The sequence below is a fragment of the Gambusia affinis genome, linkage group LG08, assembly GCF_019740435.1.
Source record: "Gambusia affinis linkage group LG08, SWU_Gaff_1.0, whole genome shotgun sequence".
Taxonomy (NCBI): Eukaryota; Metazoa; Chordata; class Actinopteri; order Cyprinodontiformes; family Poeciliidae; genus Gambusia; species Gambusia affinis.
Window position 1 is genome coordinate 4,415,366 of NC_057875.1, and position 70,147 is coordinate 4,485,512.

Genomic DNA, 70,147 nt, shown 5'->3' on the forward strand with positions numbered 1-70,147 from the left:
CTCAGATGTTCTTACAGTGAATTGAACTGTCGATATGAAAACGACGTTTCTGAACTGAAGCAAGAAGCTGAAAGAAATCAGGAGGAGCTGAGACAGGAGAAACACTCTAACACTGAAAGAGAGAAGGAAAATCTGCAGCTCATCAAAGACCTGAGAGCCGAGAAGACGGAGCTCTCCCTAAATATGTCAGAAGAAATCACCATCCGACAGAAGAGGGAGAAACAGATGCACCAAGAACTGGACCAGGTTCAGTTTTCATACGAGGAGCTTAAATGTAGATTTGAACAAGACGTCATGAATTTAAAACAGGAGATTGAAACCTACCAACAACAGTTAAAGGATGAGAAAAAAGATCACATGGAGAAAATAGAGGAGGACAAAGTGATTCTGGACACCATGAGAGCTGAATATGCCATCCTCCAGGAAAACAAGACAACAGAAATCAAATTCCTGCAGGACAAGGAGAGGAGCATCCAGGCTGAGCTGGAGGAGGTGAAAGGTTTATACCAAGAGCTGAACTGTCGGTACGAAACCGAATTAACGGCATTAAAACATCAGGCAGATCAACACAAGGAGGAAATCAGACGTGTCCAAAATGACCTGGAAACAGCAAGAAATGATTTACTGCTGGCTGACACACTGAGAGCTCAGGAAGAAGATTTCCACCAGAAAAACCTCAGAGTTTCCCAAGACATGGAGAAAGACCATCAGAACCAACCGGACCCGGTCAAAGTGTCAGAGGTTTCTTCTGAGGAGGAACTCTCAGGAGAACCTGTATCTGGTTGTTCCACCGATCCACAAACCTCAGAAGAGACCAAGGTCTCTGGAGAAACTGTCCAGGAGAATTTGGACCAACAAAACCTCCGGGACCAACAAAACCTCCGGGACCAACAAAACCTCCGGGACCAACAAAACCTGCGGGACCAACAAAACCTCCGGGATTTGTTGGCCAAAATCCTGGAGGACCGCAAAAAGAAGAAATCCAAAATTTCCTTCTGGAAAAAGATCCAAAACGCTCTGCGGTGGAGGAAGCCAAAAAACAAACAGAACAGTGAAGAACATCCAGAACAGGCCTGAAGTTCTGGATTGTGATATTTAGAGGAGGAGAAAGACGTGCAGGAGTCGAACCGAGGACTGGAATCGAACGTGTGGAGGTCATAGCCTCCATGAACGGGGCGCCATGACGCTCCATCAAGACCAAATTTAAAAAGTTTTTCCCCTGTTGACAAACTAGAAATTAGATCACTTCCCGACCCAATTGGAAAAAACGAGGGCAGCACGGTGGTGCAGCGGTTAGCGCTGCGCCTTCACAGAGACCATCTGTGTGGAGTTTGCATGTTCTCCCCGTGTTTGCGTGGGTTTTCTCCGGGTGCTCCGGTTTCCCCCCACATCTCCTAAAACATGTCGGTCAGGTCAGTTGGTCGCTGCAAATCGACCCAAAACAATTTCAGAAACTCCAAACCATAAAGTTCAGTTTTATTGTTAAACTGGTCAGATTAACTGGTCAGTTTTATTGTTAAACTGGTCAGATTAACTGGTCAGTTTTATTGTTAAACTGGTCAGATTAACTGGTCAGTTTTATTGTTAAACTGGTCAGATTAACTGGTCAGATTAACTGGTCAGATTAACTGGATTAGCCAAACGTTACGTTTTGCCCTTTTCCCTTCACTGGTTTAGAGCCACAACAACACTGGGCTCAATTTTATAGCAACGTATTGATTTAAGAGTTAAAATATTTTCTTTTAATAATAATAATGATCTCTGTTTATTTTCACTGTACTTGTGCTTTTAATGGTTTGACCTTTAGTTGACCTTTTCTACTCACTTTTTATATTAAATTGCACTGAATTGTAGCTCATTAAACTGTTTAAATCTGTATTTTAAAAAGATTATAAAAAGGATCATGCAGTGGCTGTTTTAGTGTGACTGTGGCTCAGCGGGTAGAGTGGTCGTCTTGTGACCAGAAGGTTGCAAGTTCGATTCCAGCTTCCTCAGCCACATGTTGAGCTGCCCCAGGGCACTTAGTGACAAGTTGCCCCCCGACCTGCATGTGAATGTGACTGTAGTGTGAAAATCTTTGAGTGTCAACATGACCAGCAAGGATCAACACAAGTTCAGTTCATTCTCCTGTTTTTATTTGATAAATCCTGTTTATGTTTTTATACCAAACATTAAAAGCTGATTTAACAGGTTTGGATTTCTTCAGGTTCCAGGATGTTAATTGAAGATTAGAGTTTAATCTAATCATAATTTAATACTCTGGACCATGAAGAAGCTCAAACTTGTTTTATCTGGTTTGTTTGTTATAAGAAAAAAACATTTTTATCAGAAATAACAGTTACTGTGAGATCTTTCCGTTAGTCTTTATTTATAAATACAGAGTCAAGATAATATAAGAAACTTAACAAAAAAGTGCAATTTAATATAAAAAACTGTAGAAAAGGTAAAAAGAAGAAGAATCTATGAAAGCATGAAAACAGAGAATTTAATCAGAAATCGATTCTTAAATCAATACTTTGTAATAAATATAAAGCTTTTATGTTGTCTGCTTGTATAAAAGAGAAGGAAAAGGGGCTAAGAAATGCCTAATTCAGTTATTTTGTTAACCAGATTTATAGTAAAACTGTAAATGATGTTTTATTTAGGACGTTACTTCTAGGTTTTGTTTGTCAACCTGGGTTCAATTCCCAGTCCTGGGGAATCAGCTGCACGTCGTTTCCTTCTCTCTCCTCCCAACTTCCTGTTCAACCTGTTAAATAACGGCCTAAAAAACTTTATTAGAGCCTAAAAATCTTTTTAAAAAACTAGAAAGATTCATTTCACCTCACAGCTGGACCAAAGGTCAGAATCTGTTTCCTCATCTTAACAAACAACTTTCTTCCTCTCTCTCATTTTAACAGGTTACTTCATATTTACACACACACACACACACACACACACACACACACACACACACACACACACACACACACACACACACACACACGCACACACACACACACACACACACACACACACCCCCTCCATGGGCTGCCACCTTATCGTGGTGGGGGGGTTTGAGTGTCCCAGTGATCCTAGGAGTCTTGCTGTCGGGGCTTCATGCCTCTGGTTGGGCCCCCCAGTGCAGACGGGTCCAAGGTGAGGAACCAGACCAAGTGCAGCCCAAAGATCCTTATGATGAAAACGACCATTGGAAACAATGGTTCTGTTAGCCCCTACATGAGGCCCCACCCTGGAGCCAGGCCTGGGGGGGGGCACGTTGGGGAGCATATATACATACATATATGTATATATATATATATATGTATGTATATATATATATATACATACATATATGTATGTATATATATACATATATGTATGTATATATTTATATATATATATATATATATATAAATATATACATACATATATGTATATATATACATATCTATATATGTATATGTATGTATGTATATATATATATATATATATATATATATATATATATATATATATATATATATATATATATACATACATATATTTATGTATATATATATATATATAGATACATATATGTATGTATATATATATATATATGTATGTATATATGAATATATACATATATATATATATGTATATATATATATATATATATCAACCATAGCTGCCATGGTAAATTATTACTGATTAGTAATTAAATTATTACTGATAACTATTGTCAGTAGTCCCTAACATTAATATGATCAGGCAGCATGTAATAATATACATATATGTTTTATTGTTATAAAGGCTGAGCCAAGAAAATTTATGTCTGTATGAAACAAGTAGCCCTTCATGTTACTCTGGACCCGTGAAGCAGCTCCCAGTCTGTCAACTGCGTTGCCTGTAGGGATTTTTTATGTCCAGCAGGTGTCAGTATTCAGTGACGCAGTACCGACATTGTATCAATACAGTTTTTCTATGGGTCGAAACGATACAGGACGTCTCATTTACCCATCACTAGTTGTTAGGTTGCTCCTCACCTTGCAGGATAGATTCCTCCGATTCCTCTGATAGTGACTCCAAGCTGCAGCAGCTGCTTTTATATTAACTTCAGAGCAGCTGGTTGCTAAGTGGGACCAGCTGCTGCCACAGAGGCTCAAATCAGTAACATCCTCACTCTGATAAAATAACAGAAATGTTGAAAGATTCTGGATATTATAAGCGTTTTAAGACATAGAGAGTATTTATTCTGTTGAACAAATTTAAGCTTCAAACTTTTAATCTGAGTTTGAGGACCTCCTGGTTGGAAACTGGAGCTTGAGTTGAAATATAAAAGGAGTTTGTTTGTCTCCACACAGGACTGACCGCCAACTGGTTGCAGTTTTTTATGAGTACAGATCAAGATTCTGATTTTAATTCATCCTTTGTATCTGGTTTTTTCTTCCTCCTCTCCTGCGTTATTCATGGATTTTCCCCTGAGCTAAACTTTGGGTCCACCTCTTCATTTCTGTTTCAGGGTTTGGGAGATTTCAGCGTTCACTCAGTGGAGCTGGATATGGAGGGAATCGCAATCCGGCCGCCGTCCGTTTCACAACCGGCAGAAAAATGAAGATTTCTCACTCAGTTTGGTGTCACTTAAAATAATGACTCTTACTTTTGATTTCATTCAGATTCTTTACAGTCTGTCATGGATGGTAATTTGTTGGATTTAAACAATCATATTGATTGTTCTCACCTGTTGAAACTAACTAAGTATTAGCATTTTATTATACAAATAACTTTTTTTTTTGCATATTTTACAGGTCTATTTGCTCCAAATGATTGAATAAATACCAATACCACCCACAGTTTTCATTTTTTATATATTTACTTTATTACCTTTAAAAGTGATGCATAAAGTTTGGGCTGTTTTCTCATATTATTCTGTTTTCTCAGGATTTCTGCTCCTAATAAAGGGAAATTAAACAATGTGTTGGTTTCATATTTGTAAGCTTCACCAAATCCTAAACATGATTTTGCTTCAAACCATAACCAGACCTCCGTCCTCATCATTTGAGAAGAAATTACGACGTCTTTGATTTAAATTTCAGGGTCAAGACTTCAGGGTCAATCAATCAATCAATCAATCAATCAATCAATCAATCAATCAATCAATCAATCTACACCAATCAATCCTGGTGTAGATCAGTTCTCCAGAGCCTTAATGACCTAATTATTCTGTTCAGGTGGTGCAGCAGAGGCACATCTAAAAGTTGCAGGACAGCGGCCCTTGAAGACTGGAGTTGGAGACCCCTAAACATCATCTGGTCAACATTTTTAAAGTCATCATTACAGATAACATATTGGTCAGCGTTCCAGTTTTTAGAACAACTCTAACCAGGTGGGAATAAAGTCTAGATTTAAAGGAACTCAGTGTTTCGGCTGTTTTGCAGTTTTCTGGAAGTTTCTTCCAGATTTGTGGTGCATAGAAGCTGAATGCTGCTTCTCTAGATCTGTGGTGTCCAAACATTTTGTAAAATAGGTCAGAATCCCAAAGTGGAAAGTATTCAGTAGTCATATTGTTTTTCCAACTTACAACATTTACTGCTCAGTATTTAAAAACTCATTTACAAAATAAACCTTGTGCCTGTATCAAGGCGGGCTGCTAATAAGATACATTTAAACTCTGTTACAGAAGTTAACCATGGATTATACCAGTGAAACAAAGTAAAGCCAATAAGCACTAAAAAGTGACAAATGAGCTGAATCTGGAGTTAAATTTAAACTGGGTTGGTCAATGTTCCATTTATTATAGTTCAAGAACAGGTGGCATTTTAGCCTTCATATAAAGGAACTCTGTGTTTCAGCAGTTCTGCAGTTTTCTGGAAGTTTGTTCCAGATTGCTGTTGCATAGAAGCTGAATGCCACTTTATGATATCGTGGTACTAAGATAACAATAAATGACGATTTAGTTCTTTGGGTATCTGGCACAGAAAGCATAACCCCACAAACACTCCTAAAAAACAAAAACCCTGTTTGTAATGCACCTCAGAACCTCAGATCATAAACTGTAAAACAAAAAACACAAAAAAATTGTTTTTACATACAGGACCTTTAGTCGTACAAAGCCCAGTTCTATCTAGAGTGGGACAACCAGCTTAAATCCACTGGATTTGGATTTAATCTAAGCAGCAACTGAACAGATTTCAGTGGTTCACAGCAGTGATATTTTAGCCCAGATTTAAGAGTCAACCAGGTCTTTACTGCCACTTCAGAACCTCTAAATGACCTAAAGAAGTCAGACCGATTTAAAGCCATTTATTTAATAAGTTGCAAGCAGCAGCTCAAGAACCAGACCATCAGTATCAGAGTCCAAACATCCAGATTACAGTGAGCCTCAGGAGCCCTTCTGTCCTGGATGGTGAGGATGTTTCCCAGGATGGGGAAACACTGGTGGCTGGAGGACAATTGGTTCTGTTGGGGTGTAGCAGAACTTTTTATTATCAAACCCTCTTTACAGTTAACAAAATTGTGGAGAAAAAAAAAGATCTTATGTCTCAAAACATCTTGCAGTAGCACATGTCTGAGTCTGTGGGGGTGAGCAGCCGAAGCTGAAATATTATTGGTCAGTTTGCTTTTGTTTATTTGCTGGCTTGGCACTTTTTCTGTAAACTAAAAATGAATGACAGGAGTTTGAACCTCCCGTAGTTCTAAGAGCATCGTTTGGATCCTGGTGGAGCTTTTTACCCAGTGCGGTTCTGGCGGGTCGTCGGTTTATGAGTTTCTTTGACGTTTCCTGAACTGGAGAGCTGATGGGTCACCAGTTAACTGACATCTGCTGCTCTTCCTGGATTAAACAATTTAATCTAGTCGAAACTTTCCCCAATTTAACAAACGTTTTTGCTTCACCTTCTCCTCCTTTGGACGTCTGACACCACCTGAACCTGGAATCAACTGACAGCCATCTTGGTAGGCAGTTGCTATGACGACAATAAACAAGCCACAACAATACTAGTACAACTATTGCTCATTTACAATTTTTCAGTTTTAAGCCTGACAATTAAAACAAGGTTTAATCAACTGACCCAACTTTCAACAAGACTTAGAAATCAATAGTTATAGTTTTTATCTTTCACTTTTTCATGTTGTTGTAAATAAATAACCACAAAAATCAACAAATCCCAACATTTTTTCTGAGTTTATCAACATTATTTCTCAAAATTGGCCAAAAACATTTGGTGACCGCTGTCTCAGCCTCACTTGATGTCAAGTTACAGTGCATGACTGATAGAGAGATTAATAAAAGATCACATTTAACATCATTTATTACCTCAAATATCGTAAAAATTCCTTACAAATATTTTTAAATTAGCACCACAAAATCTGTGATGGTTGCAGAAAACCACAAAAACAATCCTGGACGGACTGATTAGTGTGAAAAGATGTTCAATTTTATGTTATTTTAAGAATTATTGAATGCTGAAACACCTATATATTGATATTTTAACAGCTGGATTGTTTTTTATCAGTACGATCTGGAGCAACAGGCCCTTTATGAACATTCAGGGTTTTGATCTGGTCAAAATGGAAATGAGTTTGATGCCCTGATATCTGGGATAAAAACAAGTGAATCCTGGACTATTTTGAATGTAAACAAGAATAAAGAGTGAGATATTTGGTGGAGGAATGATGTCACACCACCAGCAATGGAAGACTCTGTGATGTCACCGTCACAGGCTGTGATGTCATCAACTGCAGAATTGTATGCAACACAATTCTGCATATTTTTCATTGCTCGCAGTAACACTGACCAGTTCAGACGTTCGCAAAGCTCTTTAGAGAAGTTAACAGATCGACGATTGTAGTGATTGAATTATAAAATGTCTCATCAATCATCGAGATTCAACAGTGGGACGATGGGATCCCACTGGAGACGGGGAGGCCAGCAGAACCCCCCAGGCAGGTTCCCTCCTGCACACCCGACTGTCTTCCACGGGGAAATCCAGCGACTCAACTACCTCCTGGAAATGGAGAGAGCTGGAAGGGACCAAAAACTGTCCCACCTGGAGGCCGAACTGGAAGAGACGAAACTCCAGTTGAAGAAACAGAAAGATCTGAAAGAAAGTTTCATCAACCAGGCCAAAGAAGCAAAGAGGGAACTTCAGAGATTGGAGAAGTTCAGTGACCCAGCAGTCCTTAACGCTGCGGTCATTGCTTCCAAGGTTCACAGTGACGTGAAGTACATGAACAAGAAGTCCTTGCAAGAAGTCTTTGAGGAGTTGAAGGTGGCCCACCTCCTCAGCCGGGAAGCTTTTGTAACTGAAATTCAGGCTGAGAGGAAGAAAAGTGCGGCGCTCCAAGAACAACTGGACCAACTCCAGACTTCCTTCCAGGAGCTGAACTCCAAGCATGAAGCCAACGATGCTCTGCTGAGGGAGGAGGAAGAAAAACAAAAGATTCATGAAGCGAAGCTTCATGAGGAACGACGACTGCTGGAAAACCTCAAAGCTGAAAAAGACCAAATGTTTCTGGAAATGTCCTTAAAGATTGAGTTCCTGCAAAACGGCGAACAACTTCTGAAAGAAGAATTGACTCAGCTCAGATGTTCTTACAGTGAACTGAACTGTCGATATGAAAACGACGTTTCTGAACTGAAGCAAGAAGCTGAAAGATATCAGGAGGAGCTGAGACAGGAGAAACACTCTAACACTGAAAGAGAGAAGGAAAATCTGCAGCTCATCAAAGATCTGAGAGCCGAGAAGACGGAGCTCTCCCTAAATATGTCGGAAGAAATCAACATCCGACAGAAGAGAGAGAAACAGATGCACCATGAACTGGACCAGGTTCAGTTTTCATACGAGGAGCTTAAATATAGATTTGAACAAGACGTCATGAATTTAAAACAGGAGATTGAAACCTACCAACAACAGTTAAAGGAGGAGAGAAAAGATCACATGGAGAAAATAGAGGAGGACAAAGTGATTCTGGACACCATGAGAGCTGAATATGCCATCCTCCAGGAAAACAAGACAACAGAAATCAAATTCCTGCAGGACAAGGAGAGGAGCATCCAGGCTGAGCTGGAGGAGGTGAACGGTTTGTACCAAGAGCTGAACTGTCGGTACGAAACCGAATTAACGGCATTAAAACAACAGGCAGATCAACACAAGGAGGAAATCAGACGTGTCCAAAATGACCTGGAAACAGCAAGAAATGATTTACTGCTGGTCGACACACTGAGAGCTCAGGAAGAAGATTTCCACCAGAAACAACTCACAGTTCCCCAAGACATGGAGAAAGACCATCAGAACCAACCGGACCCGGTCAAAGTGTCAGAGGTTTCTGCTGAGGAGGAACTCTCAGGAGAACCTGTATCTGGTTGTTCCACCGATCCACAAACCTCAGAAGAGACCAAGGTCTCTGGAGAAACTGTCCAGGAGAATTTGGACCAACAAAACCTCCGGGACCAACAAAACCTCCGGGATTTGTTGGCTCAAATCCTGGAGGACCGCAAAAAGAAGAAATCCAAAATTTCCTTCTGGAAAAAGGTCAAAAACGCTCTGTGGTGGAAGAAGCCAAAACACAAACAGAACAGTGAAGAACATCCAGAACAGGCCTAAAGTTCTGGATTGAGATATTTAGAGGAGGAGAAAGACGTGCAGGAGTCGAACCGAGGACTGGAATCGAACGTGTGGAGGTAATAGCCTCCATGACGCCAACTTTAAAAAGTTTTTCCCCTGTTGACAAACTAGAAAATAGATCCCTTCCCGACCCAATTGGAAAAAACGAGGGCAGCACGGTGGTGCAGCGGTTAGCGCTGCGCCTTCACAGAGACCATCTGTGTGGAGTTTGCATGTTCTCCCCGTGTTTGCGTGGGTTTTCTCCGGGTGCTCCGGTTTCCCCCCACATCTCCTAAAACATGTCGGTCAGGTCAGTTGGTCGCTGCAAATCGACCCAAAACACTTTCAGAAACTCCAAACCATAAAGTTCAGTTTTATTGTTAAACTGGTCAGATTAACTGGTCAGTTTTATTGTTGAACTGGTCAGATTAACTGGTCAGATTAACTGGATTAGCCAAATGTTACGTTTTGCCCTTTTCCCTTCACTGGTTTAGAGCCACAACAACACTGGACTCAATTTTATAGCAACGTATTGATTTAAGAGTTAAAATATTTTCTTTTAATAATAATAATGATTTCTGTTTATTTTCACTGTACTTTGTGCTTTTAATGGTTTGACCTTTAGTTGACCTTTTCTACTCACTTTTTATATTAAATTGCACTGAATTGTAGCTCATTAAACTGTTTAAATCTGTATTTTAAAAAGATTATAAAAAGGATCATGCAGTGGCTGTTTTAGTGTGACTGTGGCTCAGCGGGTAGAGTGGTCGTCTTGTGACCAGAAGGTTGCAAGTTCGATTCCAGCTTCCTCAGCCACATGTTGAGCTGCCCCAGGGCGGGGCACTTAGTGACAAGTTGCCCCCCGACCTGCATGTGAATGTGACTGTAGTGTGAAAATCTTTGAGTGTCAACATGACCAGCAAGGATCAACACAAGTTCAGTTCATTCTCCTGTTTTTATTTGATAAATCCTGTTTATGTTTTTATACCAAACATAAAAAGCTGATTTAACAGGTTTGGATTTCTTCAGGTTCCAGGATGTTAATTGAAGATTAGAGTTTAATCTAATCATAATTTAATACTCTGGACCATGAAGAAGCTCAAACTTGTTTTATCTGGTTTGTTTGTTATAAGAGAAAACATTTTTATCAGAAATAACAGTTACTGTGAGATCTTTCCGTTAGTCTTTATTTATAAATACAGATTGAAGATAATATAAGAAACTTAACAAAAAAGTGCAATTTAATATGAAAAAACTGTAGAAAAGGTAAAAAGAAGAAGAATCTATGAAAGCATGAAAACAGAGAATTTAATCAGAAATCGATTCTTAAATCAATACTTTGTAATAAATATAAAGCTTTTTTATTGTCTGCTTGTATAAAAGAGAAGGAAAAGGGGCTAAGAAATGCCTAATTCAGTTATTTTGTTAACCAGATTTATAGTAAAACTGTAAATGATGTTTTATTTAGGACGTTACTTCTAGGTTTTGTTTGTCAACCTGGGTTCAATTCCCAGTCCTGGGGAATCAGCTGCATGTCGTTTCCTTCTCTCTCCTCCCAACTTCCTGTTCAGCCTGTTAAATAACGGCCTAAAAAACTTTATTAGAGCCTAAAAATCTTTTTAAAAAACTAAAAAGATTCATTTCACCTCACAGCTGGACCAAAGGTCAGAATCTGTTTCCTCATCTTAACAAACAACTTTCTTCCTCTCTCTCATTTTAACAGGTTACTTCATATTTACACACACACACACACACACACACACAAGCACACACACACACACACACCCACACACATCCCCTCCATGGGCTGCCACCTTATCGTGGTGGGGGGGTTTGAGTGTCCCAGTGATCCTAGGAGTCTTGCTGTGGGGGCTTCATGCCTCTGGTTGGGCCCCCAGTTCAGACGGGTCCAAGGTGAGGAACCAGACCAAGTGCAGCCCAAAGATCCTGATGATGAAAACGACCATTGGAAACAGTGGTTCTGCTGGCCCCTACATGAGGCCCCACCCTGGAGCCAGGCCTGGGGGGGGGCACGTTGGGGAGCATATATACATACATATATGTATATATATATACATACATATATGTATATATATACATATATGTATGTATATATATATATGTATGTATATATTCATATATATATATATACATATATATATATGAATATATACATATATATATATGTATATATATATATATATATATATGTATATACATACATATATGTATATGTATGTATATGTATATAATATGTATATAATATGTATATGTATGTAATATATATATATATATACATATATATATATATATATATATATATATATATATATCAACCAAAGCTGCCATGGTAAATTATTACTGATTAGTAAATTATTACTGATAACTATTGTCAGTAGTCCCTAACATTAATATGATCAGGCAGCATGTAATAATATACATATATGTTTTATTGTTATAAAGGCTGAGCCAAGAAAATTTATGTCTGTATGAAACAAGTAGCCCTTCATGTTACTCTGGACCCGTGAAGCAGCTCCCAGTCTGTCAACTGCGTTGCCTGTAGGGATTTTTTATGTCCAGCAGGTGTCAGTATTCAGTGACGCAGTACCGACATTGTATCAATACAGTTTTTCTATGGGTCGAAACGATACAGGACGTCTCATTTACCCATCACTAGTTGTTAGGTTGCTCCTCACCTTGCAGGATAGATTCCTCCGATTCCTCTGATAGTGACTCCAAGCTGCAGCAGCTGCTTTTATATTAACTTCAGAGCAGCTGGTTGCTAAGTGGGACCAGCTGCTGCCACAGAGGCTCAAATCAGTAACATCCTCACTCTGATAAAATAACAGAAATGTTGAAAGATTCTGGATATTATAAGCGTTTTAAGACATAGAGAGTATTTATTCTGTTGAACAAATTTAAGCTTCAAACTTTTAATCTGAGTTTGAGGACCTCCTGGTTGGAAACTGGAGCTTGAGTTGAAATATAAAAGGAGTTTGTTTGTCTCCACACAGGACTGACCGCCAACTGGTTGCAGTTTTTTATGAGTACAGATCAAGATTCTGATTTTAATTCATCCTTTGTATCTGGTTTTTTCTTCCTCCTCTCCTGCGTTATTCATGGATTTTCCCCTGAGCTAAACTTTGGGTCCACCTCCTCATTTCTGTTTCAGGGTTTGGGAGATTTCAGCGTTCACTCAGTGGAGCTGGATATGGAGGGAATCGCAATCCGGCCGCCGTCCGTTTCACAACCGGCAGAAAAATGAAGATTTCTCACTCAGTTTGGTGCCACTTAAAATAATGACTCTTACTTTTGATTTCATTCAGATTCTTTACAGTCTGTCATGGATGGTAATTTGTTGGATTTAAACAATCATATTGATTGTTCTCACCTGTTGAAACTAACTAAGTATTAGCATTTTATTATACAAATAACTTTTTTTTTGCATATTTTACAGGTCTATTTGCTCCAAATGATTGAATAAATACCAATACCACCCACAGTTTTAATTTTTTATATATTTACTTTATTACCTTTAAAAGTGATGCATAAAGTTTGGGCTGTTTTCTCATATTATTCTGTTTTCTCAGGATTTCTGCTCCTAATAAAGGGAAATTAAACAATGTGTTGGTTTCATATTTGTAAGCTTCACCAAATCCTAAACATGATTTTGCTTCAAACCATAACCAGACCTCCGTCCTCATCATTTGAGAAGAAATTATGACGTCTTTGATTTAAATTTCAGGGTCAAGACTTCAGGGTCAATCAATCAATCAATCAATCAATCAATCAGGTTTGTCTGTACAGCACATTTCAGCAACAGTTTAAAATGGCCGCTGTCCTGCAGTTTCTAGATGTGCCTCAGGTACAAAACACAGGAATGAAACGGCTGAATCACTTCCTCCTGGTGTAGATCAGTTCTCCAGAGCCTTAATGACCTAATTATTCTGTTCAGGTGGTGCAGCAGAGGCACATCTAAAAGTTGCAGGACAGCGGCCCTTGAAGACTGGAGTTGGAGACCCCTGAACATCATCTGGTCAACATTTTTAAAGTCATCATTACAGATAACATATTGGTCAGCGTTCCAGTTTTTAGAACAACTCTAACCAGGTGGGAATAAAGTCTAGATTTAAAGGAGCTCAGTGTTTCGGCTGTTTTGCAGTTTTCTGGAAGTTTCTTCCAGATTTGTGGTGCATAGAAGCTGAATGCTGCTTCTCTAGATCTGTGGTGTCCAAACATTTTGTAAAATAGGTCAGAATCCCAAAGTGGAAAGTATTCAGTAGTCATATTGTTTTTCCAATTTACAACATTTACTGCTCAGTATTTAAAAACTCATTTACAAAATTAACCTTGTGCCTGTATCAAGGCGGGCTGCTAATAAGATACATTTTAACTCCGTTACAGAAGTTAACCATGGATTATACCAGTGAAACAAAGTAAAGCCAATAAGCGCTAAAAAGTGACAAATGAGCTGAATCTGGAGTTAAATTTAAACTGGGTTGGTCAATGTTCCATTTATTATAGTTCAAGAACAGGTGGCATTTTAGCCTTCATATAAAGGAACTCTGTGTTTCAGCAGTTCTGCAGTTTTCTGGAAGTTTGTTCCAGATTGCTGTTGCATAGAAGCTGAATGCCACTTTATGATATCGTGGTACTAAGATAACGATAAATGACGATTTAGTTCTTTGGGTATCTGGCACAGAAAGCATAACCCCACAAACACTCCTAAAAAACAAAAACCCTGTTTGTAATGCACCTCAGAACCTCAGATCATAAACTGTAAAACAAAAAACACAAAAAAATTGTTTTTACATACAGGACCTTTAGTCGTACAAAGTCCAGTTCTATCTAGAGTGGGACAACCAGCTTAAATCCACTGGATTTGGATTTAATCTAAGCAGCAACTGAACAGATTTCAGTGGTTCACAGCAGTGATATTTTAGCCCAGATTTAAGAGTCAACCAGGTCTTTACTGCCACTTCAGAACCTCTAAATGACCTAAAGAAGTCAGACCGATTTAAAGCCATTTATTTAATAAGTTGCAAGCAGCAGCTCAAGAACCAGACCATCAGTATCAGAGTCCAAACATCCAGATTACAGTGAGCCTCAGGAGCCCTTCTGTCCTGGATGGTGAGGATGTTTCCCAGGATGGGGAAACACTGGTGGCTGGAGGACAATTGGTTCTGTTGGGGTGTAGCAGAACTTTTTATTATCGAACCCTCTTCACAGTTAACAAAATTGTGGAGAACAAAAAAGATCTTATGTCTCAAAACATCTTGCAGTAGCACATGTCTGAGTCTGTGGGGGTGAGCAGCCGAAGCTTAAATCTTATTGGTCAGTTTGCTTTTGTTTATTTGCTGGCTTGGCGCTTTTTCTGTAAACTAAAAATGAATGACAGGAGTTTGAACCTCCCGTAGTTCTAAGAGCATCGTTTGGATCCTGGCGGAGCTTTTTACCCAGTGCGGTTCTGGCGGGTCGTCGGTTTATGAGTTTCTTTGACGTTTCCTGAACTGGAGCGCTGATGGGTCACCAGTTAACTGACATCTGCTGCTCTTCCTGGATTAAACAATTTAATCTAGTCGAAACTTTCCCCAATTTAACAAACGTTTTTGCTTCACCTTCTCCTCCTTTGGACGTCTGACACCACCTGAACCTGGAATCAACTGACAGCCATCTTGGTAGGCAGTTGCTATGACGACAATAAACAAGCCACAACAATACTAGTACAACTATTGCTCATTTACAATTTTTCAGTTTTAAGCCTGACAATTAAAACAAGGCTTAATCAATCCGACCCAACTTTCAACAAGATTTAGAAATCAATAGTTATAGTTTTTATCTTTCACTTTTTCATGTTGTTGTAAATAAATAACCACAAAAATCAACAAATCCCCTCATTTTTTCTGAGTTTATCAACATTATTTCTCAAAATTGGCCAAAAACATTTGGTGACCGCTGTCTCAGCCTCACTTGATTTCAAGTTACAGTGCATGACTGATAGAGAGATTAATAAAAGATCACATTTAACATCATTTATTACCTCAAATATCGTAAAAATTCCTTACAAATATTTTTAAATTAGCACCACAAAATCTGTGATGGTTGCAGAAAACCACAAAAACAATCCTGGACGGACTGATTAGTGTGAAAAGATGTTCAATTTTATGTTATTTTAAGAATTATTGAATGCTGAAACACCTATATATTGATATTTTAACAGCTGGATTGTTTTTTATCAGTACGATCTGGAGCAACAGGCCCTTTATGAACATTCAGGGTTTTGATCTGGTCAAAATGGAAATGAGTTTGATGCCCTGATATCTGGGATAAAAACAAGTGAATCCTGGACTATTTTGAATGTAAACAAGAATAAAGAGTGAGATATTTGGTGGAGGAATGATGTCACACCACCAGCAATGGAAGACTCTGTGATGTCACCGTCACAGGCTGTGATGTCATCAACTGCAGAATTGTATGCAACACAATTCTGCATATTTTTCATTGCTCGCAGTAACACTGACCAGTTCAGACGTTCGCAAAGCTCTTTAGAGAAGTTAACAGATCGACGATTGTAGTGATTGAATTAGAAAATGTCTCATCAATCACCGAGATTCAACAGTGGGACGATGGGATCCCACTGGAGACGGGGAGGCCAGCAAAACCCCCCAGGCAGGTTCCCTCCTGCACACCCGACTGTCTTCCACGGGGAAATCCAGCGACTCAACTACCTCCTGGAAATGGAGAGAGCTGGAAGGGACCAAAAACTGTCCCACCTGGAGGCCGAACTGGAAGAAACAAAACTCCAGTTAAAGAAGCAGAAAGATCTGAAAGAAAGTTTCATCAACCAGGCCAAAGAAGCAAAAAGGGAACTTCAGAGATTAGAGAAGTTCAGTGACCCAGCAGTCCTTAACGCTGTGGTCATTGCTTCCAAGGTTCACAGTGACGTGAAGTACATGAACAAGAAGTCCTTGCAAGAAGTCTTTGAGGAGTTGAAGGTGGCCCACCTCCTCAGCCGGGAAGCTTTTGTAACTGAAATTCAGGCTGAGAGGAAGAAAAGTGCGGCGCTCCAAGAACAACTGGACCAACTCCAGACTTCCTTCCAGGAGCTGAGCTCCAAGCATGAAGCCAACGATGCTCTGCTGAGGAAGGAGGAAGAAAAACAAAAGATTCATGAAGCAAAGCTTCATGAGGAACGACGACTGCTGGAAAACCTCAAAGCTGAAAAAGACCAAATGTTTCTGGAAATGTCCTTAAAGATTGAGTTCCTGCAAAACGGCGAACAACTTCTGAAAGAAGAATTGACTCAGCTCAGATGTTCTTACAGTGAATTGAACTGTCGATATGAAAACGACGTTTCTGAACTGAAGCAAGAAGCTGAAAGATATCAGGAGGAGCTGAGACAGGAGAAACACTCTAACATTGAAAGAGAGAAGGAAAATCTGCAGCTCATCAAAGACCTGAGAGCCGAGAAGACGGAGCTCTCCCTAAATATGTCAGAAGAAATCACCATCCGACAGAAGAGGGAGAAACAGATGCACCATGAACTGGACCAGGTTCAGTTTTTATACGAGGAGCTTAAATGTAGATTTGAACAAGACGTCATGAATTTAAAACAGGAGATTGAAACCTACCAACAACAGTTAAAGGATGAGAGAAAAGATCACATGGAGAAAATAGAGGAGGACAAAGTGATTCTGGACACCATGAGAGCTGAATATGCCATCCTCCAGGAAAACAAGACAACAGAAATCAAATTCCTGCAGGACAAGGAGAGGGGCATCCAGGCTGAGCTGGAGGAGGTGAACAGTTTATACCAAGAGCTGAACTGTCGGTACGAAACCGAATTAACGGCATTAAAACATCAGGCAGATCAATACAAGGAGGAAATCAGACGTGTCCAAAATGACCTGGAAACAGCAAGAAATGATTTACTGCTGGTCGACACACTGAGAGCTCAGGAAGAAGATTTCCACCAGAAACAACTCACAGTTCCCCAAGACATGGAGAAAGACCATCAGAACCAACCGGACCCGGTCAAAGTGTCAGAGGTTTCTGCTGAGGAGGAACTCTCAGGAGAACCTGTATCTGGTTGTTCCACCGAACCACAAACCTCAGAAGAGACCAAGGTCTCTGGAGAAACTGTCCAGGAGAATTTGGACCAACAAAACCTCCGGGACCAACAAAACCTCCGGGACCAACAAAACCTCCGGGACCAACAAAACCTCCGGGATTTGTTGGCTCAAATCCTGGAGGACCGCAAAAAGAAGAAATCCCAAATTTCCTTCTGGAAAAAGATCAAAAACGCTCTGCGGTGGAAGAAGCCAAAACACAAACAGAACAGTGAAGAACATCCAGAACAGGCCTGAAGTTCTGGATTGTGATATTTAGAGGAGGAGAAAGACGTGCAGGAGTCGAACCAAGGACTGGAATCGAACGTCTGGAGGTCATAGCCTCCATGACGCCAAATTTAAAAAGTTTTTCCCCTGATGACAAACTAGAAATTAGATCCCTTCCCGACCCAATTGGAAAAAACGAGGGCAGCACGGTGGTGCAGCGGTTAGCGCTGCGTCTTCACAGAGACCATCTGTGTGGAGTTTGCATGTTCTCCCCGTGTTTGCGTGGGTTTTCTCCGGGTGCTCCGGTTTCCCCCCACATCTCCTAAAACATGTCGGTCAGGTCAGTTGGTCGCTGCAAATCGACCCAAAACACTTTCAGAAACTCCAAACCATAAAGTTCAGTTTTATTGTTAAACTGGTCAGTTTTATTGTTAAACTGGTCAGATTAACTGGTCAGTTTTATTGTTAAACTGGTCAGATTAACTGGTCAGATTAACTGAATTAGCCAAACGTCACGTTTTGCCCTTTTCCCTTCACTGGTTTAGAGCCACAACAACACTGGGCTCAATTTTATAGCAACGTATTGATTTAAGAGTTAAAATATTTTCTTTTAATAATAATAATGATTTCTGTTTATTTTCTCTGTACTTTGTGCTTTTAATGGTTTGACCTTTAGTTGACCTTTTCTACTCACTTTTTATATTAAATTGCACTGAATTGTAGCTCATTAAACTGTTTAAATCTGTATTTTAAAAAGATTATAAAAAGGATCATGCAGTGGCTGTTTTAGTGTGACTGTGGCTCAGCGGGTAGAGTGGTCGTCTTGTGACCAGAAGGTTGCAAGTTCGATTCCAGCTTCCTCAGCCACATGTTGAGCTGCCCCAGGGCGGGGCACTTAGTGACAAGTTGCCCCCCGACCTGCATGTGAATGTGACTGTAGTGTGAAAATCTTTGAGTGTCAACATGACCAGCAAGGATCAACACAAGTTCAGTTCATTCTCCTGTTTTTATTTGATAAATCCTGTTTAAGTTTTTATACCAAACATAAAAAGCTGATTTAACAGGTTTGGATTTCTTCAGGTTCCAGGATGTTAATTGAAGATTAGAGTTTAATCTAATCATAATTTAATACTCTGGACCATGAAGAAGCTCAAACTTGTTTTATCTGGTTTGTTTGTTATAAGAGAAAACATTTTTATCAGAAATAACAGTTACTGTGAGATCTTTCCGTTAGTCTTTATTTATAAATACAGATTGAAGATAATATAAGAAACTTAACAAAAAAGTGCAATTTAATATAAAAAACTATAGAAAAGGTAAAAAGAAGAAGAATCTATGAAAGCATGAAAACAGAGAATTTAATCAGAAATCGATTCTTAAATCAATACTTTGTAATAAATATAAAGCTTTTTTATTGTCTGCTTGTATAAAAGAGAAGGAAAAGGGGCTAAGAAATGCCTAATTCAGTTATTTTTTAACCAGATTTATAGTAAAACTGTAAACGATGTTTTATTTAGGACGTTACTTCTAGGTTTTGTTTGTCAACCTGGTTCAATTCCCAGTCCTGGGGAATCAGCTGCACGTCGTTTCCTTCTCTCTCCTCCCAACTTCCTGTTCAGCCTGTTAAATAACGGCCTAAAAAACTTTATTAGAGCCTAAAAATCTTTTTAAAAAACTAAAAAGATTCATTTCACCTCACAGCTGGACCAAAGGTCAGAATCTGTTTCCTCATCTTAAAAAACAACTTTCTTCCTCTCTCTCATTTTAACAGGTTACTTCATATTTACACACACACACACACACACACACACACACACACACACACACACACACACACACACACACACACACACACACACACACACACACACACACATCCCCTCCATGGGCTGCCACCTTATCGTGGTGGGGGGGTTTGAGTGTCCCAGTGATCCTAGGAGTCTTGCTGTGGGGGCTTCATGCCTCTGGTTGGGCCCCCCAGTGCAGACGGGTCCAAGGTGAGGAACCAGACCAAGTGCAGCCCAAAGATCCTGATGATGAAAACGACCATTGGAATCAGTGGTTCTGCTGGCCCCTACATGAGGCCCCACCCTGGAGCCAGGCCTGGGGGGGGGGGCACGTTGGGGAGCATATATACATACATATGTGTATGTATATATTCATATATATATATATATATATATATATATATATATATATGAATATATATATATATATACATATACATATATGTATGTATATATTCATATATATGTATGTATGTATATATATATATATATCAACCATAGCTGCCATGGTAAATTATTACTGATTAGTAATTAAATTATTACTGATAACTATTGTCAGTAGTCCCTAACATTAATATGATCAGGCAGCATGTAATAATATACATATATGTTTTATTGTTATAAAGGCTGAGCCAAGAAAATTTATGTCTGTATGAAACAAGTAACCCTTCATGTTACTCTGGACCCGTGAAGCAGCTCCCAGTCTGTCAACTGCGTTGCCTGTAGGGATTTTTTATGTCCAGCAGGTGTCAGTATTCAGTGACGCAGTACCGACATTGTATCAATACAGTTTTTCTATGGGTCGAAACGATACAGGACGTCTCATTTACCCATCACTAGTTGTTAGGTTGCTCCTCACCTTGCAGGATAGATTCCTCCGATTCCTCTGATAGTGACTCCAAGCTGCAGCAGCTGCTTTTATATTAACTTCAGAGCAGCTGGTTGCTAAGTGGGACCAGCTGCTGCCACAGAGGCTCAAATCAGTAACATCCTCACTCTGATAAAATAACAGAAATGTTGAAAGATTCTGGATATTATAAGCGTTTTAAGACATAGAGAGTATTTATTCTGTTGAACAAATTTAAGCTTCAAACTTTTAATCTGAGTTTGAGGACCTCCTGGTTGGAAACTGGAGCTTGAGTTGAAATATAAAAGGAGTTTGTTTGTCTCCACACAGGACTGACCGCCAACTGGTTGCAGTTTTTTATGAGTACAGATCAAGATTCTGATTTTAATTCATCCTTTGTATCTGTTTTTTTCTTCCTCCTCTCCTGCGTTATTCATGGATTTTCCCCTGAGCTAAACTTTGGGTCCACCTCTTCATTTCTGTTTCAGGGTTTGGGAGATTTCAGCGTTCACTCAGTGGAGCTGGATATGGAGGGAATCGCAATCCGGCCGCCGTCCGTTTCACAACCGGCAGAAAAATGAAGATTTCTCACTCAGTTTGGTGTCACTTAAAATAATGACTCTTACTTTTGATTTCATTCAGATTCTTTACAGTCTGTCATGGATGGTAATTTGTTGGATTTAAACAATCATATTGATTGTTCTCACCTGTTGAAACTAACTAAGTATTAGCATTTTATTATACAAATAACTTTTTTTTTGCATATTTTAGAGGTGTATTTGCTCCAAATGATTGAATAAATACCAAAACCACCCACAGTTTTCATTTTTTATATATTTACTTTATTACCTTTAAAAGTGATGCATAAAGTTTGGGCTGTTTTCTCATATTATTCTGTTTTCTCAGGATTTCTGCTCCTAATAAAGGGAAATTAAACAATGTGTTGGTTTCATATTTGTAAGCTTCACCAAATCCTAAACATGATTTTGCTTCAAACCATAACCAGACCTCCGTCCTCATCATTTGAGAAGAAATTACGACGTCTTTGATTTAAATTTCAGGGTCAAGACTTCAGGGTCAATCAATCAATCAATCAATCAATCAATCAGGTTTGTCTGTACAGCACATTTCAGCAACAGTTTAAAATGGCCGCTGTCCTGCAGTTTCTAGATGTGCCTCAGGTACAAAACACAGGAATGAAACGGCTGAATCACTTCCTCCTGGTGTAGATCAGTTATCCAGAGCCTTAATGACCTAATTATTCTGCAGCAGAGGAAAATCTAAAAGTTGCAGGACAGCGGCCCTTGAAGACTGGAGTTGGAGACCCCTAAACATCATCTGGTCAACATTTTTAAAGTCATCATTACAGATAACATATTGGTCAGCGTTCCAGTTTTTAGAACAACTCTAACCAGGTGGGAATAAAGTCTAGATTTAAAGGAGCTCAGTGTTTCGGCTGTTTTGCAGTTTTCTGGAAGTTTCTTCCAGATTTGTGGTGCATAGAAGCTGAATGCTGCTTCTCTAGATCTGTGGTGTCCAAACATTTTGTAAAATAGGTCAGAATCCCAAAGTGGAAAGTATTCAGTAGTCATATTGTTTTTCCAACTTACAACATTTACTGCTCAGTATTTAAAAACTCATTTCCAAAATTAACCTTGTGCCTGTATCAAGGCGGGCTGCTAATAAGATACATTTTAACTCCGTTACAGAAGCTAACCATGGATTATACCAGTGAAACAAAGTAAAGCCAATAAGCGCTAAAAAGTGACAAATGAGCTGAATCTGGAGTTAAATTTAAACTGGGTTGGTCAATGTTCCATTTATTATAGTTCAAGAACAGGTGGCATTTTAGCCTTCATATAAAGGAACTCTGTGTTTCAGCAGTTCTGCAGTTTTCTGGAAGTTTGTTCCAGATTGCTGTTGCATAGAAGCTGAATGCCACTTTATGATATCGTGGTACTAAGATAACAATAAATGACGATTTAGTTCTTTGGGTATCTGGCACAGAAAGCATAACCCCACAAACACTCCTAAAAAACAAAAACCCTGTTTGTAATGCACCTCAGAACCTCAGATCATAAACTGTAAAACAAAAAACACAAAAAAATTGTTTTTACATACAGGACCTTTAGTCGTACAAAGCCCAGTTCTATCTAGAGTGGGACAACCAGCTTAAATCCACTGGATTTGGATTTAATCTAAGCAGCAACTGAACAGATTTCAGTGGTTCACAGCAGTGATATTTTAGCCCAGATTTAAGAGTCAACCAGGTCTTTACTGCCACTTCAGAACCTCTAAATGACCTAAAGAAGTCAGACCGATTTAAAGCCATTTATTTAATAAGTTGCAAGCAGCAGCTCAAGAACCAGACCATCAGTATCAGAGTCCAAACATCCAGATTACAGTGAGCCTCAGGAGCCCTTCTGTCCTGGATGGTGAGGATGTTTCCCAGGATGGGGAAACACTGGTGGCTGGAGGACAATTGGTTCTGTTGGGGTGTAGCAGAACTTTTTATTATCAAACCCTCTTTACAGTTAACAAAATTGTGGAGAAAAAAACAGATCTTATGTCTCAAAACATCTTGCAGTAGCACATGTCTGAGTCTGTGGGGGTGAGCAGCCGAAGCTTAAATCTTATTGGTCAGTTTGCTTTTGTTTATTTGCTGGCTTGGCACTTTTTCTGTAAACTAAAAATGAATGACAGGAGTTTGAACCTCCCGTAGTTCTAAGAGCGTCGTTTGGATCCTGGCGGAGCTTTTTACCCTGTTCGGTTCTGGTGGGTCGTCGGTTTATGAGTTTCTTTGACGTTTCCTGAACTGGAGAGCTGATGGGTCACCAGTTAACTGACATCTGCTGCTCTTCCTGGATTAAACAATTTAATCTAGTCGAAACTTTCCCCAATTTAACAAACGTTTTTGCTTCACCTTCTCCTCCTTTGGACGTCTGACACCACCTGAACCTGGAATCAACTGACAGCCATCTTGGTAGGCAGTTGCTATGACGACAATAAACAAGCCACAACAATACTAGTACAACTATTGCTCATTTACAATTTTTGAGTTTTAAGCCTGACAATAAAAACAAGGTTTAATCAACTGACCCAACTTTCAACAAGACTTAGAAATCAATAGTTATAGTTTTTATCTTTCACTTTTTCATGTTGTTGTAAATAAATAACCACAAAAATCAACAAATCCCCTCATTTTTTCTGAGTTTATCAACATTATTTCTCAAAATTGGCCAAAAACATTTGGTGACCGCTGTCTCAGCCTCACTTGATGTCAAGTTACAGTGCATGACTGATAGAGAGATTAATAAAAGATCACATTTAACATCATTTATTACCTCAAATATCGTAAAAATTCCTTACAAATATTTATAAATTAACATCACAAAATCTGTGATGGTTGCAGAAAACCACAAAAACAATCCTGGACGGACTGATTAGTGTGAAATGATGTTCAATTTTATGTTATTTTAAGAATTATTGAATGCTGAAACACCTATATATTGGTATTTTAACAACTGGATTGTTTTTTATCAGTACGATCTGGAGCAACAGGCCCTTTATGAACATTCAGGGTTTTGATCTGGTCTAAATGGAAATGAGTTTGATGCCCTGATATCTGGGATAAAAACAAGAGAATCCTGGACTATTTTGAATGTAAACAAGAATAAAGAGTGAGATATTTGGTGGAGGAATGATGTCACACCACCAGTGATGGAAGACTCTGTGATGTCACCGTCACAGGCTGTGATGTCATCAACTGCAGAATTGTATGCAACACAATTCTGCATATTTTTCATTGCTCGCAGTAACACTGACCAGTTCAGACGTTCGCAAAGCTCTTTAGAGAAGTTTACAGATCGACGATTGTAGTGATTGAATTATAAAATGTCTCATCAATCATCGAGATTCAACAGTGGGACGATGGGATCCCACTGGAGACGGGGAGGCCAGCAAAACCCCCCAGGCAGGTTCCCTCCTGCACACCCGACTGTCTTCCACGGGGAAATCCAGCGACTCAACTACCTCCTGGAAATGGAGAGAGCTGGAAGGGACCAAAAACTGTCCCACCTGGAGGCCGAACTGGAAGAGACGAAACTCCAGTTGAAGAAACAGAAAGATCTGAAAGAAAGTTTCATCAACCAGGCCAAAGAAGCAAAGAGGGAACTTCAGAGATTAGAGAAGTTCAGTGACCCAGCAGTCCTTAACGCTGTGGTCACTGCTTCCAAGGTTCACAGTGACGTGAAGTACATGAACAAGAAGTCCTTGCAAGAAGTCTTTGAGGAGTTGAAGGTGGCCCACCTCCTCAGCCGGGAAGCTTTTGTAGCTGAAATTCAGGCTGAGAGGAAGAAAAGTGCGGCGCTCCAAGAACAACTGGACCAACTCCAGACTTCCTTCCAGGAGCTGAACTCCAAGCATGAAGCCAACGATGCTCTGCTGAGGGAGGAGGAAGAAAAACAAAAGATTCATGAAGCGAAGCTTCGTGAGGAACGACGACTGCTGGAAAACCTCAAAGCTGAAAAAGACCAAATGTTTCTGGAAATGTCCTTAAAGATTGAGTTCCTGCAAAACGGCGAACAACTTCTGAAAGAAGAATTGACTCAGCTCAGATGTTCTTACAGTGAACTGAACTGTCGATATGAAAACGACGTTTCTGAACTGAAGCAAGAAGCTGAAAGATATCAGGAGGAGCTGAGACAGGAGAAACACTCTAACACTGAAAGAGAGAAGGAAAATCTGCAGCTCATCAAAGACCTGAGAGCCGAGAAGGTGGAGCTCTCCCTAAATAACATCACATGGAGAAAAGATCACATGGAGAAAATAGAGGAGGACAAAGTGATTCTGGACACCATGAGAGCTGAATATACCATCCTCCAGGAAAACAAGACAACAGAAATCCAATTCCTGCAGGACAAGGAGAGGAGCATCCAGGCTGAGCTGGAGGAAGTAAAAGGTTTATACCAAGAGCTGAACTGTCGGTACGAAACCGAATTAACGGCATTAAAACAACAGGCAGATCAACACAAGGAGGAAATCAGACGTGTCCAAAATGACCTGGAAACAGCAAGAAATGATTCACTGCTGGCTGACACACTGAGAGCTCAGGAAGAAGATTTCCACCAGAAACAACTCACAGTTCCCCAAGACATGGAGAAAGACCATCAGAACCAACCGGACCCGGTCAAAGTGTCAGAGGTTTCTGCTGAGGAGGAACTCTCAGGAGAACCTGTATCTGGTTGTTCCACCGATCCACAAACCTCAGAAGAGACCAAGGTCTCTGGAGAAACTGTCCAGGAGAATTTGGACCAACAAAACCTCCGGGACCAACAAATCCTCCGGGACCAACAAAACCTCCGGGACCAACAAAACCTCCGGGATTTGTTGGCTCAAATCCTGGAGGACCGCAAAAAGAAGAAATCCAAAATTTCCTTCTGGAAAAAGATCCAAAACGTTCTGCGGTGGAAGAAGCCAAAACACAAACAGAACAGTGAAGAACATCCAGAACAGGCCTGAAGTTCTGGATTGTGATATTTAGAGGAGGAGAAAGACGTGCAGGAGTCGAACCGAGGACTGGAATCGAACGTGTGGAGGTCATAGCCTCCATGACGCCAAATTTAAAAAGTTTTTCCCCTGTTGACAAACTAGAAAATAGATCCCTTCCCGACCCAATTGGAAAAAACGAGGGCAGCACGGTGGTGCAGCGGTTAGCGCTGCGCCTTCACAGAGACCATCTGTGTGGAGTTTGCATGATCTCCCCGTGTTTGCGTGGGTTTTCTCCGGGTGCTCCGGTTTCCCCCCACATCTCCTAAAACATGTCGGTCAGGTCAGTTGGTCGCTGCAAATCGACCCAAAACAATTTCAGAAACTCCAAACCATAAAGTTCAGTTTTATTGTTAAACTGGTCAGATTAACTGGTCAGTTTTATTGTTAAACTGGTCAGATTAACTGGTCAGTTTTATTGTTAAACTGGTCAGATTAACTGGTCAGATTAACTGAATTAGCCAAATGTTACGTTTTGCCCTTTTCCCTTCACTGGTTTAGAGCCACAACAACACTGGGCTCAATTTTATAGCAACGTATTGATTTAAGAGTTAAAATATTTTCTTTTAATAATAATAATGATTTCTGTTTATTTTCACTGTACTTTGTGCTTTTAATGGTTTGACCTTTAGTTGACCTTTTCTACTCACTTTTTATATTAAATTGCACTGAATTGTAGCTCATTAAACTGTTTAAACCTGTATTTTAAAAAGATTATAAAAAGGATCATGCAGTGGCTGTTTTAGTGTGACTGTGGCTCAGCGGGTAGAGTGGTCGTCTTGTGACCAGAAGGTTGCAAGTTCGATTCCAGCTTCCTCAGCCACATGTTGAGCTGCCCCAGGGCGGGGCACTTAGTGACAAGTTGCCCCCCGACCTGCATGTGAATGTGACTGTAGTGTGAAAATCTTTGAGTGTCAACATGACCAGCAAGGATCAACACAAGTTCAGTTCATTCTCCTGTTTTTGTTTGATAAATCCTGTTTATGTTTTTATACCAAACATTAAAAGCTGATTTAACAGGTTTGGATTTCTTCAGGTTCCAGGATGTTAATTGAAGATTAGAGTTTAATCTAATCATAATTTAATACTCTGGACCATGAAGAAGCTCAAACTTGTTTTATCTGGTTTGTTTGTTATAAGAAAAAACATTTTTATCAGAAATAACAGTTACTGTGAGATCTTTCCGTTAGTCTTTATTTATAAATACAGATTGAAGATAATATAAGAAACTTAACAAAAAAGTGCAATTTAATATGAAAAACTGTAGAAAAGGTAAAAAGAAGAAGAATCTATGAAAGCATGAAAACAGAGAATTTAATCAGAAATCGATTCTTAAATCAATACTTTGTAATAAATATAAAGCCTTTTTATTGTCTGCTTGTATAAAAGAGAAGGAAAAGGGGCTAAGAAATGCCTAATTCAGTTATTTTGTTAACCAGATTTATAGTAAAACTGTAAACGATGTTTTATTTAGGACGTTACTTCTAGGTTTTGTTTGTCAACCTGGGTTCAATTCCCAGTCCTGGGGAATCAGCTGCACGTCGTTTCCTTCTCTCTCCTCCCAACTTCCTGTTCAGCCTGTTAAATAACGGCCTAAAAAACTTTATTAGAGCCTAAAAATCTTTTTAAAAAACTAAAAAGATTCATTTCACCTCACAGCTGGACCAAAGGTCAGAATCTGTTTCCTCATCTTAACAAACAACTTTCTTCCTCTCTCTCATTTTAACAGGTTACTTCATATTTACACACACACACACACACACACACACACACACACACACACATCCCCTCCATGGGCTGCCACCTTATCGTGGTGGGGGGGTTTGAGTGTCCCAGTGATCCTAGGAGTCTTGCTGTGGGGGCTTCATGCCTCTGGTTGGGCCCCCCAGTGCAGACGGGTCCAAGGTGAGGAACCAGACCAAGTGCAGCCCAAAGATCCTGATGATGAAAACGACCATTGGAAACAGTGGTTCTGCTGGCCCCTACATGAGGCCCCACCCTGGAGCCAGGCCTGGGGGGGGGCACGTTGGGGAGCATATATACATACATATATGTATGTATATACATATATGTATGTATATACATATATGTATGTATATATATATATATATATATATATATATATATATATATATATATATATATATATATATATATATATATATATATATATATATATATATATATATATATATATATATATATATATATATATATATATCAACCATAGCTGCCATGGTAAATTATTACTGATTAGTAATTAAATTATTACTGATAACTATTGTCAGTAGTCCCTAACATTAATATGATCAGGCAGCATGTAATAATATACATATATGTTTTATTGTTATAAAGGCTGAGCCAAGAAAATTTATGTCTGTATGAAACAAGTAGCCCTTCATGTTACTCTGGACCCGTGAAGCAGCTCCCAGTCTGTCAACTGCGTTGCCTGTAGGGATTTTTTATGTCCAGCAGGTGTCAGTATTCAGTGACGCAGTACCGACATTGTATCAATACAGTTTTTCTATGGGTCGAAACGATACAGGACGTCTCATTTACCCATCACTAAATATTAGCATTTTATTATACAAATAACTTTTTTTTTTTTTGCATATTTTACAGGTCTATTTGCTCCAAATGATTGAATAAATACCAAAACCACCCACAGTTTTCACTTTTTATATATTTACTTTATTACCTTTAAAAGTGATGCATAAAGTTTGGGCTGTTTTCTCATATTATTCTGTTTTCTCAGGATTTCTGCTCCTAATAAAGGAAAATTAAACAATGTGTTGGTTTCATATTTATAAGCTTCACCAAATCCTAAACATGATTTTGCCTCAAACCATAACCAGACCTCCCTCATCATCATTTGAGAAGAAATTACAACGTCTTTGATTTAAATTTCAGGGTCAAGACTTTGCTTGTTTTCTTTATTATTCAGAGATGTCACTGTTTATCTTCCACATAAATCATAAAAAAGGAACCAAAGTTTAAAAAGACTATCAGTGTCTGGATGACAGTAAGGATGTTTACCAAAAAAATAACATAAAACAACAAAGAGGAAGATTTACTGAAGTCTTTATCAGGTAGAAAACATCCAAAAATCTAAATAAAACAGACTTCCTGTTGATTTGTGAAGCCACTTTATAACCCAAATCGTTGGTTAATCCACCCAGCAGGTAGCGGTACAAAATGGATTGAAAAGGGAAAACAGGAGACAGTTTGTATTTTTTAATGAGTGTGTAAATAAAAACGTTTTTGGGAATGTGTGCATCCGCTCCTCTTCCGATGCAGTGAAACGTGTTTGAGATCCGTCTGAAAGTCAGTTTTTACTCAAATATCAAACTTCTCCTCACAGACGATGTGTCCGTTCTCTTCGTAGTCCTCCCGCATCACCACCATCTCGTCGTAGTCTGGACTGTGAGCCAGCAGCTTCCCTCCTTCCCAGGAATAACAGACGGGACTGGAGAACAGGAACACAGTCACAGACTTTAGGACCAGAACCACAGAGGCTCAGCAGCTGGTTCCTCTGCTACACGATTCACACTCTTGAGTTCCTCCACGTTTTTCCACTTTAACCCCACTTCAACTCCAATCCAACCCTAATTTCTGTTTTGAACTTTGACCTGGGCCTTATTTGTTAGCGTTTTAATGGCAGCTCAGCATCATAAGCACCGTTCTGTTCGGACCTTCTGGAAAAAACTGAGGCGCCTTACTTTTCAGGCAGGAACACGTTCACAGGTAGGTGGGCGGGGACAAGGGACCGAAGCTCCGCCTCCAGTCGCTCTCTAAAACCAGGAAACAGCGAGTTTCCTCCGGTCAGGACGATGTTCTGGTAGAAGTGGGGGTGCATCTCTAACAAACAAAATCAATCAATCAATCAATCAGGTTTGTCTGTACAGCACATTTCAGCAACAGTTTAAAATGGCCGCTGTCCTGCAGTTTTTAGATGTGCCTCAGGTACAAAACACAGGAATGAAACGGCTGAATCACTTCCTCCTGGTGTAGATCAGTTCTCCAGAGCCTTAATGACCTAATTATTCTGCAGCAGAGGCACATCTAAAAGTTGCAGGACAGCGGCCCTTGAAGACTGGAGTTGGAGACCCCTAAACATCATCTGGTCAACATTTTTAAAGTCATCAATACAGATAACATATTGGTCAGCGTTCCAGTGATTATGTTTTTAAAACAAATCTAACCAGGTGGGATTTAAATCTAGATTTAAAGGAGCTCAGTGTTTCGGCTGTTTTGCAGTTTTCTGGAAGTTTCTTCCAGATTTGTGGTGCATAGAAGCTGAATGCTGCTTCTCTAGATCTGTGGTGTCCAAACATTTTGTAAAATAGGTCAGAATCCCAAAGTGGAAAGTATTCAGTAGTCATATTGCTTTTCCAACTTAAAACATAAAATAATTTTGTTGTGAATTTTGCAATATTTTTAATAAAATAAAGTGCTTTTTTCTTTGTTTTAATAAAAGGAGGAAAGTTTTCTAACTTTTTTGTATTTTCTTTCCACTTTTGTGGTCTAGAAAATCTTTTAGTCTATTTCCCAGGTACAAAAATGTCAACTGTCTTAAAAAAGAAAATCCTTCTACAAACCAGATCTAATGATGGATCTTTTTTTTATTAAGTCGCTGGATGTTTATAACTCTGCTTAATATGAAACTAAAATTAAAAGAAATATCTTTCCACACTTTCCATTAAATAAAGTATTTTACCTTAGTTTAGTTTTGTCTGCTCTCTCGGGATTTGTTTTGTTTACTAAAATTTTATTGATATACTTTGTACCATATTTTTAATATATTGCTAATAAGCAATAAAAATACATTTGGCATTTAAATTTGTCAATGAAATTCTAAAAAAGTAACAAAAGAAAAGACCAAATTGGTAAGATTCTTGAACTGCAGTTGTGGCCACACAAAATTGTTCCAAGGGCCACAAATGGCCCCCAGGCCACACTTTGGACACCCCTGCTCTAGATCTGCAAATCCTGGACATGTTCTTCAGGTGATTAAAGGCTGACTTTCTAACCGTCTTTATGTGACTCTGAAGGTTCACAGACATGTTTATGTTACATTTTGACTGGATTTTAATTTATTTTCAGTTCTGACATCCAATTTGAACCACAAACCTTCTGGCAGTGACTGGACCGAGTCAGCGATGGCCTCCGGGATTCCCATCTCCTGGATGCCGATGTCCGATGGATGGAAGAGCATCTCCGGGACCGCGAACCGCTCGTTGGCCAACCGCAGTGTCTGCTCACCCGTCTTGTACTTTCCGCTGAAGACCATTTCTTCCTGCGGCTGCAGGGCGGAGAAAACGTGGAATTAGATCTGAACTGCTCTCACAGAAACATCAGAACTCCCCCCAGAGTGAAAAGAACCAGAACCAACTGGTTCAAAGGAAAGACTCATCCAAACATTTTGTTTTTGCTATCAAAAGAAATTAGAAATTTTAAATATTTCTACATTTTAAAGTAGAGTAATAAAGATGAAAGTGTGGCAGTTTGCTGCCCTGAATCAAGACAGAAATGTATGGAGCTACATTGGGGCCATAAAGTTTGTTTAAAAAAATTTTTTTTTCTTCAAACTGAAAAATAAGTCTGAAATTGAAAAAAAAAAAAAGTTTAAAACTACTTTTTAGATACAAAGTTTTCTTCTGTTTCTAATATTTTCTCTGTTTTCTTTGAAGATGAGGCTTCATAACTGACAAAAATATTTCCAGCTGTTGCATTCAAGACCCATGGGAACTGGAAATGTCTTTAAAACATTATCAATATTCTGTTTATGTGATTGGTTTTGAAAATTAAATGTAATAAAAATTGAATTAAAAAATTACTTTTTAAATTTTTTTTTCCTATTTTAAATCTTATTTTTTAAAATGTGAAACTCAAATTTTCAGTTTCAAAGTGATTTAAGTCATTTTTTCCCCAAACGTTTTTGGCCACAGGCTTTCTAAATTCAGATATAAAATCATTTGTCTGACAACTGAAGCTTTGTTCCAACTGGTTCGCCAACAAGGCAAAAAAATCTACAACAAAATGACAAAATAAAATGAATAAATCAAGTGAAAAAGGTATAATTCTTATACTTTAAAAATATTAGGATGTTTCTGGAGATCAGTCTCACCTTACAGAAACCTTTTTTGATGGCGCTGAAATCTGGAAGAACGTAATCCCTCATTACAGTGTTTTCTTCCCCTTTCATCCTGAAAGACAGAACAACAGAAAGTGAGATGGATCGAGACGTTACGGGTTTGGTTCCAGTAAAATGTGGAGAAACATCGGTGTGCCTCACTGTGCGATCTCCATGTCCTTGTAGAACTGCTGAGAGACGTAGCAAACGTCTTCCTTCACCTGGTTGATCACATACGTTTCATCCATCACGTGTAGCTGACTGCAAAATTAAGAGAACACACATGGCTATGGAGCTAACATGGGGCCAAAAAGTGAATTCATGGCGCTAATTTAGCTCCATACTATTGAGCTAATTTTAGCTCAATACAGAGGAGATAAATTTGAGTAATAAAGTTTGTTTAAAATATGTTTCTTTTTTTAAACTGGAACAAAATGATATGAAACTGAAAAAAATAGTTTGGAACTTAAAAAACTGACACTAAAAAAAATTCCAAACTTTTTCCCCCACATTTTTTTTATTACCGTAGACATTTTGACTGATCACATAAATGTAAAATGCGGATTATATTTTAAAGACAATTTCAGTTCCTATGGTTCCTGAATGCGACATCTGGGAATATTTTGTTGTGTTATGATTACTCATTAATTTTATCACCCCACAGCAAAACAGAGCCACAAGTTTGAAATTGAAAACAACTCTTGAATCTGAAAAATAGTTTTGAAGTTTTTGTTTAATTTTTTTTTTTTTTTTAAATGCAACAAACTTTTCAGCACCAATTTGACTCCATACATTTTTGCTGTGTAATCTGTAATTTTTCCAAACAAATTCTATAGTTCCACCCACTCCATCTCATCTGAGGTCCTTCCTCCAATCCAAAGATGGACAGATATTTTTAAATTAAGAACAAAATCTAGAATCTGAAAAGTACTTTTGAACATTTTTTTGTTTCAAAGTTTTTCAGTTTCATACATTTGGTGCCAATCTAGTGCCATACTTTTTCTATTCCGTGTTATCATTTTTCAAAACCAATTCCACAGCAGTTTTGAACCTTTTTCAGGTTTTTTTAGTGTAAAAATATTTTTTGCGATTTCAAATCCCTTTTTTTTTTTTTACAGTTTAATTTTTTCAGTTTCAATTTTTTTTCAATTTCATATCTTTTTATTTGAACTAACTTTATAGCTCCATTTTTTGTTATTGCATGTTGTCATATTTCAAAACTAATTCCACAGTAGTTTTTAACTTTTTTTCAGTGTTTCTATGTAAAAATAACTTTCAGCTTCAAATCTTTTTTTTGCAGTTTAGAATTTTTTTTTCTCCATTTCAAATATATATATATATATATTTTTTTTCAACTTTATATCTTTTGTTTTCCAGCCTCAAAAGTAAAAAAAAAAAAAATTAACAGTTTTTTGACCCCAATTTAGCACCATACATATTACTTAATCAACACAAAGGGTTGCTGCTGTAAGAATCCCTCTCCGTACCGGTATGAGATTATCTCCTTCAAGTGATTTGTGAGCAGTTTTCCTCCCACATTGATCCTGAAAAGTGAAACAAAGAAACAAGCTCCTGTTAGCGCCCCCTGGTGCTGCTCTCTGTGTCATTTCCTCTAAAGGTCGCTGCTCTCTGACCTGCGGATGCCCTCCTTCAGCTTCTTACTGCGGCAGTAGGGGACGATGTGGGTGAAGGAGAATCCCGAGTCGACTAGCAGGCAGCAGAGCTCCGATGGCTTTGTGGTGAAGTAGTGATGAGCGCCGAGCGACCCGGCTGGAGGACAGCAAGGAGTTTTTAGCCAAAATGTTACAGGTACAAACCATAAAACAACTAAATTAGAAAGAATTTGTAATTTTGATCACAACCATCCATCAGTTTTCTATTGCTTCTGTTTGCAAACAGAATAACAAGCTGATAGGCTTTTTAACAAATACTTTTTCACTCCTACTTGAGTAATTTCTTGGACTTTTATACTTTTACTTAAGTAAAAATACATTAAAGCAGTTCTACTCCTACTTGAGTCGGTACTCTACCCTCCACTGTTAATGATTACGGTAATCAATTACTAAATTAGTTGACGATCATTTCAATAATCGATCAAAGCGACCGCCCTCCGGCTGAGACTCACCATTGATCCGCAGAGCCGACTGGAACTGGTATTCCTCAAACAGGATCTCGTTCATGGACTCCTGGATGGAGGAGAAGTTGAAGTATGGCTCTGTGATGATGATGCTCGTGTCTGGAAACTCCACCTGCTCAGGGAGAAAACACTCTCAGCTACAGCTTCTAAAAAACAGAAATCATTCAGCGGTTTTCTCTGTGTGGGTAAAAACAAAGCAGCATAAACAAACCTTAAACATCTCCTTTCCAAACAGGTGATCCCACACTTTCCTCTGGACATCCCAGTTGACCAAGTAACCCTGCAGACTCAGAGAACATTTTACCTCAATTTTGTTATTTCTTTATCAGTGGTGCCAGATATTTTCAGATTTATGCTCACCTTCTGAAAGGGCAGGATGTAAAAGAGACCTGAGGGATCTTTGATCTCATCCAGCTGGTTGGCTGTGAAAGTTTTTAATCTGGACGTCTTTGAGCGAAACTGACAGTTTGGGATTACGCTGAGAGGAGAGGAAAGAAGTCAGGATTATAACTGCTACATAAAACAAACATCCTTTTTATTACTTAGATATCTGATGAATCAAAGATCACATGTGGGGTTCATCAGGGCTACATTCTTGAGTTACTTTTATTCAATATGTAAAGTTCAGGTAATGAAGTAGAATGTCATCTCTCACCATACTTATGTTGATGATTGACATCTTTTTATATCTGGGTCACCACGTGACCACAAATGTTCCTCCAGATTCATTCTTAATTCAGTTTTAATTCAATTCCATTTATTTAGGAAGCACCAATTGACAACAAATGTACTTAACAGAAAAATAATTTCAATTTAATTGATCCTAGCTAACAAATGGGACAGCATTCTCTTGTTAGTTGAGTTTAGGTCTGGGCTTTGACTAGGCCCTTCTCACGCACGATCCGTTCCATTGTAGCTCTGAATGGATGTTCAGGGCTGTTCTCTAAATAACTGAATCAAACTAACTTAAATTTGTTTTCATTTTCACTCATTTACCCAAGGCTAAAATTACGATTCGGACATTCCCAGAAGTAGTTGAACTTAACGTTTCAACTACTTAACATTTGATTAATGATTATTGTACATAATAAGGAATTTTGATCAGTTTAAAAACATCGTAAAGCGCTGGGCAGACACGTTTATTCAATAACGGAGTGTAATAATAATGCATTTTATACCACCATATTCTCTTATTACAGGTTACACTCGCCCATAGGGAATGTGTTTGTTTGTAGCCGTGTGCTCACCTGACTTTGTCCTGACTGTAACCGATCTTCGCCCAGTAAGCTCCGTTATCCAGAACCAGCGTAGCCATCCCGGAGCCTTTGATTCAATAAATCGTCGCTTTATTTGTATTTATCCCCTAATTTACTAACAGCAACGCATTTTGGGATTTCCGCTAAAAAACAACTCCGGAAGGAAACACGACTCTCCGTTGGTTCCGCGTCTCTATTTTTCTGCAGCATGATCTTTTTTTCCCACCGGAGGCGCAAATGGTTGAGGCACTTGATTCATTGCCTAAGTTACTTTAATAAATGTTACTTAGGCTTTATTTGTTTATGTTTTTTTTTTACCTTGTTTGAATATGATTGACCAAGGAGGACAAGTTGTTCTGTGTTGCCCCGAAATTCCATCTCAGGGCAACACAGAACCATGAGCACACCTAATGGTCTACACCTGTTTATATCTAAATTCAGAGCGATAGCTGTGGCGTAAACCATGAAATACTATCTACATGATAACTTTTGGGAGGCATGACAGAAAAAAAATCCCCAAAGTTTTATCCTAGAGTCGCAAGCATAACCATGTGACGTTTGCTCTGCTCTGCTGGTACTTTAACTAGAAAGTGCTTTAATTGGGAAAGACTCATGTCTTCCTTAGACCTGGTATTAACTTGCATTCTGACTGATCTAATTATAAGAAAATCACCATAACAATTAAATTCCACAGGTCTGCTGATGTTTCTGTAACACTGCAGAAACTTTAATTCAATAATTATTATTATTGCAACATCAGCTTGGCCATCAGTAATCAGAGTTGGATTTTTATGCTATTAGCTTAATGGCTGCTTTTAAGTACAGGAGAGGATCTGTGATGCTTTGGGCCCACGTCATATCATGAAATCTTTGATATATCAGGACATGTTAAACAGTTACATAAAAATCTGGTGGAGTCAGGTGGGTTGGAACTTTTTATTAAACTAATTTTTTGTTGAACACTTCAAAAAAACTTGCAGGATGTAAAAGAAGGTACTTAATTTACATCACCTCCTTTAAATAGTTTTTCTCCTCTTATGTACAGTATATTTACATGACCTTTCTCACTTAGCGGAGGTGATGGTAAGCTGGTTACACAGACAAAAAGATGTAAGCAGAAACTAAATCTCAAGTTGTACTTAATGCAGAAAATAGCTTGTACTACCTGTAAACTTTAAGTTACATAGAACAAAATGTTATTATGCTATTGTTGCTAATGTTCTAGTAACAGATGTCTAATAAAATGAAATGAGAAAGAAATTAAGAAAAGATAATTGGATGGAATATGGATATAAACTGGTGTTCTTCACTCAGACTAATTAATACATGTTTAAATGGTTTTATCACATTATTTAAAATAAAACAAACTAAAAAGAAAGATGTTTTAAAAAAATATTATTTACAAAAAATCCAAACCAAAACAAATGAAGTAGCTCAGATGGACGAGGTTCATTATGAAGTTTGCTTTTACAGAAAAACTATATCTGTGGCAGTCAGTGATTAAAATCATCAATAAAACCTAAAAAAAAAAACTAAAACTGATGAGAATATTTTCTGGTCAGATCAGAAAGTGGAACAGTTCAGTTCAGAGAAAAAAAAGAAAGTGGTAAAATCTCTTCATACTCCGACTTTTAGCAGAACATCTGTTGTTGAACATCCGAAGGTTCTCGATCGATTAAAACCGTCTGCTCGTTGCCATGGCGACGCCGTCAGTGGGAGGAGCTGCGGTCGTTGGCGATGTCCTGAAGACGGCGCAGCAGGGTGGTGTGGCTGTCGGGACAAACCCGTTTCGGGGACGCCTCCTCCTCCATGGGGATGCTGCGCTTCCTGCTGGGAGTCTCTCCAGTCCGGATCATGCTGTTGATTTCCTGGAGGCGCTGCGAAGAACGGACACAAATGAGACGGAGACAGCGGAATATTTACTGTATTTCACCGACCGGTACGGTTGTAAATCGACGAAAAAAGCCGATGTGCGGGAGACTTTTTTTTTTTTTTTTTTTTTGCCTTAATGTGACCGGTATCTCTCTTTTTTTTTTTTTTTTTATAACAGAACAAAACAAATTGTATTTTTTTGGAATGCGACCCAGGCTACTTTGGATATGTGGTTCTAAATCCGACCTGAATCAAAACGGTCAGGTCGCATTCAACCAATCTGAACGTCATTGATACTAGACAAACATCACTGTTCTCCGTCCTGATACGAGCAAGTGGGAAGAAAAAACAACAACCATGGTGGACCAAGAAGAGGACTAAGTTGTTAATGTGCTGGTTCCGGTCGGACAACTACTTCAAAATCGTAAGATATGCTCCGGCGTTAGCTTCCATGTTTACTTCCGCTGAGCATCTTCTTCTTTTTTATGGCAGTGGGCAAAACACTGATCACGCTGGCTGCGTGACCCCATAGCGCCCTCTACTGCGCATGCGGGACACTTTCAGGTCGTTTCACAGAAGATCACATACGTGTCGCATGTAGCTGGAAGTATGGAAGCCCGTACCCGCCACTCTGATGGAATATTTTTTTTTTATTAAACTATAACAATGAGATCTATTGCCCATCAGTTAAAATGACAGAAAATAAAAACGTCTGGCGCAACCTCTGGATGGAGAACTTGTGAGTGGTGACTCCGTGGTGGAGTCTGTGAAGTCTTACGTTGGGGGGGCTGGTGCAGATGTAGTAGGAAATGCGGTCCCGGTGGGTTGGCGAGGGGGAGGAGCCTGTCCTGTGAGGCGAGATGTAAATGGAGTGTTTGCTGGACAGGAGCATCCGACGAGGGGAGCCTGTCCTCAGGGTGGGGTACGGACACAGAGGGGGGGTCTCCACCTGCAGACAAGATGAACAGAACAGCACAGGTAAGACACAAGCCAGGTGGGATCAAACGGATGCTACCTGTGGTTGACTTTTTTCCTGTGCAGCTAGCTTAATTTACTGTTTTCTGGTGCTAGCAATGGTTACCTCCAATGACAGGCTGGGCGATGTGGCTTAACATAAATACAGTGTAGGTCTGATAGCAAAAGGTGCTTAAAAATAAGTTTTCATATTTGTTAAAACTGTCACCATGTCGTGGCCGTTGTATATGAGATAGGTGACCAAAAACAACCAATCAGAGCCAGGAGGAGGGCCTTAATTTTGTCAATCACCCTTGTGAACGTGCTGATAAATGCACTAATAGCAGAGAAACAAGAAATAAAGTCTCTCTTTTCCTTCAAAAAAACTGAAACTCACATTTAGGCACCAATTTTTCCATTTTAACATTAAAACCTCAGCATTTTCAAAACAAAGGGTTCTGAAAACTGAAAATGTTAGCTAATTCTTCATGGTTTCATTGATTACTACAGATAAACCAATGAGGAAACACGTACCCCAGAAGATGGAGAGCTCGGCGAGTATCTCAGAGCAAAGCTTCTCATGTGTTTGATGTAGACGTTGTTGTAGAAGAGGATCAGATCTCCTCGTTCGTCCTCACCCACAGAGGAGGGGAAGTTTCTGTCGGAGGCGCTGGTCGGAGTGGAGGCAGCGCTGTCGGGCTGCGGGGCCGACAAGGTGCTGCTGGAGCGGATAGGAATTGGGCTGATGTCGCCACCTGCTGGTGGAGCATCAGAGGGACACTAAGTTAAGAGAAATTCAAATTTAAAAAGACAGTTTCATAGTTTTTTCCCCTTGATCAAAGTTGCAACATTTGTTAGATTTTCAGCTGTAACGGTTCTCTTTCACACTGCACTGTGTCAAACAATTCAAACCTTTGAAAAACCTGTTCCCTTCCTCACCTGTAGGGGCGCTACACCAAGAACCACTGAAGGAAATGACATAAAAACCTCTGAAGAAGACACTGAAAGCTACTTCCTTCATCAAAAAATGTAACCAATAATGGAATGGTGTCAGATTTTAGCGATTGTTGGATTTCTCTTTTGTCTTTGATAAAAGCCTTTTCTCCTGACAGTGTTTTATTTACCCAGAATCCCCTGCGCTGTAGTCTACTTCCTGCTTTTGGAGAGGTCTCCGATCCTCTTGGCGTTCACACATGCATTCAAACTGCAACAGACTTCACTTCAACCAAACCGAGACCGAGGATTTTAGGCGGACCAGAGTTAACTTTTTTAGTCTACATCAGATTTTGATTAGGAGTTCAATTAAAGCGCACTGAACAAGGCTGGTGTGAATGCATCTTTAAAAACATGCTGGTCTGTTTCCCACCTGGATCCTGGCTGCTATCGGCCGCTGCGCTCTGCTTGTCGGCGTCACCGCTAACAGAGGCTTGCCTTTTCCTGCCTGAAATCAACACGCTCCTGTACACCTGGAAAACCACATAGGAGTCAAACTGTGCAGAAGCAGATTGTTGTGGACATGAACTGAAGCGTAATATGGAATCCTGACTCAAAGCGTGGGATCTTACGTTACTGCTGGCCTGAGGCTGAGTGCGGTAACACTTCATGATGTTCTGGAAGGACCGGTCTTCTTTGGTCACCTGATAGAAACAAATTGTTACTTCATGTTTGTCCACAAGATCACATTAAGACTTTTGTAAAAGACGTTTAGTTAAAAATCTCAACTAGAAATAATATTAGATATTACAGTTTCCAAATGAGGAAACAGTCGCTAACTCCTGGATTCTGGCTGTTAGGTATACTCAGATATACATTTCAAAAATACTTGGTCAGATTTTGTGTTTTTGAAAGAGTGGGAAAGTGGTTTGCTGCCATTCAGAAACCACATGTTGCATTTTTGAGGGTTGTGCAGGAGGCTCTACTGCTGCTTTTCAAAGATGTTCAGTTGTATAATTGCGCATCTATTAGCAGCCGTTTTCTCGTGCGAGTGTAAACGTTGAGTTTACACTCATTCTGCACTGACTAGACAGAAATTATCTCATTATCTAGGGATGATTTTGTGTAGCCTATAGATGCATCCTGACCTGTTCAAGGAACCGCCTTCAAAACTTTCATTTGTGTGTGTGAACTGTAATCGCACACCTTAGCCATGACGTAAACAGCACACATGAGCAGCTGGTCCAAGTGACGGTCCTTCATCATGTCGGTGCAGTGAACCACTGAATATTCGAAACACGTCCAGATCCTCCTCCTCAGCTCCGATGAGATGTCCAGTTTGGCACAGAGGTCCCTGAGACGAACGCTGGCCATGTGATACACCTGAGACAGGACAGTAAATAAGAAAACCAACATACATCTTTTCCAAAAGATATATGAGTTTGTTTTCAGTCAATAATTTTATAATATTGATTAAAAAGATTAGTTCCACTGGCAGATTATTTCATTTATCCATCCATTTTCTAATCACCCTTTGTCCCTAATGGGGTCGGGAGGGTTGCTGGTTCCTCCCCAGCTAACGTTCCGGGTGAGAGGCGGGGGTCACCCTGGACAGGTCGCCAGTCTGTCGCAGGGCAACACAGAAAACACACAGGACACACAACCATTCACACACACACTCACACCTAGGGAGAATTTAGAGACCAATTAACCTGACAGTCATGTTTTTGGACTGTGGGAGGAAGCCGGAGAACCCGGAGAGAACCCACCATGCACAGGGAGAACGTGCAAACTCCATGCAGAAAGACCCCGGGCCGGGAATCGAACCCAGGACCTTCTTGCTGCCAGGCAACAGCTCTACCAACTACGCCACTGTGCAGCCCAAAATGTTAAAATATTTTATTTATAACATAGGAAAAATGTCTTGTTAAACATTAAAAAATCTGCCATCAGAACCAGTAATTTCTCATCAATATCAAGGAATTATTGATTTAAAAACAAAAGCTCCTATAGCTTGCTGAAAATTTACTTACGCTAGTTTTGTCTCATTTGAAATGTATAAGATATTTGCACTAGAAACCAGTCAGTAATCAGTGAGGGTGTGCAGAAAGAGGTGAGTTACCTTCCTGAAGAACAGAGACAGAGAGCCTTTCCTCAGCGAGCTGCTAGCTGCTTTAGCGGCCGGTTTGGTGACGGGTGACTGGATGGTGAGGGTGCCAGTCAGAGTCTGAGCTGAGAGTGGCTGCAGTGTGGCTCCACCCATCTGCACAGGGATCAAAGTGATGCTTCCGCTCTCATTGGCTATACCTGCAAAAAGTTCAAAGGTCAATCAAGCAAGCAAGTTTATTTGTATGGCATATTTCAGCAGTTCAAAGTGCTTTACACCATAAAAACACAAAAATACAGTCACAGAACACAAAGTCAATAATTTAAACATTACATTAAGTCAAGTGCCGTTGTTAAATTTTTCAGAAGACCTGAGAGGTTCTGGAAGGTTGCTATGACAACAGTAAATCTTTAATGTGTTGTAGTGCTGATCCGTTCAGTGATTTATAAACTAACAACAGTATTTTAAAGTCTATCCTCTGAGCTACAGGGAGCCAATGAAGGACTTTAGGACTGGATGATGTGCTCTACCCTCCTGGTTTTAGTCAGAACACCAGCAGCAGCATTCTGGATCTTTTTGATTTTTTTAGGCAGACCTATGAAGATACTGTTCCAGTAATTATTGCGACTAAAGATAAACTCATGGATGAGTTTCTCTAGATCTTGTTGAGACATTAGTCCGCTAACCCTGGAAATGTTCTTCAGGTGATAGAAGGCAGACTTTGTAACTGTCTCTATGTGGCTCTGAACGTTCAGGCCAGAGTCCAGATTTCTCCCCTGTCGGGTAAAATTCTGCTCTGAGTCTCTCACCCTGTAAAGGAATGGTCATGGTCTGGCCGTTGGTGGTGACGGTGAACACCGTCTGTCCAGCTGGGATGGTGGCGACGATGCTGGACGGACCCGTCTTTGGGATGGGGGTCTGTGGAGGGCTGGTGAGAGCGCTGGAGCCGGTGACGCTGGGCTCGCCTTCCACCGGGTCAACAAACAGACGCCGACGAAACCCACCAGTGGGGGGGGAGCTGTACCTGTCCTGCAGGCTGGTGGGGGACGGAGACACACCTGTAGCAGCAGAGATAAATAATAATTAGTTAAAGTTACATGAGTAACTTTTTTTGAAGAAAAATTACTTTTAGGAGTATTTTTACTGCGCTGAACTTTTTACTTTTACTGCAGTAATTTTATTATGAAGCATCTCTACTCCTACTTGAGTAAAATTTCTGGATTTTCTACAAACTGAATGAAGAACAAACATGTTTTAACCAAAAATTCAGACACATACCTCCAGTTTTGTAAGTTTGATCAATTTTATTCTGAAAGAAACTGATTTGGAAATTTTCTCTTTTGCCTGTTTTTGTTATTTTTTGTTACTTATGAATTATTGTCAGGCGGAAAGTGTCACCTTTGACGATGCTGTTGGTTCTCAGATCAGGTCCGGACTTGACGGGCGTGAGGGGAATGCTCCCGTTGTTGGTTTCCTCGTTTTGCTCCAGATACTGAGGAGGCATCACCTGAAACGTTGATTAATGGTTAATTTGGAAGAATTGTGTCTGTGCGGTTTTTATCAGTTTTTGTTCTGTCGCCTGCCGACCTCCTGACATGAAGGCACTTTGGCTGAATGGAGGCTCTGCCACAGTGGGGAGTCGCTGGTCCAAGCCAGACTCTCCAAAACCTGCTCTTCCACCTGGTTCAGGTGCTTCACCACCTCCCGAAACAGACCCTGCTCTGAGCGCACCAGCACCTCGATCACCTGCAAATGCACACAGATAGGTTTAATTAGAGAAATATAAGTATTTTCTTTATATCTGCACTTCAGCATGTTGGTTTGTTTTTGATTAAGCTTAACCAAACTCACAACACAACTCCTTTTTAATAGGTAGAAAATGTTTTTCAATTTAAAGGTTTTACCAAAACCAAACTAACCAAGAATATGTACATATTTTGAGTAAAATGCTATAATATCTTAAGACAAATAAGTTAAATAAACCAATGGCATGCTAAGATGTGGGAGTGTGGAATAAGTTAAGTCAAGAAAAAAACCTATTTATTTAAAATAGGCCAAATGCTTTAGTTAGGTAATGCTAGCATAAGCTAAACTTAGTTTTAACAAGGGGAAGTTTAAAAAAAAACATTCAGGTTTTGTCTAGGTTACATTAATGAGTTAAAGTCAGACTTTAGCTAAAGCTTGACATGATAAAATGAGCTCAAGATTTATCTTGGTTCTGCAAATATAAGCTAAAGTTTGATTTTAGCCAGATTCAGATAATTGGTTTGTTATTTTTAAATGAGCTAGGGTTAGCATCAGTTACCTTGTATAACATAATCTAAATTTAACATAATCTTATTATGCTCATATTGCTAACCTATTAGTTTTTATCATTTGTCCGTATTTTTTTTACCAGTTGTTCTTCATCTGTTTTAGACGCTGGTACCTTGTAGAAATGATAAGCAGGAAGTTGGAAGATGTTGATCACATTGGGGAAATCTCCTGGAGGCCTGTAGGAGAAAGTGACGATCTCCAGGCAGCAGGCCAGCAGAGAGCGGTGAAAGATGTCCTGCTCCAGAATACACTGCCACACAAAATAAAGGCAGTTAACTCCAGTCATTAAGGCACTTATCCTCTTTCCTGTTAAAACTAGAATTAAACAAGAAGAAACAACTGAATATTCATAATTTATTTACATCTGGCTTCCAATGATCAGATGCAACTACATGAAAAATGAGGGGTAAAATAGCAAATGTCCAAAAACCCCTAAAATTCAATAGGAAAGTCAGTGGATCAAGAAACCTGCATCAGTTTATTCACTGATACCTTCAGTGAATAAACTATTCACTGATACTATCCAGTTAAAATAAATCCTGGTCAGGTTTCAAGGTTTTTTGCCTGGTTAAGATTTTATATTTGCATCCCCTCTTCAAAATATGCACTCCCTCCTGGTTCTTAAATAAATATTGAATATTTTCTGGCAATTGTCTTTTGCTTGCCTTATGCATAACACCTGCTGTCAATTTTGCTGAAATTTGCAATAAAATTGGCATAAAAAAGTGTAGTAATTTGTTAAAATTGGGTGCACTTCTGCAAACACAAAATTGTGAAAAACTAGGGGACTAACTGATGTAATTTGGCAGTATGCAGATAAAAACTGCTTTGATTTAATTCATAAAACAATATGTGAGCAGACATTTGTTATCTTAAGGGTTCTATTTATGCGTTTCTCTGGATTCTTGAACTTGGAGCAACGATCCGGTTAGCGCCTCACTCACAGACAGGTCAGCGTCTCCCAGGATCATCTTCTCTCGCTCTATGATGGACTCCAGGATCCTGTAGTAGAGCGCCTCCGCCAGGTGGAAGTACTTCACTGCCAACTCTGTCAGGAGAAACTTTATTAACACAAACAGGTAGAACGAGTGAGCGAGGCGCTGGCTGGTGAGGATTTATGTTTCCACCTTTCTCCATCACTTTGGTTTCAGCGCCGCTGTCTTCATAATGCTGCGAGTAAACGTCAAACATTTCCTTCAGGCGCTGACTGATGACATCACTGGGGTCTCTGGCGCAGCCTCTGGGGGTCAAAGTGCATGAAAAACATCGAGATTCAAACCTTTGACAGTCCCGGGGTTGGGCTAAGACTTTAGTTTTTTGAAATTGTGAACATAAAGTCATAATATTATCAGAATAATACCACAAAGAAAGTGACAAAATTATGATAAAAGAATTTTGTTTAATTGAGGTAAAAGCTTCGATAGAGTTTTTAAGATCTGATGTAACCAGCTGGATTTAAACAAGTTGTTTAAACAATTATTTTAAAGTCCTGCTTCTGATAATGGTGTTAATTTGATGCTTATTTGTCAAAATGACACCAAAGTATAACTTCCTCATTTAAATAAAAAAAAATCTTTTTTATGTAGGAGGTTTCATGAAATTATTACTTCATTCTCCTAACATAACAACTTTATTGTGGTAACATTATTAATTTATTCTATGTATTATAGTGACTAATTTCTTGTGTTATTACGACTTTATTCTGGCATTGTTACAACGTCTCGTATCATTATTTTATTGTTGCATTATCACAACTTTGTGGTAAGAGTCTTTTATTGTGCTATTACAACTTTATTCTCCTAATAATATGGCTATTCACGTATTATTATAATTTTTATGTAGTTACTACTTTTCCAACCTTACTGCAACTTTACAGTCGCACACATTTTCTCACATCTTTATTCTTCTATTATTGCAAAATTTTTATCTTAATATTGACTGTTCTAATATTATTACAACTTTATTATGTTATTAAGATTTTCTCTATATTACTACTTTTTTCTCATATTTTTATGATTTTATCACTTTATTGTGGTACAATTTTACGATTATTCTCGATTATTCTCTTATGACCTTTTTCTCGTATTATTACTACTTTATTCTCGTATTTTGTGACTTTATTCTCAGATAATTTCAAATTTATTCTTGTAATATTATGACTTTATTCCTGTCATTTAAAATGTTTTTTTTCTTAGCCAGTCCCTAATTCTTAGAAATGGGATCCACAGAAAGCGGCGCAGACATGAACGTCGATAAACCTCAATAATTTGAAGCAAAGCTGAAAAGAATATCGAGTTCAAATTCTCCCTAGTCTGATTTACTAAAAGTGGTTTAACAGCCTCGCAGCGTCTCCTGCTGTCACATCGTCGTTGCACAGGAAGCGTTGGGGCGCGTTACCTCAGCGTCTCGGTCAGCTTGGCGCTCGGCCCGTGTTTGGTCCCTGACAGCAGCGTGTGAAGACGGCCCACGCTCTTCATGGCGTACGAGAGCGGAGACGACAGTCGGACCTCCTGGATGTACTTCCTCCCCGTCAGCGGAGTGGAGACCTTCAGAGCCGCGGCCTGGAGCGAGCGGAGAGATTCATTTACAAGACAAGAGCAGAGGAGACAGGATGAGCAGGAGGGAGTCTTACAGTCAGGTTAGTGCTCAGCCTGTAGGTGGCGCTGTCCTGGCTCTCCATCCCGTCACAGAGGCAAGGCCCGGGCGTCCCGATGTTCTCATTCGCCCCCTCTCCAGTGAAGATCCTCTCATCCAGACTGCCGGTAGCCAGAACGTGTTCCTCATAGAGCCGGCTGAGCGACAGTCTGAGGAGGGGGGACATGTTTTATCTTCTATCGTTTTCTTTTCAAACAAATTCTGTAAAATTTAACGCTTTCAATGTTGACTTGTTAATATTACATAATGTAGATTAATTGACCAACATCTTTTGACCTAAAAGCTTTTCTACGGTGAGGGATTACCTACAGCAGCACGTTATGGGAGCAACGGCCAACAAAAGTTTGGACATTTTCAACTTTCCTGTGTCGCGTCGCATGTGCACATCAACGTGCTTGAGCTCAAAGTTTTACACACTCGTATTATGGCGGTGGCTCGGCCGGATGAGGACAAGCGACTGTCGCCTCAGTCAGATCCACAGGAAATGACTGGAGAGCTTCTAAACTAAAACAAAATGGCTGCCTTTAAACCTTCCTGAATATAAAAACCTGGAAGACTGGGAATCTTCAGACATGTTTGGCTTTAGACAAAAAACATTTATTTGAAAATTTGCACTCTGTGGCGGTCTTTCATAGGGGCAGTTGCCCAGGGCAACATTGGAAGGGGGCGACGCACACAAGAACAAAAAATAAAAAAAAATTTAACTGTCAGTTGTCCCTTGAACAACTTGGCTACTGTGTAGTGAAGTCAGTTTCAGTTAGTTCCTGTTGAATACTGGGAGACTAGATTTCCAACATTCTGCTGCAAAAAAAGAAATAAATAATTGTTTCAATTTTAGTTGGTTGGAGAGCAACAAAAGGAGTGATTAATCTGATTATATTTTTAATCAATTAACAGCACTGGAATAAAATTACATGTCAACTGGAATGACTTTTTATCTTCTTGTGTTTTTTACTTTTTATTGTCTGTTTGAAATGAATAGAATCAAGGTATTTAGTGCACACTGTGACTTCTGCATGAGGCAACTCACAAACTGTCTCCAAAGTTCATAGGATCCAGAAAACCAGTCAGACTGTCTTCCTTTCCTCTGAGAATCTGCAGAGAAAAAGAAGAAATCTGAGTTTCAGAGTCAGATAAATACACAAGAAACAAGAACATTTGGTTTGATTTAACATCAGATAGTGAAAAAACACAAAATTTATCTGTCTTTTTATTATCTTTAAATATCTAGTTTCAACCGTTATTAACTTTTCCAAATTTAGGCTTTTAATTAAACATTAGATTTTCCTTTAGTACTTTATACAAAAATCTAATATTTTTCAGGGGATTTCAAGCACCTCGTTGATAAAATATTTGGATGTCAGTTTAGTTTTTCCAGATATGGCAGTTTTTCCTTTCAGGACGTTTTCCATGGATGACGCTCAGTGGATCTGATTCCCAAACGAAGCTCACAGAGCAAACAAAGTCTCATTAAACCTTTCCACAGGTAAAACAGAACTGGGACTGACCCGCTTGTGGAAGAGCCTCCGGATGAACGGTTTCCAGAAATGCTCTTTGACTCCTTTGGCCTCCAGCACCAGGCCGTCATGCAGCTCACACAGCTGCTGGATGAAGCAGAACGGGCCTGCAGACGGCCTGTAGTCCTTGTTGTTGAAGTCTTCTGGGAGACCTGAAGGACGCAGGAGACACAGGCAGCTCAGAGGAGATCTAAACAACCAGCACACCATGACATTTCAGACGGTCTGGATCGCCTCCGAATGGCCTCTGTTTGTTAACCACCTGCACTGTAAAAATACAAAAGTATTTTAGGTCTAGTCTCTACTGCAAACATCTTATTACATTTGAAATAAGGCAAAACTAACTTACAAGAAACTTTTCAGCAAGATATAGGAGCTTGTTTTAAGTCAATAATTCATTAATATTGATTAAAAAGTTCTAGCTTTCAGACATGTTTCCCATGTTATAAATGAAATCAAATTCTTCAAAGAGTTATTTTGTCTGATTTCATAAATGTGGGGATTGGGCTGCTTGACCTCTGATGACCTCAGAAAGCATTTTTTTTTTTTTATTAATAGTGGCACAAACAAAAGATTTTGCTGCACAAATTTAGCACAAACACTTGGCACCAATTTTAAAGAATGTATTAATTCAAGTTTAAAGGTCAAAAGGTCACCCTGTGCTCCCACTTTACCCAAATCAAACAAAGTTGGTGTCAAATGTTTGTGCAGCAACATTTTTTTTTTGTTTGTGCTGCTATTATTTTAAACATTTTAATAAAAATGTTTCCAGAGGTCATTAAAGGTCAACCACCCTCCCAACACATTTACCAAATTAAACAAAATTGGTGTCAATCAACTATACTCCGTTTGTGCAGCATAAATTACTGAAAAATATGACTGAAAATTAATTTGTTTGATTTTGTAAGTCTGGGGAAACTAGATTTAAAATTAGTTGGTAAGATTTTGGGTTTTTGCAGTGTAACTGAACTCTCATTCATCCAGGAAGAAAATACTCTAAAACCCCAGTGTTGGGTCGACACCTTGGGGTCACAAAGACGATATTTACTCTAATTTCTTTAGTTGAATCTCAAAAAAATCTGAAAAATAACACAGTTTGAGAGCTAATTAATGTTACAGCTCATAAAACACTTTAAAATGTTTGTTTGGGATTATTGAACAGTCCAAGGAAAACCGCTGCCCATCGGTCAGCGTGTCAGACTGACTGACTTATTTTTCTGTTTTTGCTGCAAAGGGTGGAGCTGTTTCCACGCTTTGGTTCAGGCGTACAATAAACTCTGAGTTCAGAGTCGGAGGGTCTGCAGGAAACACAGGAGTCAACAGGAAGTGAGGGCAAAGCTGATAGACAACGCTGCAGGATTTCGGCTGGAATCCTTTCACTTTTGATTTATTTAGGTGTTGAACTGAACCCGAGCCGATAAGCAGACTTCCTTCACCGAAACACAAATTTAAGTTTATGAGCCGTTAAAGTCATATTTCACAACTCGGAGAGAAAACCATTCAGAACTCTGAGAGCAGGGATGGTTTTTTTAGTCTTAAAATGATGAAATACTCAAATATTCACAGTTAGTTAATAACATGAATCAGCAAAATGTTTGGTGATATTTTCCAGATACATTTCACAGGACAGGAGTTGATGGCTGCATTTCCATTGACCTTATAAATGAGCAAACTGGAATTACAAAAATAAATTCACCTAACAGAAATACGCCAATTTTGAAAAACCTTGTTCTTTGATAAAAGGTTTTTGTGCAACGATGAGCTGGTATTTCAAGGATATAGAAATTATACTGATAAACACACAATCCTATTTTTTTGCGTAGTTTCTAGCACAAATATCTTACTACACTTGAATTAAGACAAAACTAATCTAAAAGTAACTTATCAGCAAGATACAGAAGCTTGTTTTAAGTAAATTATTCCCTAATATTGATGAAAATGTTCTAGATTATTTCACTAACAACATAGGGATGATCTGCCAGTGTAACTGGTAATTTTTCCATTAATATTAATGCATTTTTTACTTAAAACAAGCATCTGTATCATTCTGAAAAGTTTTGTCTTATTTCAAATGCAATAAGATAAATGCACTAGACAAGAGACAAAAAATACTTGGTAAAATGTGATGTTTTTGTAGTGTAGTGCATTTATTTATTTATTTATTTGTTTGCAAAAAAAAACAATGTTTCCATTGTTGTTTTGCAAATAAATAAATTTTGTATTTTCACATAATCAACATCCAGATGTTGCTATTGGCAAAAAGAACAGCCATTTTTTAATGGTGTATTCATGTGTGATTTTAATTGATTATTTTATTCATTTTTAAAAAATCAGACCAAAAAGTCACTAAACATAGTAATAGTGGATAAAATGGCAACAGTGTTTCTGCCATCTTATCTTATTCATCCCAGTTTAACCTCCTCTGTTCAGCCCCATGTTTGGCCACGCCCCTAAGTATCTTGGCTCCACCCACTCTAGGAGAATTTTTCAATACAGCATGACAGTCCTCTTACAAAATATAAAATTTTTTATTTTTTTCCCTAGGATATATTTATTGAATTGGTTGAAATTAATTTTGATGTTCTTCTGCACAGCATCAGTAAAAAGCATCTTGATCCTCATCCTGATTCTCATCCTGATTCTCATCCTGATTCTCATTCTGATCCTCATCCTGATTCTCATCCTGATTCTCATTCTGATTCTCATTCTGATTCTCATCCTGATTCTCATTCTGATCCTCATCCTGATTCTCATCCTGATTCTCATTCTGATTCTCATTCTGATCCTCATCCTGATTCTCATTCTGATTCTCATCCTGATTCTCATCCTGATTCTCATTCTGATTCTCATTCTGATTCTCATCCTGATTCTCATCCTGATTCTCATCCTGATTCTCATTCTGATTCTCATTCTGATTCTCATTCTGATTCTCATCCTGATTCTCATTCTGATTCTCATTCTGATTCTCATCCTGATTCTCATCCTGATTCTCATCCTGATTCTCATTCTGATTCTCATCCTGATTCTCATCCTGATTCTCATCCTGATTCTCATTCTGATTCTCATTCTGATTCTCATCTTGATCCTCATCCTGATTCTCATTCTGATTCTCATCTTGATCCTCATCCTGATTCTCATCCTGATTCTCATCCTGATTCTCATTCTGATCCTCATCCTGATCCTCATCCTGATTCTCATTCTGATTCTCATTCTGATCCTCATCCTGATTCTCATCCTGATTCTCATCCTGATTCTCATTCTGATTCTCATCCTGATTCTCATTCTGATTCTCATTCTGATCCTCATCCTGATTCTCATCCTGATTCTCATCCTGATTCTCATTCTGATTCTCATCCTGATTCTCATCCTGATTCTCATTCTGATTCTCATCCTGATTCTCATTCTGATTCTCATCCTGATCCTCATCCTGATTCTCATTCTGATTCTCATTCTGATCCTCATCCTGATTCTCATCCTGATTCTCATCCTGATTCTCATCCTGATTCTCATTCTGATTCTCATCCTGATTCTCATCCTGATTCTCATCCTGATTCTCATCCTGATTCTCATCCTGATTCTCATTCTGATTCTCATTCTGATCCTCATCCTGATTCTCATCCTGATTCTCATCCTGATTCTCATCCTGATTCTCATTCTGATTCTCATTCTGATTCTCATCCTGATTCTCATCCTGATTCTCATCCTGATTCTCATTCTGATTCTCATTCTGATTCTCATCTTGATCCTCATCCTGATTCTCATCCTGATTCTCATTCTGATTCTCATTCTGATTCTCATCCTGATTCTCATCCTGATTCTCATCCTGATTCTCATCCTGATTCTCATCCTGATTCTCATTCTGATTCTCATTCTGATTCTCATCTTGATCCTCATCCTGATTCTCATCCTGATTCTCATCCTGATTCTCATTCTGATTCTCATTCTGATTCTCATCCTGATTCTCATCCTGATTCTCATTCTGATTCTCATTCTGATTCTCATTCTGATTCTCATCCTGATTCTCATTCTGATTCTCATTCTGATTCTCATTCTGATTCTCATTCTGATTCTCATTCTGATTCTCATCCTGATTCTCATCCTGATTCTCATCCTGATTCTCATCCTGATTCTCATTCTGATTCTCATCCTGATTCTCATCCTGATTCTCATTCTGATTCTCATTCTGATTCTCATTCTGATTCTCATCCTGATTCTCATCCTGATTCTCATTCTGATTCTCATTCTGATTCTCATTCTGATTCTCATCCTGATTCTCATCCTGATTCTCATTCTGATTCTCATTCTGATTCTCATCCTGATTCTCATCCTGATTCTCATCCTGATTCTCATTCTGATTCTCATTCTGATTCTCATCCTGATTCTCATCCTGATTCTCATCCTGATTCTCATTCTGATTCTCATTCTGATTCTCATCCTGATTCTGATTGTGGTGAAAAGTGGTATCTACCCAACCATGAATGCTGCTGTATAAGTGATGAAAAATCTTTTTTTCTTTATTATTTTTAATGAACACACGTGTATCTCAAGGTTCAGTTCTTGGAACAGTTCTTTTTAGTTCAAATGATTAATGTAATTGTCGTATTGTTGACAACACAAGTCTGAACAGCCATCATAATGTGTACTTGTACACGTTATGGTTTGAAAAGTAGCGTATGTTGGAGTTTGCTTTTGGATATGTTTATTAATTATTAGAAGATGTAAAAAATGCTCAGCTAGCAGCCAAAGATACTTTTTATCCCCTGTGCATTACCTTTAAAGTCAGGGTTGAGCAGGTCTTTCCTGGCGTTGCACAGCAGTGCGTTGGTGAGGACGAGGTCGAAGGCACACAGCAGCAGGTGGTACGAGTTCACCAGGTCGTCGCTGATCATGGGGAAGTTCCCTGAACAGGAAACAAGCAACAACACGACCGCACATGAAGGGGAAAAAAATCATGTCTGCAGGCTAAGCTGGCACGGCTGACCATCACAGAAACACGGCCAAGCCTGAATGGACACGCTCAGACTCGTCTCTGGAGGGAAACAGGAGAAGTGTGGAGGCAGTTTCCACTCCAGATTTTAGTTTCCACTTCACAACAGTAACTGCAAAGACTTAGGACTTTCTTTACCTTTAGCATGGACAAACAGCACCCAGCAGAAGTTGAAGACTTCACTCACAGTGCATGGATGGCGTCTGTTAAATAGAAATGTGAGAAAATTAAACGTAATTCTATGAAAAATTTGAAAGTCTTTACTGGAACACCTTCAGAGGGATTGGCGGAGGCAGTTTGTTTTAAAATAATCTGCATGAAAAAGTCTCAGTGTTTATTCAATGAATAACACAGATTCTTAAAAAAACTGAGATTGATACATTTAAACAAACTTTTGCAAAGATTATTCATTGTCCTTTTGGGTGTAAAAACAATCATTAAGACAAAGCAACTGTCGGGTCAATGAGTTTAATGCATCAGTTTTAAGTTGAAAAGTTAAATTCAGAGCTGAAATATAATAGGAATGAATCATAATTTGGTTTTGGGTCAATTTTAATTTAGTAGTTTTAAAAAGCAGTTGAAGAGCTTTCCTTTTAAATTTAATTTTAGTTGGATTGGATAATATTCCTTTCTATTTAACTTTCCATTATTTTTTTAATCTTTCAATTTTTTACTTTTACATTATAATTTAATGCACTGTAGTAAGGTTAAAATAAATAAAGATATCTACATTTGAATGTGCAGAATGTGCATAGAGATCATTTTAAAAAATACTTTAGAATTAAAATTAAGCTCTGATTGTGTGAAAGCTTAAAGTGGTAATAAAATGCCAATTCAGTCAAATAAAGTCCAGCTTCAAACATTCAGTTCTGTTTCTGTTGAATTATTAATAAAAGGGAAATAAATTTTACAAAAAACGTTTTACATGTCACTACCAAAACTAATAACTCACTGTCCATGAATGAGTTACACAATTTTATGTATATTTTAGTTTGAGTCACAACGGAGAGTGAGGTCAGAGGTCACAGGCTCCCACCTCTGCTTGCGGCTGCGGTGAACCCGCGGCGGCTCCTCCGACGGAGCCTTGAAGATGGACCTGAAGATGGGGACGTACTTCTTGAAGATGACGGCCGACACGGTGAAGTTGCGCTCCAACTTGTCCGTGCTCTGACGGAAATCCTGCGGCAGGTTGGCCATGTCCTGCCACTTCTTCATCTTACTGAAGAACTCGATCAGACTGGAGGAGAATAATTCATCATATACAAACAGCTGCGTTTTGATTTACTGCTCAGAAACAAAACTCACACAAACAAAACCAACCTCATTTCTGAGCAGCGGAGGATCCTGGTCAGAGAGACGTAGTTCCCCTCAGCGGTGCCTTTCCCCACCGTCGGCACTGAGGACCTGCAGGCCACGTACAGAGCGCAGGCCAACCAGTGCAGCTCGCTGCCCTGCAACCAGACAACATTTATTGATTAAATGATTATCACCAATATGAACAGAAGCTTCTGCAGCTGGGACATTTGAACAGGGATGTGACAGTGTCCACATCAGGAACTCAACTGATCCAGTTTCTGCTCAAAACTGATGTTAGAAGACGGCTTTGGGTTTTCTTGTGGTTTTTGACATCCAATTCACTTAACACAGGTTACAATACATAGTGAATGATTAAAAGAATTATAAATAAAATTTCTCAAACAAAACTAGGTGAGGGCATAGCAACAGAGGAGAGCTCTATAATTACATGAATAATCAAAATCTATAATTTCTATATGTGTTTTTTATTATTATTATTATTATTATTATTATTATTATTATTATTATTATTATTATTATTATTATTATTATTATTAGTAATACAAATTATATTCAGAGGATTTGTCACTGTTGTAAATTTCATTTTCAAAGAATATTTAACGTCATTTTATCATTGGGAATTTATCGTGATAAATCCATATCATTTTAAAAATGATGTGTTTAAAACACCCCCAAAACTGTCTGTATTGTTGGGTTTGTTAGTTTTACTAGTTTATGAACTGCTTGCTCAAAGAGAGAAACAACAAATATCACTACGTTTGAAAATATGATTAAATGCAGATAGTGTGTGCAGTTTAATGATACAAATTACACTCCTTTAATGACTGGTGTCCTAAAGAAGCATGTTACACATAGGTATGTTTTTCAGAGCATTACTTGTGCTGTGGGGCTATGATTGCTGAGTCATGCAGTCACAGCCATATAGTAACCTAAAAAAAATAAGTAACAATAAATAGTTTTTATGGTCACTTTTACCGTTTTAACAATGGCACTTCGAAATATCTTTATAAAACGTTCACTCCATATCGTCCACCCCTACACTGTGTACATGTAAATTATTTCATTGTAAATATAAGCATTATTAAGAGAAGATATATTAGTATATATAAAACGTCGAAACGTGTCGAACATATACTTCAAAGCTTTTCAAGTTTGGAAAACTCGGATTTTGGTAAACTTGTCACTGGTTTCCTGCCACTCACAATATGGCGGACTTTGTGACAGCCCCTGCAGCCCGGTGCTAGTGGTCTGCGGGTCGTAAAAATGTTCACCTGCTATGTCTGAGAATGCTTACCTCCAGAGTAAAGTTCCTGCTCATGCTCTCGTAGCTCCTCCAAGCCTCGGTACTCGCTTCTTCGTCCATGTTAAGGGCTCGGCACAGATCATCGAACCTGGTTCGGGCTTTCTGCATTAAGTCTTCTTCGTCGCTCATTTTTAAAGCTCTACGGACAAACTGAACGTCTTTCGCGCAAAGAGACAGTGCCGAGTGCGGACCGAGGCGCTGTTTGTGGAGCTGTTTGCCTTAATAAATGCGTTATTACGGAGATCCGCGGCTTCACGGTGTGGCTATTTAAATGTCCTCACACAAACAGAAGCCCAAACGCTGCCGGCGTACCCGACTGCCGCACATAGAGGGAAACGTCAAATTTGTGCGTATGTAAGTTGGAGAATAGCGTGATCAGCGTATCTCACCCCAGCCCACTAAAATTACGTAAAAAAAGCCGACTACTACTACTTCCGGTTGTTTTTGTTGTCTCTTTCGTCTGTTTTTCCGGAAGTCCCTTAAAAAAGTGTAAATTTTTTGTTCTTAAAGCAGAAAGTCATCAATTATTTGACTATTACGGCTTTATTAACGATCAAATGGAAGCGCTGGCTTCAGTTCTGATTACGGCTGAGGTTTAACGCTAAAATACCCACTTTAGTTCATAAAACTAATACACCAGAAACAGAAGGAAACTAAACATCGGTTATTTCCGTTACCCAATGTTTGACAAAACCTCTCGGATTTATTTTTAGTTACAATGTTTAGATTGACACATTTCTGGTTTCAGAGTCGTACTTTCTCTCTTTTACCCTGAAAGACAAAATAAGGTGGAAAAGAAGCACAATATGGGCTATTTTATAAGCCCAACCAGAGTTGGGTTGTGGGAGGGATCCAGCATACTAACTTAGGTTTTTAAACTAAAAAAAACTGCTGAAAGTGAACAAAAAAAATTATACCATAATTGTTCTGTTCTCCGATATGTATGTTTAATAAAGTCTTGAGGCTACACAGAAGCACGCGTGAGACATTTCCATTTTAGCCGGTACCACTTTATTATCTTCCCCACTCAACCAGTACAGCACAAAGGTTCCTATCCTCTGATAGCCTGATACTACATCCCCCTTTCTGAATGGGATATGTTATGAGGGTTTATATAAGAACATGTAGAGATGTGAACTTAAATTTCACCAGAAAGATGCATCCTTTGTGGAATACCAAAGATTAACTCAAAATCTTACTAGTACTTTTCTACAGTAGAATGTGCTAGAACTTGAACTTGTCATTCCTGTTTATTGATCTATTTTACACTAACAGTGCACAACTTAGAACTCTTTCCAGTCACAATTCAGCCTTGGAACTAAGATATATATAAATCTCAGAACATTAAAGTAATCTCTATAACATTGTATTTTATCTACTAAGAGGAAGGGGTGGACTACCCAAGTCCTCTATCTGAGTGTGGGGATTATTCTGCCCCATGCAGAAAACTCACTCAGTTCCTATGAACAAATATAATCATCCAGATAAGCCGGAGGTCTCCTACTTCTCAGTGAAACTCGACCCTCAGGTGGTGGAGTCTGATGGCTAACCTCCTGCTGGTCTTCCTCTGGATCAGGTGTGTGTGGAATCTTGAAGGTTTTCTTCAGGCAATGTCTCTTGTGGAACAGATGTTTCAGTTGCTCCAGGAGTGTGTGAAAGGTGGTAGCTATTCCGTCTCAGCATTCCTCTGGGTGTCTCAATGATATAAGATCGAGGTGATCCTGCTCCAGACAGTACTGTTCCTCTGGTTTGCAGATCTGTCACCCACACCTTCTCACCTGGATGTAGTAGTGACATGTTGCGGGCTCGGTGCCTCCGGTTGTAGTTTTGTCTTTGTTTCTGTCTATAGTTGTTTTCTGCAGTCCTCAACTTTCCCATATCAATATTCTTTGGCGTTAGCTGTGACGGAGTAACAGGAACAGTTGTCCTTATCCTCCTGCCCATGAGAAGCTCAGTCGGACTGAAACCATTCGCTAATGGAGCGGAACGGTAGGCCATAAGAGCAAGATACGGATCCCCTGCCTTCTTAAGGAGAGACTTGATAGTCCTGACAGCTCTCTCGGCCTCCCCGTTGCTCTGAGGAAAATTTGGGCTGGATGTTTCATGACTGAAACCCCATTCTTTTGCAAATCTCCTGAAGGAATCCGCAGCAAACTGTGGCCCATTATCAGAACGCAGACGCTCTGGTATACCATGACGTGCAAAGATGGATTTACAGTGTTCAATCACTCCCTCAGATGTTGTGGAAGTAAGCTTTGCAACTTCAAAAAATCTGGAGAAATAATCCACGATCACCAAATATTGTTTGTCTTTAAAGTGGAAAAGATCAGCTCCCACCATGACCCATGGTCTTTGTGGGAATTCAGTGGGCAGTAGTGGCTCCTTATGTTTAGTTCTCTCCCGACAACAAGTGTCACAGGTCTCCAACAGCTTAACGAGCTCGCTGCTCAGACCTGGCCACCACACTGAAGTTTTGGCTCTTTCTCTACATTTAGTTAGTCCCAAGTGACCCTCATGTAGCTTCGATAGGATGTCCTTTCTGAGAGAAGCTGGAATCACTATTCTGCTACCATAAAGAAGTAGGCCATTTTGAACAGTAAGTTCACCCGAAAATGGCAGATAAGTTTGGAACCCTTTCTCAATAGAGTATTTATCTGGCCAGCCTTCCACACTGAACTTTTTCAGCTGTTTGAGTATGCTGTCACTGTCCTGATGTCTTTGGATTTCCCTCAGTCGTGGTTCCGTGGCAGGTAAACATGCAACGACTGAGTCAACATACAAGTTGACCTCCGCTTCTCTCAGTCCTCCTGACTCGTAGGGTATTGGAGCTCTGGACAAAACATCGGCTGTAGCAATATTTTTGCCAGCCGCATGGGAAATGCTGTAAGAAAATCTCATTAATCGCATTCGCAGTCGCTGTATGCGAGGAGGAAGGTCGTTTAGGCTCTTCGACCCCAGCAGTGGAACTAATGGCTTATGATCGGTTTCGATGTGGAACCTCTTCCCAGTCAGAAACTCTGCAAACCTCTCACAGGCCCATGTGGAAGCGAGAGCCTCTTTCTCAATCTGAGCATACCTCTGCTCCGTGTCGCTGAGAGACCGTGATGCATATGCCACTGGCCTCCATCCTGTATCAGAATGTTTCTGGAGAAGAACTGCACCGAGTCCATACGATGATGCATCTGCTGAAACACATGTTTCTGCATTCGGGTCATACAATGCTAGTCCTGGTGGTGTTGTCAGATCTGTTTTAATAGCATCGAAAGCTTGTTGTTGTGGTGGACCCCATGACCACATGTTTGACTTTTTCAGAAGATCTCTCAAAGGTCGGGTTTTCTCTGCTAGGTGGGGGAGGAACTTCCCAAGATGGTTCACCATACCCAGGAAGCGTCTGACCTCGCTTATATTTCTTGGCTCCTCCATTGCTCTTATAGCACTCACTTTATCCGGGTCTGGACTGACTCCCGATGAATCAATGACTTGTCCCAAGAACTTTATTCTACGTTTAGAAAACTCACATTTGTCATTTAGCGTTACTTTCGCCTCTTGGAGTCGTAACAGTGCTTTCCTCAGTCTTTCATCGTGCTCCTGCTGCGTCGTCCCCCAGATGAGGACATCATCCATCTGACAAAGGACTCCATCCAGGCCCTCTAGAATCTGTGTCATGCGTTTCTGGAAGTGCTCTGGCGCTGATGAAATCCCAAAGCAGAGCCGATTGTAGCAATAGCGCCCAAAAGGTGTAATGAAGGTGGTGAGGAGGGAAGACCTCCTTGACAGTGGAATCTGCCAGAATCCAGCATTGGCATCCAGTTTGGAGAACACTTTTGCTCCTGCCAGCTGTCCGAGCGTGTGCTCCACTGATGGGAGTGGATGTTTTTCTCTCATGACATATTTATTCAGTTCTGTGAGATCAATACATATCCTCACCTTGCCCGAGCTCTTGGGAACAACCACCATAGGTGCACACCAGTCCGTTGGTTGTTCCACCTTGGTGATGACTCCTTCCTGCTGCATACGGTTGAGCTCCTCTTTAACCTTAGGCAGTAGGGGAAGGGATACCCGCCTCGGTGTTGAGAGGGAAAATGGCTGTGCATCTGGTGACAGAACAATGTTATACTCGCCCTCCATCAGTCCTAGTCCTGTGAAAAGTTTCGGAAATTCCTGCTTCACAGCATCAATCGAGTCCAACCCTATTTGATTTATCCGGGCAACCAATTTTAATGCCATTGCAGCACGTCCACTCAGCAATGATGTACATAGATCCTTCACTACATAAATGTCCTCCTCAGTGCTAACACCGTTGTTGCTGAGTGTTGCTGTAAACATGCCCTTCACTTTTAATCCAGTACCTCCTGGTCCCTGCAGGATTTTCTTTGGTTTATCTAATTTGCCAAATTGGTACTGAGAATACAGTGTTTCTGGGACAGCAGTGACATCAGCTCCCGTGTCTATTTTAAAAGCAGTCTTATGTTTGTCCACCAGTATGTCCGTCATCCATAGATTGTCTTTAGCCTCTGCAGAAAGAGATCCCAGGAAGGCAACATCATTATCTGTATCTGTGACTTCTGTTGGTAACCCAGCATTCACTTGACATATTTTTTTATTTCTACAGACCCTAGCAAAATGTCCTTTTTTTCCACAATAGTTGCAGGCTGCTTCTCTAGCAGGGCATTGCTGCATACTGTGTCCTTTCGTGTCTCCGCATCTTCTGCACTGTGCCTTTTTATCCTGTGTAGCTTTTGTGACGACATATTTGGGCGGCGCCTTCGGTTGTCTGGAGCGCACGTTCCCGCTCACGTGAACGCGGTCCAATTGCGCGCCAACAATGTCTGACTTGAAGTTAGCATGAAGCATTTCCTGTTGCTTTTTTACTAGCTCGCTCTGACGGGCCCTGTTTAACGCCTTCTCTAGCGTCAGTTCAGCGTCCATTTGTAGCTGTTCTGATAGTCTTTTATCTCTCAGACCCACGACGAATCTGTCCCGCACCATCTCATCATGCAAAGTCCCGTATCCACAGTATTCAGCCAAACAGTGTAACGCGGTGTGAAAGCCGTCAATGGACTCACCCATCTCCTGTTGGCGCTGATTGAATTTCGCCCGCTCAAATATAACATTCCGACGGGCTACGAAGTGAGCATCCAGCCGTCCCTTAACGGTCTCATACTCACTCGCTTCTTGCGGAGTTAGATGCAGGGAAACCAGTATATCTTCTGCCTCGTCCCCCATGGTATATATCAGCGTATTTACTTGGTTTTCATCCGCTTGTGTCTCCAATCCAGACGCGATACGAAACCTCTCGAAACGCTTTATCCATTTCGTCCAGTCTTCAGCTCTGAACGTAAACTTTTCTGGCGGGGCGACTTGAAACTGGTTCATGACGTTGTCGTTCGTATTTTATTCGAGCCGTCAGATCTCACTTGTTCCTCCCTCTTTTCGAAAAAGTAGTCTATACTTCTGACACCATGTTCTGTTCTCCGATATGTATGTTTAATAAAGTCTTGAGGCTACACAGAAGCACGCGTGAGACATTTCCATTTTAGCCGGTACTACTTTATTATCTTCCCCACTCAACACAGTACAGCACAAAGGTTCCTATCCTCTGATAGCCGGATACTACAATAATGACTGAACTATTAATGTCTTGGTTAAAATTAATGATTAAGCTTATAGAGGCAGTCTCGGTACACAGTTTTATACATTTTTATAATAGTAACACAAGAATTGCATTCATTCCTCATCCATTCCATATACAGAATAGATTATGGTACCTCTGGTCATCAGTTAAAATGATCTAAGATGTAATTCCCCCCGCCCCCCGCAATTTAGTCTTTAACTGTTTCTTAAAGGTGAAGATGAATTTTCATCCTTTTAAGCTCTTGTCAAGCTTTTTCCAAAAATGATGTAACCTCATCCAAACAAAACTTCGAGTCATGATTTTCAGAGATGATGTTTATTTATAGTTTTATAAGTATGCCGTGGACCACTGATTGGACCAAGTTCGGTCAGTCTATTATTAGGTTTGTTTACAATTTGGAACATCATACAGGTGTTTTGGTTTTACATTTTTATTCCTGCTAGCCAAAAGAGACCAAACTAACGAAATAGATGGACATTATACTTGAACCACGACACAGCTTTTATTATCTTCTTTTGAAGGCTTTTATGTTTTTTGAGATAACTAAGGTAAGTGTTGCACCATATTACAGGAATTAATGTGTGACTCAATGAAAGTTTTATACATTGTTAAAAATGTGGATAACAATGCTTAATTTAAAAAAACAGGCCAACATATTTAGATAATGTGAAGTAAAAAAAAAATTAAGGACTCATCTATAAGAACCACCAGGAACTTCGCAAAACATGTTCTCATTAATTCCTCATATTTACTTTTGAGATTTACATAATCAGATATTGATTATATAAACAGAATAAAATTGAATGATAAAAAATAAAATGAGTTTTGTTGACATTAAGAGATATATTGTTACAGCTGAACAAGGTATTTATTTTATGTAATTCTGCATTTACTATTTTCTGCATTTCCAAAGTATTTGTCTGTGGAAAAAAACCGGTTTGTATCAGCAGCAAAAATAACTATGAAATATTTTTTAACGAGTTTAGAAAGTCATTAATAAATTATGAGAAGTAATGGTTCCAAGATTGTTATAAAGAGAAAATTTCTTGTTGTGAGATACCTTTCTCTCTTCCTGAGTCAGAAAATAATTCTGAATCTGAGCAGATACCTTATTCTAAAAAAGATTCATAAATTTAAACTGCTTTCTGTGCCAAAACTTAAGAGACAAGTGTTTTGTAAAGTTAGGATGTATATCTGGACAGAAAATGTCTGAACGTTAAATATGAGCCTTACTGACATAATTCAGCAGGTTTTGGTTGTTTCGGTGGTATTTTCTTCTCGGTGGTGCAGAATCCAGCCTGCAGCGGGAAGGATGCTGCTCTTTAACGGTGGAGCTTCAACCAGCTGAGGCGTCTACAGCGCTGAGGCTCCCTCGCCTGCAGGGGGCGTCGCTCCATGCACAGTTGACAGCTAAAGCTTTCCAGGACGTCTGGGAGCTCCTGCTGAACTCAAAGTTTCTGTGGCACATTTTGTCTCTAACTTATTCTTTAAGTTTGATAAGTTGGATTACTTTATCATCATGTGGTGTGTGATGATTGATACCCAAGCACTGGATCCAGTTAATATGAGGCTGATGCACAGTTTTCAGGGGAACGCAGCTCATATGCAGATCTTCTCAAAGAGGCCAAATATGAAAATACACTCTCAGCACCAACAAACTGCATAATTCAAAACTGAAACTCAGCAGATTCACTTTAAGGTGACCTATTTGCTTCCTTGAACAAGTTAGGATAGATCTATGGTATATACAAAACATGTTCTTTACATTTTTTGCACAAATTCATTCTTAGAAAATGAAATTTTGCCTATTTTGAGCTCCTTTTAGAATGAGCTCTTTTAGGACCTCTTGTCACTTTAAATGCAAATAAACTGCTGCTGGCCACGCCCCCAACTCAACGTTTACATGGCACGTGAAACCAATGTGCAATTATACAACCATGTCCTTTGCCTTTGAAAAGCAAAAGTGGAGCCTCCTGCACAACCAACAAGAATCCAGCAAGTGGTTTCTGGATAAGTCAAAAAAAAAAAAAAAAAAAAAAAAAACACTTGTCTTTTCCAGGAGCTATTGTACAGCACAGACACAACTCTGCTGGGGTTGCTAGGTAACAGGCTGGGCTTCCCTGATTTGTGACATGAAGATTGTTTTTAAAATGACTCATTTTCTGGACACCAAAAATCATTAATTTATTGGCAAAAAGTATAGGTGGGTGTTTATATTAAGTACTTGGGCTGTTTTTAGAAGCACTAGGAACCCAAAAGGAAGCATAAAAACATGCAAACACACAATATAAAATTTGTGTAAACCAGTTTTCCACAGCATAGATTGTGTATCTGCAGTTGAATGGATGCGGGATGATGTACAGATATGATCACAAAGCATAACAGCCCACAGAGATGCTTCCTGCTGTCTAATGTTCAGCAGTAAGGGTCACCATCTGTCAGCTGCCTGCAGGATGATCCACCTTCATTCACACCTTCAGGCCGACACCAGACAGTCGTTCTGAACTGGGAAACCAGCAAACGACACTTTGAATCCTCGTTAGTTCCCATTGATCACTGCATGGATCCACAAATCATTAAATGTGTGAAGATTTCAGAGATTCTTCTGCATCGTTCCAGAAGAAAACACTTTGAAGATAACATGAGATCGGACGTTTCAGATATTGTTGGTCCTAAATTGCTTCCTAATTTTTTAAGAAAATAAATAACTAATAAGTTTAATTTTATGCAGAAAATCTTTCCTCCATTTTCTAGATGCTTCACTTTCATGGAATATTTTTGCCTGTGTCCTGATAATTATTAAAATTAAAACAAGCATTTCTGAAAGTATATGTTCCAAACTGGTTAAAAAAAACCCCAAATAAACAACTCCTTTATTTTTTTGCAATTTTTTAAGATTATATATTTTCTCACATTTTTACAAATTGGTGTGTTTTCAAAAACATTTAGACATGTTTGAGCATTTGTAATAGAACTTAAAAATAATAATAATAAAGAAACAAAACAAAGAAACATAGTTTGAGCCAAATCAACAGGTTTTTGGACTAAACTAAACTAAACTAAACTAAACTAATACTTAAGAAGTATTGAAAAAAAGACAAAAAAAAAATCAGAATCTGTGATATAAATGTAGATGAAACTACATGTTTTAATGTTGTGATAGTTCAGAAATGAACAATTAGACAATAATATTTGTTGAGGAAAAAGTGAGTTAAATAATTAAGTAATGATTTAAATCACTTTGAATTGGTGTGGTGGATCTTAAAAAACATTCTCCATGCTGGAGAGCAAATACAAATTGAGGATGAAATAATTTCAGTATTTAAAAAGCAGCAACGGGACAGATTTTTTAAATATTGTTTTTATTAAACAATGAAATAACAGCAACAAAAATTTAAATTTAGGAACAACGTTGAACCAGTTCATCATTGGCAGTAAGATCTAGTAAATGTGTTGAGTTGTAAAGTTTAATTGTAATTTTTGAGCCATTGCTGTATTATTTATTCATTCTGTCACACATGAAAGTCAGATACGAGAACAGTTTGAAGGTTAACGGTGTTTGTAACGTAGCCACCAGCAGGGGGCGATCAAAGCAAAGCAGATTCCAAACCTGGCCTCATTTAAATGTAAATACGAGATTTAAAAAGTTTTGGTCATCATCTCCCTTTGTTCTTTTTAAACTGAAGAATATAAATGCTTTTTCTGTATTTATATAGTTTAAAATGTTTTATTAGAGAAATATGATCTGCTTTTCTTTCTGCTACTCAATAACTTTAACATAAAAAGAGAAAAAGTAGAATTTTATGTAACTGTCGGACATTATTAGCACTGAATGGAAAGAGACAGAATGCAACTTTCTCTCTTTCTTTCTCTCTCTCTGTCTTTCTTTCTTTCTTTTTCTTTCTTTCTTTCTTTCTTTCTTTCTTTCTTTCTTTCTTTCTTTCTTTCTTTCTTTCTTTCTTTCTTTCTTTCTTTCTTTCTTTCTTTCTTTCTTTCTTTCTTTCTTTCTTTCTTTCTTTCTTTCTTTCTTTCTTTCTTTCTTTCTTTTCATGTCGAAGAAAAAACTTCAGATCTGCAGTATCCACTCTGGATTTCAGCTCCAACTAATTCATATAGGTTCTGAAAAACAGGAATTTCTGATCTTCAAATCAGTTTATTTTGAAAATAATTACATTTTTTGCTTTTAAATTACTAAACAGTCAAGGCCCTTCTTACCTACCTGACCTCATATTCTCCTGCAAAAAACACAAGGTCCAGATGAAACTGAGTCCCAGTTTGACAGCGTCTTCTCTGCTGAAGGTCCACAGATTCTGGAAGTGGTTTGCCTCTAAATATTAGATCTGCACAAACACTGGAACATTTTATATCTCTGGTGAAGAAACATGATGATAGCCTAAACATTTTTGTTTTTATTGTTTTGTGTTTCAATTCTCAATTACATTTTATTCCTTTCGTGATCATAAATTTTATTTTGTTGCATCTTAGTTTGTGAAGCATCCTTTGTGCACCATGAATTATTGGAAATGTATGATATAAATAAACTTACATTTTTACCAGAACTAGCAAATAAAATAATTAACTAGAAGTACATAAACAACAAAAAGGGCTGTAATGTTTTCTGTTGCGGTGAAGTCTACTGATTAATAAATGGTTTGCAAACAAATAATGAGTTTAGTTGATTTCTCACAGCTTTATGATTTCACAGTTTTGTATATTTGATTATAAACACTCATAATGTCTTTAATAAACTTCAAAACTAAGTTCCTTATATGAGAGACTGCAAATTAAAATATTAATCTTTTAATAATTATTGATTTATAAATAACTGCTTTCTGTCAGCTCTATTAAAGTGACACATTCATATATATATATAATTAAAGGAAAAATAAAAAATATAGCAGTGGCATATTTGCACATTTCTTTGGTGCAATGTGAAAGAAAATTTGCACACGAAACTTCAAAAATTCACATTACTGCATGACGTCTGACTTCAAATTCCATATTTATTTACATTGAGAGGCTCTGATGGGCGACCAGACTGCAGTGAACAGAGGGTCAAACAGTGGGGATGGGAAGCAGAGCAGACTGGTTTGCTGCAGCAGTCACTGGGGACACTGGCGTATTTTTAGGGCCAGCATGTTGCGAGAAGCCGCCCGCTGGTTGGCGCGCCTGTCCAGCTGCCGGAGGAGCCGCATGGCGGGAGGGTTGAGTGGCATCACCACCAGACGTCTGTCGGTCCTGGGGGTTAGATGGCCCACGGCTGGGCCCCTTGCTGGCTCGCCAAGATGCTCGCTGTCGTATGACGGCATTTAGGTCGCTGTAAACACGCAGCTGGAAGCAAGAAGGGGTAGGGAGGCAGCATGGAGCCACTGAGCGAAGAGTTAGAGAAAGTTTGAGACGCTTATACGAGTCCCCCAATTAGCATCCAGTATTTACGGATGTTAATTGGGAGGGAAGTTTTATCTTCAGAGGTACAAGACATCAGGAATCAACTGTAGTTGTCATGCCAGGCCACTATATGGCGCTGTGGTTTTAGCACGTGATTTAACGCTCATGCCTTTTTGACCCTTAGCGTCCACCGTACAGGCTTCCACCCAACAAAGTACATGCTGCTAAGTAAGATTAGCATTACGTCAACATGTTTTTACTCAAGAAAAAGTAAAAATTAGCCATCCAAGAAATGACTTAAGAGTAAAAACGTATGGTAAAAAGTCTACTCAAGTACTGAGTAACTGATCAAATTATCAATCATTTAATATTTAAAAATTACATAATCAGACAGACCAAAACATAAAGGTAAGTGGAAATGTTTTTTAAGGACAAAAATGACAATAATTCATATAAATAACAAAGAATACTAAATTGGGAAAATTATATTTTTTCCAAATCAGTTTCTTTCAATATAAAACTTATGAAACTTTATCAAAAACTGCAGGTGTCTGTGTTTGGTGAATTTTTGGTTACAACATGTTCTTCATTCAGTGTAGTTGCAGAGGGTAGAGTATAAAGAAATTTTACTAAAGTAAGAATAGCAATACTACATAACAACTTGACTCTAGTATAAGTAATAAGTACAGCGAAGTAAAAACCCTCCTACTCAAGTAAATATAGCTGATTAAATGTAACTATTTACTACACAACTCTGTCTCCCATGAAAGAATTGCTCATGTACGAATTGAATAGTCAATATTCAATATATATTGATTGATCTACGATTCAGAACAGCACAGCATTCTGGGAGATGTAGTCTTAGGAAATGCTTTAACCTATCAAGCTAGGTTGGTGGAATCAACTAACTCACTTGCTCTTTGGTTACCTAGCAACATGCTCTCCCTTTGGTTACCTAGCAACAGCCCCTTGAGTAACTTGCCAGCAGCAGTTGAAAGGTATTGCTGCCGTGCCTCTTAAAAATAAAAAAAACTGTATGGAGTAAAAACTGGATAAAAGAGGAAAGGTCCTGCCACCAGTTTGGCAGTATTTAATTTATTTAAAACAAAAAACTAATCAGTAATTATCGATATTTACTGATATATTGATATCAGTAAATATTTTGGGTCTATAAACTAGACCCAAAATTACTTGGTAAGATTTTCTGCTTTGGAAAATGTGAGAAATGAAGGTTATGAAACGTTTATATTGGAGTACGTTCTTCAGCTAATATCTTATAGCCCTATACATTTACATAATCTTACAACAGATATTAATTATCAAGAATTATTAATGTTCTTTTTACAACAGGTATTGTAATATCCGTTTTATCTATCTGGACTGAGGGAGAAAATGTCTCTTTGGATTGTAAAGACGCGCTTTAAAAGCTAAGCGGTCTGAAACAGTCTGGCTCTCGCTGTTTGTTGGATGAGGAAGTGGGGATCCAAGCCTATTTGCTGTCAAAGATGTAAGAAAAAATATTTATAAAATCAGCGTTTGTATTTTTTCTGAAAACAGAAGGTTGTGGCTTCACTCTGAAACTTTACATTGTGATGGGCATCTTTGTGTTAAATATGTTTTCTATTCAGAGGAAATTCTGGATCCTGTCAGTGAATGAAATCTAAAATAACAGTCAAAACCTGATCAGAGAGGTTAAAATGTGAGTGGACCTCATCCACCTTGAAGAACTAAACTGTTTTATACTAATTACGGCAATCAGTCAAGTATTTATTCCACCTTCTCCGAGTTGTGCTGATGTGGACCAGATTTATTTTCTGCGAGGCTTGTTTTGTTTGTGTTATTGAACAAATCATTTAACATGTATACCAGAGGAAATTTTCTTGAGCGCAGCTCGACTGTTAAAGCTGCGTTCAAAACTCCCGGGAGGATATTCTCGACCTTCACACCTTGGTTTGGTTTTAAGGGATCGATACCTTCGGTTTCCTCTGATCAGTGCCTGCGTTGCTCATGGATTATTTACTGATGTTGGTCTTACCTGCAGTCAGTCAATAATTCAGACTGCAAACTTCAGTCCTGCTGATGCTTTCTGGATTATTATTATTTACTGTAAAACTAAATTAATGCTAAAAGATGAAATATGAAAATTTTGATTTGTAAAACTGCATGAACCCAGATGTGACACATGGCATTGGAAAACAAATTGTGAAATCAATTAGTTTGAAGCCATTAAAACTCAAAGAAATGAGATTAAAATCTGATTTGATCTATTTAACACCTGAACAGTAATTGACTGAAAACAACTGTTGATCAACTTAATCTCAGAATTAGAATTCTGTTCAAAATCTAGAAGTTTTTGAAAATCCTGTTCAGAGTCAGGAATGTGGTCGACATCCGAAATCTCTCAGGAAAGAGTTCAAATTACAAAATATTTTCAGAATCAAGACCGAGTTTAAAACCAGAAATCAAGAATCTGAATTTAGATTCAAGAATCTTTTGAGAATATTAAATTTGTTCACTGTCAGGATCTAGAAACTATTCAAAATCAAAGAACTTGTTGATATTCAGGAATCTGTTCAAAAATATCAAATTTGTTCTGAATCCTGAATCTATTCAGAATCTAAAAACTTGTCAGAACCAGGAACCTGTTCAGGGTTAAGACAAAAGGCCAGAAACACAAAATATTACGGAACAGAGTATTTTTGTTTAGATTTTAGTTCAAATACCTCAGTACATTTGAAATAAGACAAAACTAACTTACAAGTAACATTTGTTAGTTTTAAAGTAATAATTTTGTAATATTGATGTAAAAGTTTTGTACCCACTGACTTATATCATGAGAAAAGTATCTTGTTGTAAGTGATTTAATCTGCCAGTGGAACCAGAACTTTTTCATTGATATTAAGGACTAACTGACTTAAAACAAGCTCCTATTTCTTGCTGAAATGGTCGTTGTGAGCTGGTTTTGTCTTCTTTCAAGTATAATGAGATATTTTCACTAGAAACTAGACCAAAAATAGTTGGTGTGCAAAATTTTGTGTTTTTGCAGAGTTCCTGGAATCTGTTCAGAATCTGATTAGAGTGATTTAATCAGATTTAATCCAGATCAGATTAAATCTGGATTAAAACTGGAACAAAAATTATAGAATGTGAGAAGTGAAGGTTTTATTTTAAATTATGGCCCAATGTTCAGTAAACATTTTGAGTCTACTGAACAGAGCTGCACAATTAGACCTGCAGATGTTGTTCAACAGCTGGTCGTTAAAGGTGACACTGCAAAAACAGAAAATCTTGCTAAGTATTTTGGTCTAGTTTCTAGTGCAAATATTTTAGCACACCTGAAGTAAGACAAAATTTACTTAAAAGTAATTTTTTAGGCAAGATATAGAAGCTTGTTTTAAGTAAATAAGTCCTTAATATTGATAAAAAATACTTGTTCCATTGGCAGATAAATTAATTTTTTAACCATGGAAAAATGAAGTGAAATCAAGTGAAATAATCTTTCAACAGAACTAGTAATCTTTCATCAATATTAAAGAATTATTTACTTCTACACA

General features: G+C 38.8%; 3 protein-coding genes across 4 annotated transcripts in view; 1 reads left to right on the forward strand and 2 right to left on the reverse strand.

Annotated features, from left to right (window-relative positions):
• LOC122836161 (L-fucose kinase) overlaps nt 1–4,935 on the forward strand; it is a 21,437-nt gene extending 16,502 nt beyond the window's left edge. Inside the window, exon 23 of the mRNA XM_044125888.1 lies at nt 4,484–4,935. Within this exon, the coding sequence (XP_043981823.1) occupies nt 4,484–4,576 (93 nt within the window). The 3' untranslated portion in view covers nt 4,577–4,935. The remainder of the gene's footprint in view (nt 1–4,483) is intronic.
• Nucleotides 4,936–28,981: 24,046 nt separating this feature from the next.
• On the reverse strand, nt 28,982–35,839 carry actr6 (actin related protein 6). The gene is made up of 11 exons (XM_044125897.1): nt 35,601–35,839; nt 34,714–34,831; nt 34,565–34,633; nt 34,342–34,465; nt 33,851–33,986; nt 33,704–33,760; nt 32,379–32,477; nt 32,211–32,289; nt 31,214–31,385; nt 29,803–29,941; nt 28,982–29,549 (listed from the first exon to the last, which is right to left on the reverse strand). The coding sequence occupies exons 1-11, from the start codon at nt 35,666–35,668 to the stop codon at nt 29,420–29,422; spliced, it is 1,191 nt and encodes a 396-aa protein (XP_043981832.1). The 5' UTR covers nt 35,669–35,839; the 3' UTR covers nt 28,982–29,419.
• Nucleotides 35,840–36,529: 690 nt separating this feature from the next.
• On the reverse strand, nt 36,530–56,369 carry rbl2 (retinoblastoma-like 2 (p130)). 2 transcript variants are annotated; one of them, XM_044125895.1, is made up of 22 exons: nt 55,562–56,369; nt 54,271–54,401; nt 53,987–54,187; nt 53,089–53,153; nt 52,735–52,863; nt 47,955–48,115; nt 47,477–47,541; nt 46,424–46,595; nt 46,189–46,352; nt 44,919–45,031; nt 44,736–44,839; nt 43,904–44,041; nt 43,063–43,221; nt 42,874–42,982; nt 42,285–42,533; nt 41,491–41,675; nt 40,575–40,751; nt 40,001–40,072; nt 39,802–39,901; nt 38,970–39,193; nt 38,260–38,430; nt 36,530–37,486 (listed from the first exon to the last, which is right to left on the reverse strand). In XM_044125895.1, exons 1-22 carry the CDS (start codon nt 55,697–55,699, stop codon nt 37,319–37,321), a joined length of 3,195 nt encoding a protein of 1,064 aa, XP_043981830.1. In that variant the 5' UTR covers nt 55,700–56,369; the 3' UTR covers nt 36,530–37,318. The 2 variants fall into 2 exon arrangements, with proteins under 2 accessions (XP_043981830.1, XP_043981831.1); XM_044125896.1 differs by having other exon boundaries at nt 36,532–37,486; nt 38,970–39,190; nt 55,562–56,367.
• Between the last annotated feature and the right edge of the window lie 13,778 nt (nt 56,370–70,147).

Bases quoted from the DNA above. Each gene is read 5' to 3' on its own strand.
- rbl2 (XM_044125895.1), bottom strand. From the start codon at position 55,699: ATGAGCGACGAAGAAGACTTAATGCAGAAAGCCCGAACCAGGTTCGAT. The intron at 42,983-43,062 runs GTCGGCAGGCGA...TCAACGTTTCAG, and splicing joins AAGTGCCTTCATGTCAGGAG to GTGATGCCTCCTCAGTATCT. The intron at 39,194-39,801 runs GTGGGAAACAGA...ATGCTCCACCAG, and splicing joins CGATAGCAGCCAGGATCCAG to CAGGTGGCGACATCAGCCCA.
- actr6 (XM_044125897.1), bottom strand. From the start codon at position 35,668: ATGGCTACGCTGGTTCTGGATAACGGAGCTTACTGGGCGAAGATCGGT. The intron at 31,386-32,210 runs GTGAGACTGATC...TCCGCCCTGCAG, and splicing joins TCAAAAAAGGTTTCTGTAAG to CCGCAGGAAGAAATGGTCTT. The intron at 29,550-29,802 runs GTAAGGCGCCTC...CCTGTTCTCCAG, and splicing joins AACGTGTTCCTGCCTGAAAA to TCCCGTCTGTTATTCCTGGG.